Source organism: Ambystoma mexicanum, chromosome 2q (genome assembly GCF_040938575.1).
Source record: "Ambystoma mexicanum isolate Mex_15411 chromosome 2q, UKY_AmexF1_1, whole genome shotgun sequence".
In the NCBI taxonomy this organism is placed as follows: domain Eukaryota; kingdom Metazoa; phylum Chordata; class Amphibia; order Caudata; family Ambystomatidae; genus Ambystoma; species Ambystoma mexicanum.
This window is the reverse complement of record NC_090924.1, coordinates 585,751,145-585,823,233: the sequence shown is the minus strand read 5'-3', so window position 1 is coordinate 585,823,233 and position 72,089 is coordinate 585,751,145.

Genomic DNA, 72,089 nt, shown 5'->3' with positions numbered 1-72,089 from the left:
CTGAAATAACACATAAAGAGTGGAGAATACCATCAGACTTCATATTCCACCCAATCACACCAACAGATGTAGTACCAGGCACAATTATATCTATAGACATTGAGGCAGTTCAAGTTTCCAACAGATGCATTGTGGTCATAGGCCTGGACGCGCAGGGACACGAGTGGAGAAGTGTACTATGCATAGAGCTAAACATAATGCTAAAAGATATAACTGATGAAGAAATGTTTACCGATTACGAGGGGGATGGAGAAATAATAATCGAAATAAGCATACCATTTGACATTATGATCCAATACAGAGAAATACACAACCCACTCATGGCTAACATAAAGGCCCCACTGACAATATTTGAGGAAGACATGGACAGGGTAGCACCTGAAATTTGGACTACAGGGCCACACGATGTGGGATTGTTGCATGAGGTGACTCCCATAAAGACAAAACTGAAACCAGGTGCCCACCCACCCAGAGTGAAACAATACCCAATATCCAAAGAAGCAGAGGAAGGTATTAGAGAAACAGTGAATGCACTCCTAAGCCAAGGTATCTTAGTGCCATCAACTTCCCCATTCAACACAGAGATTTCTCCGATTAAAAAAGCGAAAGGAAGGGCGTGGAGAATGGTCCAGGATCTCTGCCCACTCAATGACGTCATCCAAAAAGAGTTCCCATTATTGCCTAACCCGGCATCAATATTGTGCAGTATACCAAAAGAGGCAACTTGCTTCACTATCATTGATTTGAAAAATGCCTTTTTCTCTGTGCCACTTGCACCAGAATCGCAGTACCTTACAGCCTTTACATTAGGAAACAGCAGATATGAACACCGCAGACTCCCACAGGTGTATTGCGAGAGCCCAAGCATTTTTAACAGAGTACTACGAGAAGACATCGGCAACATAGATGTAGGGAGCACCATTATACAGTACGTAGATGATTTACTCGTCTGCAGCAAAACAGAAGAAGAGTGTAGAGAAGACTCAATAACACTGCTTAATGTATTGGCTGCCAAGGGATACAAGGTGGACAAAGGACAGTTACAATACTGCCTTGCAGACGTGGTATATCACGGCCAGCAAATATCTAAAGATGGAAAAAGAATACTACCAGACAGAGCAGCTGCCATTCGACACATTATCATACCAAAAACAGTGAAGGACATGCAGAAATTTCTTGGCATATGTAACTATTGCCGAGCATGGATCCTCGATTATGCAGCATACACACGGCCAATGCTACAAGCACTGAAGGAAGCACAGAAGAACAGGGCCCCAATAAAATGGACACATGAGACAATTGCCCAATTCTCCCGACTAAAAGACCTTATTGCAGACGCCCCAGTCCTTGCAAATCCAGATTATGAAAGGGAATTTTTCCTGTTTTCACACAGCAATGGAACATTGATGACAGCAGTATTGACACAAAAGACATTGCTAGGCCACAAACCATTAGCATACTACAGTGGAATACTGGACCCAGTAATGCAGGGACATATCGCTTGCGAACAGGCCCTCGCTGCAGCGGCCTTCGCCTTTGAGAAAAGTGCCACGATCGTAATGAGATGTTCAGTAACGCTATATGCGGAACACTCATTATTTGCTATCCTGGAAAGATCAAAATCTACTCTCACAACACAGAGAGCATCTGCTTATGAAATAATAATATCCAGTCCAAATGTACACGTGGTCAGATGCAAGACAGTGAACCCAGCCACATTCATTACAGAGCCATGCACAACTGAAGATTTACAGGAACACAATTGTAGCACGTATGAGGGAGAGGGCGATGATATTCCCAAAGCAAGAGAAAATGCCCTTACAGAAGGAGAAATCTATTTCATAGACGGGTCAGCATCCATAAACACAGAGACAGGAGAGAAACATGTGGAGATGGCAGTAGTGCACATGGAAGAAGACACATACGAAGTGATTGTTCAAAAGTGCCTCCCCTCACACTACTCCGCACAAGCAGCCAAACTGACTGCACTAATCAGCGCGTTACACACAGCCAAAGATTGTGCAGTAACAATATATTCAGACTCAGCTTACGCCACCACCACAGTTCACTCAGGGCTATCATGTTGGCGAAGGAGAGGGTTCAGAAGAGCAGACGGGTCCCCCGTACAACAGGCCACGTTGCTAAATGAACTAATAGAAGCTTTAGCAGAGCCATCGGTAGTGGTTACATGCCAAGCCCATACCAATAACACAGACGCTGTCTCATTGGGGAATGCGGCAGCCGACACAGCAGCGAAGGAGGCCTCATACTTCAATAAGACACCAACATCAGAGTATGTTGTAAAAACAGCCACAGCAGAACAACCAGCAGAAGCATACAGTAACACGCCCATAGCACAATTGATAGAACTCCAGAGAAGGGCCCCACCGGAAGAGCAGGAGTTGTGGGGCATACGAGGGTGTACAAAATCAGCCACGGATCTTATTTGGAGACAGGAAACGACAGGCAAGGTAGTGATGCCTGTAGAATTATTAAAAGTAGCGTTCCAACAACTGCACTTCCCAGCTCACGTTGCAAAACAACACATCGCCTCAGACATTCAGGAGGATTGGTTTGTTCCCAATCTGCACGAATACTTGTCTAAATTTGTAATTGAATGTACTACATGCCAAACTTACAATTCAGAAATGACATTACGAACTCTGCGTGGCACTTTGCCACGCCCTACAGGTCCATTCAGAGAACTACATATCGACTACGCCGATATGGGAGAAAGATGTAATGGAGCGAGATACTTGATTGTGGTGGTGTGCCCTTTTTCACGGTGGGTGGAAGCGGGCCCCTGCCCCCATCCTGATGCAAAATGTGCTGCCAAGTTCCTTGTGCGAGAAGTATTCTCGCGGTGGGGAATCTGTGACGTGATCCGTTCAGACAACGGCACGCACTTTGTGAATGATCTTTTCAAAGAAGTAACCTCCCTTCTGGGGGTGAAACATAAACTATGTTCGATTTATCATCCAATGGCCAATGGATATGTGGAGAGGATCAACGGGCTGCTCAAAAGCAATTTATCGAAATTATGCAGCACGTTGAAAACAAATTGGATATATTGTCTGCCCCTAGCACTGTTCCAACTCAGAAATCAACCATGCAAGGATCACCATTTGTGCCTCCACGAAATTGTGACGGGTAGAAGAATGCACACGCCGCACTCTCCTGTTAGGGGAGCGTCTGATGCACACAGGGCTGCCACAGTGCTGGTGGAAGAGTTTAAGGAATACCTAGCACAGCTAACGCGTGCAGTACGCAGCATAGCAAAACAAATTGCTCTGCCATTTACTGAAGATGTAGCAACAGACACCTTCATGCTAGCAGCAGATAGCCCGGAGGGGCCATTAATGCCAGGGGAACACATCTATGTTAGAAGTTGTGTAAGAAGGTGGAATTCACCAAGATTTCATGGTCCATACACAGTGGTGTACAGCACCCCAACTGCAGTTAAAGTGAAGGGACTGAAATACTGGGTGCACCTCTCGGACGTGAGAAGGGCACGCAGTGTCGCACTCCCCCAAAATGAAACAGACTGTGTGGATGCCATCGCTAACACAGTCTGACATGATGAAAACTGCAACTAAGACAGGGAAAGTATAGTGAAAAAGCTAAATGTTTTTTACATATTCTGTCTTTCTCTCTCTCTCTCTCTCTCTCTTCCTCTTTTTTCTCTCTTATTCTCACATGAATTGTGTTATTTCTTCTATTTTTCTTCATTGTTTTTATGATAAATGGAAAGAAATTGTTAACTGAGCAAAAGATGAAAAAGAATGAACAATTGCAAATATGTTTCTTTTCATGATGACTTAACGAATTTGTCTCGCCCACATAGGTTCAACATGAGCCAATGCGATGAAACGGCTGAGCAGGCTGAAATGTTAAATAGAAATAGGGATGCCACTAGGGCCAGTAGATTGAGCAATGTAGAATGCGTTATAAAATATTCTGCCATACTATTTGCAATAATGATGTTTTATTTTATTTGGTATAACGTTGTTTTATTTGTGGCAAAAGAAATGAACAAAGGGGGGAGTGGGCCTAACATGACAAAACCAGGGTCTAAACTAATATGGACTGGAGTAACAACCATTTGGAAGGACACTTATAACATTGAATCGAATAGTATAAATGCAACGCCACCCTATAACCAATTGCATGTAAACAAAACTGCTCTTCCATTGTTGAGTAATACTATGGCCAAGGAAATAGAGCCTGGATGGGATGTAAATGACGGTTACTATTGGTTGACTAACTCCAGAAATAAAAGCATGCACACACACACGGCACCAGAAACCACTACCGAATACACACATGTCACCATGAACAACATTGATGATGCATGGTCCAGAATATTCCCGCTGCAATATCAACGAGTTGGTACCCAATTAAAAAACAAAAGAGAGAGGAGAAAAAGGGGGGGGGGGCGGGAAAAAACAGATATGATATGTATCATAACCTGGGGTTAGATGAAATAGAGGACCCCGACACCCTGACCAATCAAATAAATGGTATTCAGACATGGGCACTGCAGCAAAGCAAGCAAGTCATGAAAGTTGCTACGTGTGCTCACTTATTCCTCATGCAACTGGAACCCCAAAAATGTTGATTCCACAGAAAGTACCCTTGTCTGAGGCCCAATGTTTGATTCATCTGATGCTGTGTAGAATAAAAAAGAAAGAACAGGTGAAGTGGGTTTAGGGTTACAGCTGGTCTGTTGGGCGACTCTTAATGCTTGAAAATAGGTGCAACAAATTCTCGTTTTCCCAGAATAATCAGTATTGTTGTCGCAGATCACTGAACTGACGGTAAGCCACAGAAAAAAACGTCTAATATATGAACAAATAACATGCAACCGCATGAAGGAGAGGAAATTGCGCCTTATTTCAAATACTTGAATTTATTTATATTGATTTACTATCACACTCGCCCTTGCTTTACACGTGTTTCGGCCATCAAAGGCCTTTCTCAAAATAGGGCTTGAACAAATTAATACTTAGATTTAACCTAAAAAACATTCACATGGCAATGTGTTACATCATACATATTCAAAATTTAAAAAAATGAAAAAATGCATAATTACCCAAGTGGTGGTGTGGATGCAGGAGAAACAAACAGGAAGGGAGAAAAGGCAACAAATATAATATGAGTAAGGAACAATACCTAAATATTATATACTCAACCACAAAGGCCACAGAGCTTCCAGGTAAAGACTTACCCACTAGGGTGTTCAATGATTCCTCACTCTTCGCAATTATAAAGGGTCAAATCCCGTTGTAGTCTATTTCATATAAAAAGAAAAAATGACGGGAAAGTCTATATCATACTTCTTTTGAAATCCCCAAAATTGATATAATGATATCGAAAAGCATAGTTTAGCTTGCATTCCATCTAAAATTGCATTTAATTCTGTTGGCATTGCTCAATTTCTCATTAATATTATTCTAATGTGTCTCCACACATCTGGTGCACTGCGCGGTTCAGATACGTTATTACTTAGTTCATCTCATATACTATGATTAAAGGTAGGTAAGATTACACTTCATGTTAATTCAAGCATATTGCTTTGTCCAAATGCAACGATCTCCATACAGTTAAACGCGCATAGCACTACGCCATGCAGCGTTATCACGAGTAAAAATTAATCCCCGTTTATGACATTCTAACCCGCCCAAACAGCTATGGGTCAATTTTAGAGGAAAATCCTCAACCACATTATCAGAACTCTGTATTGTAAAAGTTACTCACTCGCCAGTTAACAGGACAGTCTCACGCGTCGGCTTCTCTCGATCTAGGCCGGCGACATTTTGGGACTACTTTATGTGTCCCCATGACAACCAGGCGCCGTAACTATGCGCCTCAAGGTGTTACTAAGCAACGTATCCATTCCGCTAGTTGTGCTAATCTAGTTGCGCATTAATTCAATATCTCTCTATCAGTCATTGGAAGACAAAACACAATATATGTATAATTCTAGAATGATGATTCACTCAAAAAATACCTAAAAGTCTAGGTAATGCGCGATCAGCAGTCCTGTTTGATAGAAAAACCTTAAAGGGGTATACACATTTTGACTTGTACCGGATCCAGATATCCCAAACTTAAATACCTTCAGTTCATACCCGTTTCTTCTACAACTAACAGGAGTGGCAGTACTTCGCATATTACACATGATAGTTGGAACATCACATTAATACATCTTATTTTTATTAGGTGTTGAAATAAGGCGCAATTTCCTGGACTCTCCTTCATGCGGTTGCATGTTATTTGTTCATAGAATAAAAAAGACATTTCAGGCACACACTGTCACCATGGAAAAATTGGAAAACGAACAAACATGCACCAGCAGACGACAAGGAGTAATTTGCCTCCAAGAGCCATTCTTCATCATAAAAGGGACAAGGTATGCAGACAACAAGTGGCATGATGATACAATTGAATGCAAAGCTGAGGGGCTTCGAGGGCTGCCAGACGAAACAAGCTGACATGGGTCACACCACTGGAGAGACCCATAAAGATTCAAAAGGAAATACCACACAAACTTTGCTTCCATGGAGAAGGGAAGGTGAATATGGGAAACACAGCAGTGCAATAAGACTTTAATAATACCAGATATGAAAAAAGGCACTGCCGCATTAATGGACATATACTGGATCTGTGGCAAACGAGCTTACCTGCATCTCCCAACATCCTGGAGAGGAACTTGTGCCCTAGCCACACTTCACTCAGCACTAATGGTGATACCAGAGAGCCACGTTCAGTTTATAGCAAGGCCTTCAGCTGACGGTTCGACAGCAGGCCAATCGGCTGACATATCGGCAGCAGGGCAATCTGCTGAACCATCAACAGTGCCCAATGAGACAATCACGGAGCCCCCAGCATACGAACTATTGTCAGAAGAAACATTGAGAACCAAGTTGTCACGCAGCAAAAGATCCAATTATATTTCGTCCAAATCATCAGAACTCCTTGCTGAAATCCCACAGCAGTACAAGCTTTTCTCATCTGCAGAGACATTTTTTGCATCATTTCTAGCACCAGGCGTTCAAGCCAGCACAAACGCAAAATGGCTGCAGATAACACGCTGGGAGCTTATACAGCTGGCTAACAACACTGTAGAAGGATTCAACATCATAAAAATAGAGCTCCGTGCACTGCGCCTGATGACGATGCAAAACAGATATGTCTTAGATCTTATCACAGCGATGGACGGCGGTGTTTGCAAAAATAATTGGGGGGGCGTGCTGCACGTTCGTACCAACTTCAGATGCTGATAACGGGACACTGTCACACGTGATAACAGCAGTGCATAATTTAGGAGAAAGAATGAGAACGGAAGGTGAAGCAGACAACAGCACGTGGTTCGACAATCTGTTCAGCTGGATACCATCATGGGTGAACGTAGCAGCGAAGATACTCATTCCCAGTATTGTCTTTCTTCTCCTAATATTCTGTGTGTGCCAACTGGCACTAAGATGCTGTGAAAATAATATGCCTAATTCAGCGATGATGATGGTAACAGTGGGCCGACAGGCAACGGTGGCTAACATGATAGATGCCCAAGTACAAACTGGAGAATACACCACACCGCAGTATAGAATGACTGCCATCTATAGGCAGTATGGAGACGTGGTCGATAATCTACATCACACTACCATTAAAGAACCAAAGGACTTGCTGTGGTATAATGAGGTTTGGATAGATTTAGATGGGGAGGGTGGAATATACTTAATGGTCACCCCAGAAGAATACGCAAGAAGGGGTAACAGCTTGAGAAGTGTGTGCAAAGCATGGATGCCCATAAAGGGTACACCTGCTTGGGATGAGGCTGAGCGCTACCGAAAGGAGATCGGAAAGAACGAGATAAGTAGTTCGTTACTTTAGATGTAACGAAAGGGGGGAATGTATGGGAGCGAGGGGCCCCCAGATCCCCTCGTGCCGTACACTCCTCAGTACAAAGCTTGGACCACGTGCCTCCGGTAGTGGGTTTGCCCATTGCCCTTATGTAAAGTTAACCACGGTTGACCGCTACATAGATGGGACTACTGAGCAGGACACGGGGCATCCATCTTTTGTGCCCCCTTTCGACTCCATCTTGGGTAAACAGGCTTCACTGCGATAGTACAGCAAGGCTCAGCTCCCCCTTCCACTGCAACAGCCAAGGACAGAGACACACACACAAGGCGCGCAGGCAGCTGGCTGGCCCCCACCCTTGCACTCCCCCTGCGAAGGAAAGCTCCGCGCTCCCATTCTCACGCTGAAGTTGGAGAAAGTTGCAACAACCAATATGATACAGTTTTCTTCCTCTGAGATCACTGTTAGCATGAGAACCAGCATGTGAACCAGGATGAGCTAAGCACTTTCTGCTCGTTCGTTCCCATAAATGTGCAAGCCACCCACCCCCATTTAGAATGATTTATTGCCATCCTGACCCTGCGCTCCCGGTAAGGTATTTCTTTCAAGTGCCAGACCCTTGCCTGCGCTGCGAAACCCACTCAACACACCCACTACTAACCTTAAGCACCTTGCCACAATATATGTTTGTTTACTAATAGGTCTAAAGCTTAGGAGATATGTGAAACACAGCTTGACTCTTTTTACATGCACAATAAAGGTCGAGGCCTCCAATTAAAGCTACGAATGACCCAATTGTACTGACAATAAATACTATGTGTGATTTGTGTAGAAATATGAAAAGAAGTATAAAATGTTTAGATAATTTGTTATTTAGTGTTTTATGAATGCAGCATATTAGCTTAGGTAGTGACCACAGTGACCAGACCCTGACCTGCGTGGAGCACAAGATATTTGACGTCCATCACCTCGTCAGCCACTCAGCCAATCAGAAGGAAGAGATGCCACCCACACCTACAGCACCACACCGCCTGGCCAATCGGGTCCATTTAGTATTTTTTGTTAGAGTTACTTTAATTGATATAAATATGAGTGATGATGTAAATGGTTTTTAGGGGTGTTTTGGGTTATTTCCTAGCTGGAGAAATAAACCATCCTTTGAACTCTTGCAGCCGGGTCTCAGTGCCTCTTTCCCCGACAGGGGTTGTGTTGGTTATTTTATTTTTCTCTTACACGTAGTAAGCCGGGGAAAGGCACCTACACTTGCCATAACAGAAACTTGGCTTCATGAGGCTGCAGGACCTTTCTTAACCCTAGCCATCCCTGACAAATACTCCATCCTCGGAGCCGACAGACCCAATGCTCGGGGAGGAGGTGTAGCTATCATCTTTAAATCCTCTCTAGACCTAAGATCTATCACAACCACTCCATTTAAATCCTGCAAGCATCTCACTATCAAGTTACAAACCTCCCACAACAGTACTATCTCCATTCACCCTATATATAGACCCTCAGGCCATCCTGGAACCTTTGAGGAAGACATTACCTCTCTAATAGCTGAAGACTCTAAACGTTCAGCACAAATGATCATCCTGGGTGATTTCAACCTTGGTTACAATGACACTAATGACTCCCCAGCCTCCTCCTTAGCTAATGCCTTAGTCGAGCATGGCTTCACACAACTTAGTGTTCAACCTACCCACCAAAAGGGCAGAACCATCGACTGGGTAGCTGCCCTCAATTGCAACATGGCTTACAAAGCCCCACAACCTCTCGTCTGGACCGACCACCATCTCATCCCATTAGACATTAATATGAACAACCCAGACACAAAAAAGTGCCCTACTGCACCAGCCTGTCTGACCAGGAATAAGCGCAATATCACTGCTGAAGCCTTAATACCTTTGGTCCTCCCCTCCATCAATGCACTTCCGGCCACTGCTAACATCAACCTATTGGTCAACACCTATAATGACTCCATGACCAATGCCATTGATACCATTGCCCAATTGAAATTGCGCAAAGGAAAACTGAGAGCCCACTTGAACTCATGGTATACTCCTGAACTCAAACTATTGAGAAAAAAGAAAGCTAAGTTAGAAGCACTCTGGAAAGCGGCACCCTCTGTGGAAAACAAAACCAATCTTACGAATATCTCCTCATGAGATAACTTGCACAAAAAAAGAAGCCTACAACGTCAGGATAAATCAGGCAGGGTCCTGCACCAGAGAACTCTTCAATATCCTGAAGGAATTAGAAAACCCTAATCCACCTACAGATACGTGCACAAAAGACAAACCATGGTGCACCAGTATCCAGAATGCTCTTGCCAATAAAATCATAGGACTACAAACTAAAATAGAATGTAAACGACAACAACTAACCAGTAGCAAGTCTACCAGCCCTAATACACCACCGCCCATTGACACCAACCTAGTCTTTTCATTCAAAAGGGTCACTGACTAGAAGTACAACAAATTATAGCCTCGCTAAAACCATTGAATTGCAAAGAGGACAGTTGCCCTGCCCAGATTATAAAAGATGCAGCCAGAGATCGATCCCCCTTCATCACTAAACTAATAAACCTATCCTTCGCCTCCAACTCAGTCCCTAGCAACTTGAAACAATCATGGGTTCTCCCATTGCTAAAAAAACAATCACTACACTCAACTATACCCACCAATTACAGACCCATCACCACGGTCCCATTTGTTAAGGAAAGCGTCTCGTGGGCGCTGGGTACCTGAATTTCCAGTGGATGGTCGTGGTGAAGTAGCCAGGCTGTCCGACTGATGGTTGCAGAATGTGTGACGCGAGGAACCAGCGCAACACCCACCCTGAATTCAAACAGGGTCAGTGGTGAACCAGCTCCCAACGCCACGGATGCGCACTTCCCTGATTTGTGTGACGTCGGGACAGTGCAAGCACTGACAGGGAAGGCGGGTCTTGACTGGATGGAAAGTCCACAGCTGATTCCACTGCTAGGCTCCAGAAGTAGCGGGTGTCCGATGATGGTGCAGTGAAGGTTTCGTAGACTCAGAACTCCAAGGAAGGCTAGGCACTGAACCAACAGGCAAGAAGCAGGAGGCAAGGCACCGAACCAACAGGCAAGAGGCAGGAGGGACTAGGAACCCTGGGGCAGAACAAGGGAAAACGCTGGCAGGTAGGAAGGGAGCAGGAAGGAATTGAGGCCCAGGGATCCTACTGGCTAGAAGGGAATTGAGGCAAGAACACCCAGAGGCTGACAAGGAAAGGAAACTACAGCAGGGAAGGACAAGAACAAAGAACTGGGAATACTGACAAGGTGCCACTCAAGAGTAACACAAGCGAGAACGCGATCAGGAAACAAACCGCGTTGAGACGCGGTTTGTTCAAGCAAACTGGCCCTTTATATAGGGCAGGCAGCATCCGGGAGGCTTGGAACGCAATCCGTGATGTCCCCGGGTGCTGACGCGCCCAAAACGAGGCTTGGGAAGCAAGCTTGCAACTTCCCGAGCGCTATAGTGGACGGCGCATGCGCGGAGAGCGAAACACGGCCCTCCGCGTCTGCGCAAACCACGCGTACGGGAAATTCCGGAGGCGGCTTGAGCCGCAGATGACCAAGGTTCCCCCAACCTGTATCGGGGATAGATGCGCCAGGACGGGAATCGCCGGGACCTGTAGATGCGCCCTGCACCCCGGGTAAGTGGCATAACACCATTCTTGCTAAAAATCCTTGACAGAGTTGCCTACCTGCAAATTCAGGACCATCTTGAGACAAACCAACTGCTAGGAATATGCCAATCTGGCTTTAGACCTCAACATGGAACAGAAACGGCCCTTGTTTACCTCAAAAGTCAGATTGATGAAATCAAAGACAAAGGTAACGCCACCATCCTACTCCTTTTAGACCTGTCAGCAGCATTCGACCTGGTTGATTAAAAAATCCTGTGCAACCACTTATCTTCCGCTGCTCACTTCTCCTCCTCTGCTGTCATGTGGATAAAATTCTTCCTGGCTAATAGAACCATGAGGGTTTTCTCACCAGTGGCGGCAGCTGACCCTACCCCTATTATATGTGGTGTCCCTCAAGGCTCATGTGTTTCGCTCACTTTGTACAATATATTTACAAAGCCACTCTTTGACAAACTAGACCATCTGGGTGTCACCAACACCAATTATGCTGCTGACACCCAGATACTCCTTACCCTTTCAGGTAACTACAATGCTGACGTCATCCAGATTAACGACATCTTTACCATCATTCAGGAATGGATGGCCACACACGGCCTCTGCTTGAATGATAAGAAAACTGAACTTCTCCTTGTCGGCTCACCCAATAACCTTTTGAAATTTAGCCCTAACTACAATAGCTTTATCATCGATGGCAATACTATTCCCATGGTAAAAAGAGTAAAAACCCTCGGCTTTTAACTTGATGGCAACATTAACCTATCCAAACAACTTAACATGACTGCCTCAGCTACTGCCTACACCGGCAAGCTGATCAGGGCCTGCAGACCTTTCTTGTCCTCCGATAGCTGCCTTATGCTGGCCAGGGCTCTCATACAGTTTAAATTAGACTACTGTAACAGCCTATACCTAGGAGCAAACCAATCCATCATTAATAAACTATAGGTACTCCAAAACAACGCGCTATGAGCAGCACTAAACATCCCAAGGCGTGACCACATCTCGACCACTAGAAACTCATGGCTAAATGGCTCTCCATAAAACATAAAATTGACCTAATAACTATTTGCCTCACATACAAAGCCTTAAACCACCTAGCACCTCCTTATTTCACCAATAAATTTACCTTGAAATCTGCTGCCATAACCACTGGATCTTCCAACACATTATGCCTTACAGTGCCCAGATTCTCCCTAAAAAGAGCTGGAGGTTCCAGTTTCACGGTCCTTGCTTCCCAGCTTTGGAATACCCTACCATTTAACATCAAATCCATCGAGTCCTTTCAGTCATTTAGGAAACAGGTAATCAGTTGGTTACTGAATAGAACCTAGCATTTACCCCCTTCCTCCTTCTATGTTTGATGCTTCTGCCATGTGTTTTTGCCCGTAATTGTCTTTTTCTAATCACAAAATGTATTATGTATAATTGTAAACCTACATAATGTACTTTGCAACCTTATACCGAAGCGCCCTTTTACCTCTGGGTCTGGAGCGCTATACTAAATAAACAAACAAACAAACAAAGCATCTCTAATCAGCACATATAATTATATGACACCATTGCCACTTATCCGCCAGTGTATTACAATTCTTCAGTTAATAAAGTAGAAAATGTTCTTCTTTCCATTCTCAATATCAAGCATAGCTATGAAAGAATGACTGTATAGAAAAATAACAGTATTGTAAAAGCATGTTTGAAATGGGTTCCCCCTCTGTGGATGTGGTGTTGTTGTTGTTCTACAATATGCATGGAAATCAAAACACAACCTACAGATGGTTGCATTGGGGTCTACAGGCATGTGTTTAGTGACACTATGCCACTTTAGAATGGACAGTGTAGAGGTTCACACATTACACGTTGAAGTATAGCTTGATTTTCTAATAAAGTAATACATACTCCTCCCCCTTTACAGATGGGGACATATGCAGTTAAAAATGAAATAAATAAATGCACGTATTTAATCAGGGTGGGGAAGGGTGACAAACTCAGAGGGCAAGATCGGGGGTTTCCCTCACAGAAGATTTTTTGTTTTATGAGGTCGTCCCTGCAACCTCAATCACAGTATTTATTTTTCCTTAAGTCCTAGAATACTCTGGTTAGGGTGCCCCCATCTTTATTGACTACAGCTATTGCTAGTTGCCATAGTCTGGACTGCAGATGAACACTCAAAAATGCTAAGAATGGACTTTTAGCGGGCATTGGTTAGTGTGTGCCTGTCGCTATTGGCACCAGCCACTGCTGGTTGCTGTATTCTGGACTGTGCATGTGCACCCCCAAGTTGCTGACTATGAACATTCAGCCTGCCTCAGGTGACTGGGGCAAGGCTTCTGACTCTGTGACAATGTATTGCACTGGTCTGAACCAGCCATAACAAAGGAGTGTTCATCAACGTGTTACATCATCATGGGGGTGGAGACCCTCTTCCCCTAGCCTGAGAAGGATGTACTAGGAAGAACATAAGCACCACTATGTTTCCCCAAGAAGAGGTGTCTTATGGACATGGACATAGAAGGTGGACTGATCCCTCAAGACAATAGTATACCATTGTTCAAGAAAAGGTGGGAATAGTGTGCTGGAAAGTCCATAGGGTCCTTTCAAAGTATTGAGGTTAAGCGACTGTAGTAGGTTTAAGGAAGTGGCTTGGAGGGCAGAGGTGGTTAGTGGGTTGGCAGTGAGTTAATGATAGGATGACGTCCATTTATCATTTAGCAAATACACCATTTGCTCAATTCATTGCTTGAAATTAAAACAATTATTTTTTTAATAGGTGCCAATGACTCGGATCTGTTGTGCAATGCGTTAGAGCACTGGTCTGGTGAGCTGCCTCATCTTGAAGACCCCGCATGCATGTCCAAAAAAAAGGTAGGAGTCCTTATTAAAAACTTCATGAGGTTTATTGTAGGTGAAGTAGGTCAGTCGATGCTGTGCTTGTGTGGCTGCTCATGGAAGGTAAGGGTTTTCTTTCATAATGGATGGGCAAAAGACAGACTTATTTATGGAGTTTGCTAATATGGGTTGGAAGTTCTGTGCTGGGTATGCTGTTTTGGTGCTGTTGCCTGTTTTATTGCTGTGGGTTTGGCTATTGAATATTTTTTCTAACCTGAAATGCATCTGGTAAAATACTGCAAGTTGTAATTTAGGATGGCTAGTTTAGACATAAAACCCTGCTGGTACCAGGCAAATATACCTAGGTTTGACATGACTTTATTCGGTCCTGTTCGGAGACAGCGCTTGAAAGAGGCCTTTTTGTATGTGATTCTGTTTTAGATAGGGGAAAAATACAGGAAAAACAGGAACTGGTGGGACAGTACGCCCAGTACATATATAAACGGAAGGACAGATGCTTCCCGGTTGAGTGCCACTCCACAGAGTCTCTGGTAAATCCCCTTTCCCCTAGTGGGCCAGGGGCAAGTGAGTGTGAGGCACCCAGAAATAAAACTAGGGATAGACAATGGGTAATGGTCACTCTAGAGAAGCAGAAGCACCTCCGAAGGGCTTGCCTGAATGTAATAAGTTCACTATTTTTAACAGCACTACTTGTGACTTTTGAGACTCCAAGCATTTCTTGACATGTCTCAAAAAGCACAGTCAGTTTCCTGTAGAAGGGACCGTTAATTTGGATGAATTGGGTGTGCTGGGACGAGTATTAGAATAATAGAAGAGTAAGAAAACACCCATAATGTGGGTGGTATGTGCGACTTGGTAAGAAGGAACTGTGAGATTTAACGACTGTGATATTAGGGGGTTAACAGAAGTTAATGGCAGGTTGTGAGGGCAGATAAAATTACTAACAGCAGGGGGATCATCAGAGAAATCGATGCACTAGTGCTCCCAGATAATTGAAGGGAAGTTGTAAACGACAGAATGATCAGGGCAGTGGGACGGCCAAGACCACAGCTAATTTTCTCCCTAGCGAGCTCAAAGCAGCCAGTGCAAGCCTGGAGCAGGAGGCTCTAGGGACACAGGCAGCAGGATATGACCAGCCCTTTGTATGGGATATATTGACCCACTCAACGGCATTGCCTTACATCTCTGAGCTGCCTGTGCACAAGAAAAAGTAACCTGGCTGCGCTGGCTCCTGTGCGCAACGACAGAAAAATGGCTGTACTATTTTGCCTCACACACTTTGGGCAGAATGGAACAAGGAGACACACTGAAAAATATGCAAGGGTGTTCTGAAACATATATGGAATCAAGTGAAAAGGAAAGCCTGCCATTGCTGCAAAAGCCAACATCCCCCTCAAAATAAAACCGTTTTCACCCTTTCAAAATGCTGCTTTGATGCCAATTTCATCTATCATTCTGAAACCATTGTGAGTAAAAAGGCCTAGTTAAAACCAACTCTCAGAGAAATCAAAAGCAACTTCATTTTTACTCACACGGGAAACACACATTTATTTCTTGACAAAAAGTATTCAGGCCCAGCAGTTCAAAGAGACTTTTTACCCTCTGAGCCAAGTCAATGAGAATTGTATCTAAACTTTAAATAAGAGTCCTGATGCCAGGAAAATGACTATGGCTGCCAAGTCGAATTTAAAAAGAAAGAAATGCTATTATTTGTTAACACATGTGGTAAAATGTGCTTTTGCTGACTGAAGAAAAATGGCCTATTTAAAAGTAAATTGTTGGGTGAAGGCCTGCTTACTTAGCAATGTAAAGGATGTGTTGCTGGTAAAAGTACAGCTATGAGCTGTTTTGATTCCACAGATTTTGTTTAACCTTTTAACTGCCATGGGTTTCCCTGCCCAGTCCTAAGGCCTTTTTTGGTGATTTCAGTATTTCTCCATTCAATACCTTCTAACATTTTCTCCTTCATTAACCCCTTATGTGCCAGGGACAAGCTATCACGTCCTTGGCAACAGGGAGGTAATCCCAAAGACGAGATACCTCATCCTTGGCACTTGAGGGGTTAAGTCAAGATTTAAAATGAGAGAATGAAGGCTAAAACTCATAGGCTAAATTGGCAAGCTTGAAAGAAAAAAGATGTTGCAACCAACAAAGCTCTCCCTTGGCGCCAGCTCTCAAAGCAACAAGGTTGTCAGCATGAGTAATTCTCAAATCTTTGTGTGGCTGCTACACAAATATTAATGCAAAAAATGAATATAGAAATGAGAAAGAATTAACTCAAATGCGCCAACTCAAAAAAGGTTATATGTTGGTGAGTCAAACGAACTTTCAGTAAGTTTAGATACTTATTTGAAAAGAAAAAGACTTAATTCCATATCAATGGTGCAAAAGTTGTTTAATTTAGTGTATAGTGGTAGAAACATTTTTTTTTATATATTTCTACCCTGTTATCATCATATCAGGTAGTGGTAATTAAAGAAAATAAACAAATTATGTCTGTCCTGGTGTTATCATCACACCATAAATCCTTACTTCAATTTTCACTCTAAATCTTCACTCAATTTGCACTCCTGAACACGTATTTCCCCATTGAATGTATCAATGGTTCATCAGGAGAGAGAATAGTTTCTAACAAGAAAAAAGTAAAGAGACAGAGTACAAAGTTATTAAGGTTAATTATATATATATATTTTTACATTTTTAAATTTTTCTTTTCTATCAAAATCTATTATAGTAAACAACGGTATCATATTCAGTAATACGACTCACCCTGTGTTTGGTTAGAAGTTCTGCTTAAGATGCCTTGTGTTTTCCCAGGTTTTTACTTTGAATACTTCAACATTTTTCAATCGTTTTTGCTTTGTGGTCTCAATAGTGATTTCCAAAAGTATATTCACAAGATTCAAAATTTATGTAGCTGTTTGGAAAGAGAAGATTGAGTAAAAATACTGTTATGGTGGTTTAAATAAGAGAGAAAGCTTGGTGACAAGCATGGCTTTTGGCAAATGTATTGGCAAAGACCATTATTTCTTACTTTCTGTTTTGTCAATGTCCCAAATGGAAATGAAAGTATCATTAACACCTTGATAAGCAGAGATAACAGGTAGCCAGGCTAGATGCATGGCGTTTGGGCTTGCTAATAGCCTTAATATAGCCCTGGCGATGCGCTGTGACGTCACCACGTTTTCAATGCGTATGGAAGCCATTTTCAAACGAAATGCTCTAGAACGATGTACTTAGGTAAAAAATGTTTGTTTAGGTCTGTATAAGGATATTAAATTAGACTGAAGATCCAATATCCACAATATTGTTGGTTTTAAATTAATGATTAATTTTAATTTTAGGTTTACCTGTATGACATCAAATTTTCAGGTTTTATAAGCTTTTATTTTGCTGTATTGGTGAAGGTTAATTTCTTCAGTTTGCTCATAATTTATTTTCTGAAGATTTTCTATGATACCAAGTGGATTGGCCATGGAGAGATAATATAATAAGGATGACAGAGAAAATATAGCTCTATAGAGATAAATAAAAAAGAGGATGCTGTGTAACTAATGATAAGGAGCTATGTAAGATATATATAAGTGAAGTTAGATTTTCTCTAATAGTAAATAGCAGAGGGAAGAATTTCTAAGTATAAAATTCATCATTTTCATTCAATTCCTACACAACAAATATAATACATTGAAATAAGCATACCTGTTTCAAAGTATAGATAATACTTATAACCAATTATACATTTCTGTGTCACAATTCAAACCTGAAACACATGTGTCCATGATACAAATCCATTGACATTCCCGTTTGCGTAACAGTTCCTCTTTGTTTCCTCCTCTCGGGGGTAGACAAGTTTTCTCCAAGCCATAGATTTTAAGGTTACAAATTTCAAAGATTGGATGGTCTTCAATGATGTGTACTGATATGGGGTATCTGAGGTCTTTGTTTCGGATGGCTTTTAAATGTTCAAAGATTCTCACCTTTAATTTTCTTATTGTGCTGCCTATGTATAGCTTTCCACAAATGCATTCCATTCCATATACCACAGATGTCGAATTGTAGTTTATTAGTTGATTGATTTGTTTTATTTTTCCATTTGGAAGTTTAATTTCCCTTTTTCCTTGTTTTAAAAATGGGCATAGTTTGCAATGTCCACATTAGTAAGTGCCCTTCATGGTAGTTTGAAATAAAGTATTTTTTTCGCATCTGGTATCGGGCTAACAAGGTTTTTTATAGTTGGTGCTCTCCGAAAGCTGATACTTGGATAGCTGTCCAAATGTTTCTATAGGCTTTAGTCTGTGAGAAGAATATTCCAGTGTTTTGACAATATCTGTTTAATTTTCTTTGCTTCGGTGCTGTAAGTAGTGATCAATTGAGTCTTATGTCTGGTGATATCAGTTTTAGGTTTATCAATGAGTAGAGAGTCTCTAGGGATTTGTTCCGCTTTATTTATGGCTATTTTTATGTTTCTTGAGCCATAGCCTCTTTGTTTAAATTTTAAAAAAGTTTTCTTGAGATTATCTTGAAAGGTGAGAGGTGTACTGCAATTACGTTTTATTGTCAGAATCGCCCCATATGGGATGTTTTGAATATGATGGGATGTAGCAAAAAGGAGACTATTGCCAGCCGATGGTTTAGTGAACATTTTTGTTTGTATTTGTGCATTCTCCACAAATAATTCCAGATCTAAAAATTCTTTGTTGGTAACACTAACTGATTCTATGAAGGAGAGGTTGTATTCATTATTGTTTAGATAAATGACATAAGTGTACAGTTGTTGGGTGTCACCTTCCCAAATTATCAAGATGTGATCAATAAAACTACCCCAAAATTTGACATTTTTCATGAAAAGTGGATGTTTCCAGGCATGTTGCAGTTCGAAAAAGCCCATAAAGAGATTTGCATAGAGGGCAAATTTTGACCCCATTGCAGTGCCTTGAAGTTGTTTATTTAAATTGTTGTTGAATAAAAAGATGCTGTTGTGAAGACAAAAATTTAGCATCTTAATGATAATTTTGTTCTGTTCTAGGAAAAGAGATTGATCTAGTTTTCAAAAAGAATAGCGTGCTTTCCAAGCCTTTGTTGTGCTGTGTGCTAGTATATAGTTGGACTACATCTAGGGTCACAAACAAATAATTTTCTTCCCATGGGATGAGGTTGATTTGTTTAATTATATGTTTTGAATCCTTTACAAATGAGGCTAGATTGGTGGTCAGAGGCTGAAGATGTGTATCTATATATTGTGAAATGTTTTCTGTGATGTATCCAATTCCACTGATTATTGGTCGAAGTTGTCGGAAAATCTTTATATGCCTTGTGTACCTTAGGTAAAAAGTACATTGTCGCTTTGATGGAATTCTTGCTTAATAGGCCATAGTGTTCTTTTTCACTGAGAAGGTCTTGTTCGTGCCAGGTTTTTATTTTGTCATTACATTCATTGTCTAGGTCCAGTAAAGGGTTGTGAGATAATTCCTCATAACACTCAACCATGCTAAGATGTTTTAGACCTTCCTTGATGTAGTCTGTTCTGTTGAATAACACAGTTTTCCCTCCTTTGTCGGACGCCCTTGTTACCACAGATTTGTCCTCTGCCAATTTTTTGATGGCTAGTTTTTCTTCTTTGTGTAAATATCTTGTCGCTTTTGTATAATTAATATTTAGATAATTTCTTTCTGATGTTTTCACATACTGCTTTCTGAAAGATTTCAATTGCATTCTCAGAAGAAAAAGTGGGTGTGAATACTGATTTGGGGTTAAGATTATTTTCTTCTGATAGGCATGTTAATATTCCTTGTTCTTCCAAAAAAAACTTCTTTTGTGCAATGGTGGTCTTCTTCGATATTTAATAAGTCCACTGTGTCTTCAACCATTTTTTCTGAGAGTAATGATGGAGTCGGCTTAGACGACTGTTTTTTGATTTTTGGAGTTTCTTCAAAAATGTCTTGCGTTTCAACTTTCTGCAAAATTTGTAGAGGTCTAGCTGTGTTTGAAAATAGTCTCCTCTGTATGTTGGACTAAAGGAAAGCCCTTTACTAAGGGCTGAAGTCAAAGCTGGGGTTACTGGAAAATCTGATAGATTTATTAATACATTTATCTTCTCCTTCCTTGTTTCTGGGCCCTGGTTTCTACTCCCTGGCTTTCATTTGTGTGTTTTGCTTCCTCCTCTCTTGCCTCTGAGATGTTTACGTGAGACATACTTAAAGGTTGTTGCTGATTTTGTAGTGCACCACGGTATGTTGTTTGATTTGTGCAGGAGCTCTTTCTGCATATTAGGACTTCTTCCAAAAAAGGACATTCTTTTGGCGTTGATATTTGATTAATTTCAAGTATTGGGTCACTTGTTGAGGCTAATGGTGCCTGAGTTGATTCGGTTTTCGGTAGATCTCTGTTGCTTGAGGTTTCTATATCTGAAGAGGAAGGTGTCGACAGATTACTTTTATTTGTTGGCTTTCCAACTTTTTTTAGGTATTGTTTTACATTTGCATCATATTTCCTCTGAAATGTGAAAATTCTGTTGTTAATGTAATCATCCTCATCTCTCATAAATGTTCTATGTTTTTTAATTTTCAATTCTTTTTCATAATTTCCAAGAAAGTCATCCAGTATTTGATAGTTCTTGAAGATGATTTCTGGATATTGTAAATTTTTAATTTCCTCTTTGGTGTCTTTCAATATTCTTTCATGTGTTAATGCTGCTTGGTTTATGAGCCTTATCATCATTTCTTTAGATGTCTTGTTTAATAAATCTACCCATTCATTAAAGGCAGTTGTGTCCTCTTCATCAAAGGGTGGAAAGATACATATGCAGAGACTTCTAAATGCATTTTTTATTTCTTTTATCTCCCACCATTTGTTTAGTTTTTGTTTACTCAAATTTTCTAATTGCTCAAATGGATATCTCAAGGAGTAGTTATTCTTCTGTGTTAAAGGTGATTAGCCAGTTTGAAGATGTCTAAGAAATAGTTAATTAGCTTGTGCTTCTCTGATATTGAAGGCTTCTTCCGTTGTTGGTTAAGGGATAAAGTGAGCGTCAGTCTGGGGGCTTATGAGATAAATGCTTGAAAGAAAAAAGATGTTGCAACCAACAAAGCTCTCCATTGGCGCCAGCTCTCAAAGCAACAAGGTTGTCAGCATGAGTAATTCTCAAATCTTTGTGTGGCTGCTACACAAATATTAATGCAAAAATCAATATAGAAATGAGAAAGAATTTACTCAAATGCGCCAACTCAAAAAATGTTGTATGTTGTTGAGTCAAATGAACTTTCAGTACGTTTAGATACTTATTTGAAAAGAAAAAGACTTCATTACATATTGATGGTGCAAAAGTTGTTTAATTTAGTGTATAGTGGTAGAAACAAAAACATTTTTTTTATATTTCAACCCTGTTATCATCACATCAGGTAGTGGTAATTAAAGAAAACAAACAAATTATGTCTGTCCTGGCGTTATCATCACACCATAAATCCTTACTTCAATTTCCACTCTAAATCCTCACTCAATTTTCACTCCTCGACATGTGTTTCCCCATTGAATGTATCAATAGTTCATCAGGAGAGAGAATAGTTTCTAACAAGAAAAAAGTTAAGAGACAAAAGGGAGTACAGAGTTATTAATGTTAATTATATATATATTTTTTCAATTTTTAAATGTTTCTTTTCTGTCAAAATCTATTATAGTAAACAATGGTGTCATGTTCAATAATATGACTCACCCTGTGTTTGGTTAGAAGTTCTGCTTAAAATGCCTTGTGTTTTCCCAGGTTTTTACTTTGAATACTTAAACAAACATTTTTCAATCATTTTTGCTTTGTGGTTTCAATAGTGATTTCCAAAAGTATATTCACAAGATTCAAAATTTGCATAGCTGTTTGGAAAGAGAAGATTGAGTAAAAATACTGTCATGGTGGTTTAAATAAGAAGGAAAGCTTGGAGACAAGCATGGTTTTTGTCAAATCTATTGGCAAAGATCATTATTTCTTACCTTCTGTTTTGTCAAAGTCCCAAATGGAAATTAAAGTATCATCAACGCCTCGATAAGCAGAGAAAAAAGGTAGCCAGGCTAGATGCACAGCATTTGTACATGCTAATGGGCTTAATATAGCATTGTGCGCGACGCGATGACAAGATGGCAAGCTATAAAAAAAACCTGCTCTTCAAGTTACAGCCCTGTAACTTCCTTCAGGAAGAGAGGCACACCATAAACTCCTGCCACAGGAAAGCACTAATTGCAAGCTTGAAAGACTGAATGGACCAGGGCAAAGGGATTTCACATGCTCATCAGACATTCGTCTTTGCTCCAGGCTAGGACAATAGTAGTCCTGGGACTCTCACTTGTCAAGTGTGAGGGGCAATAAAACCTTCAATCAAGAGAGAGAGGCCCCTCATCCTGCTTCAAAGAAACTGACATGTGGTGTTAGCTGGGAAGAAAAACATGACAGACAATGGCTCCCATTTCTCTTAAGACTATTTTAGAAAGAACTTTAAAAAGACTTATATCTCAGCTGTCAAAATTGGTAAAAATGTGGAATTTTCACAGCGTAAAAGTGGAATTGTGGACTGTGTTTGAAAAATTGGTAGAATGTCATGACACACTCTGGACAGAAACAGTGATATATATTGTATTAGCAGAAACGCATCCATGCTGCAAATGTCAAATGTTGTACAAGCATCCCTGGGGACAATTCACATCTGTGTATAAAATTGGGGAATTGTGGGCCAAATCTTTAGTGTGTAAAATTACCAAAACGTGTCAGAAAGACGAAACAAGGTTTCACAGACTGGAGGGTTTGACTAATATGTGCTGCACAAAATGTGTAACCTGTGTATCTGATTTACTAAGAGGTGGCAACTGCATAAATATCTGTTTTTAGCAACATCAGATTTTCGGTAAGGGAAAGGTGGGAGTTTCTAGATACAGTAAAAACTACCTCATAAACATGACATCACTTTTCTGATATCTAACCAATTGTGAGCAAGACGGAGACCATGCCCTTGCCCAATCCTATTGTTAATCCCAACCCTGCCCCTGTCATATACTGTAATGATGTCATTTGGCATTATAAATAAGGGCCCCTGACTAGCACTCAGGACACACACACACACACACACACTGATTCCTGATTCCTACGTCGGCGTCCTGTTCCTGTCTGTTCCTGTCTTCATCTTGCATCTATCCATCTAAACTCCAGATCCCAACCACAAGGCCAAGAAATTGCTGATCCTGCATCAGATAGGCCTCCATTCTCAAATAATCCCCATAACCAAGCGGAAGCTTTGTGGAGTTTTGGGGGAAGCATTCTGAATTTACCTGGCTTGCCGCCATTCACTGCATGCTGCTGATATCCTGCTATCCTGATGTCCTATAGTATCCAGTAACCAGAATTGCCCGTCCAGAAGAACTATCCTTTGGTATCCAGTCCCTGCCCAGCTGACTATGCCCCACTGAGGTTGTCCGTCTGCCATGTGTTAGACCAGGCCCGTGTGGTGACCAGAACCGCTGACTGCCCAAAACCCACTAAAAGTGGATTGTATCAATAGGAACCATAGAAACATAATACACCTTGCCTTGCTTTGTTCCATCCCAGTCTCTACATCATCCAATCCTTATCCTGATAATTGTCATATTGTCAAAATCATTCTTAAAACCCTGCCTTGGATTCCTTGTGCTAGCGCCGATATCTTTAATTATCTTGTTTGTGAAATCCCAAGCCCTTAGTCCTCCCGATTGGACTAGGTCCGCCAGGGCGGGCGCGGAGGTGCTAGGGTTGATTCTGCGGATCAACTCCAGAGCTTACTGTGTCTCACGCTGGTAGCCTAGCGTGAATGCCCTATTGTAAAGTAAAACTGTCCTTGTAAAAATTGATTTCTGTTCCTTTTTCACGCCTTTTTTTCCCGAAAACGCACCTCACTAGATTCTGCATAACTCTCTCAATTTAACAGCTAGAGACCTAATTTCACTTTCATATGATACCTAGCATCCATATCTAGTCTCCAACCCAACAACATCCAGATTTATAATATTTCACCTGTTTTCATTAAAAATCGTTTGGGTAATTTCAGGCGGGAATGAGCATTTTTGCAAAGTTTTACACATGTTATTTTTACTATCAATTGTTTTAAACCTTCCATTCATTTTCCAATTGTATTATTTTGCTCAATCTATTGCTTATGATTGCTTGTAACTTCCCAGTTTTGCTCCTGTGGAGAATTGTACTTATTTAAGGATTTTTGCACACATGCATTGTTTTATTCAGCCATTTCCGAGTGTCACTTTAACATTGCAAGGGTTCAAATCTGTTTTTCTCTCTTTTTGGGGAGAGAAGGGTGGATTCGAATTCTGTTTCTTATTCCTCATTCCTGATTACCTGCTGCTTCCTTATATCTATTCAAAATTAATTATTTGTGGGTTGAGGAATATTGCAGGGGGAAATCCTAACTTGAGACCTATCTTTCCAAAATTCAAAATTATCCTATTCCCTGGTGTTTTGTAGTTGTGTCAATAGAAGGTTAAACTAAGTGCATTGCTTACATTCATATTGTCCTTATCACCTCATTTGGTGATTGCTGCCCCATATATTAAAAAGTGTGTGATTTTCTTGAATTATCTAAATAAATAAATAAATATTATCTTTACCTATCAGCCTGGTTCTGGTCCATTGTGACCCGGGTTATTTGAAAAGGGTGTGTGATATGAGTGGTGTATGTCTCAAATATTGAACATATCTATAACAGAATATGCATTTCAGTTGTGCGCTGCATGCTAGGCTGAGAACAGGGTGTATCGCCTGATTGAAATCCTTAACAAATTTGGGGGATCGAGTCGGGGGATTGAGTTTGGTTAACACCCGTGACAGTCTAACACAGCAGAATAACCTGCAGAGTAGTAATACTTTGTGTGGTTGGAATATTGTGCTACACTGTACAAGCACCTCCCAAAACAAATACTCCGAAACCAGGCCTGTCGGTAAAAGTAAAATTAAATTAAAAAGAAAGAACATTGCCAAAATGGCTGTTCCCGTAGAAATCAGTATGGCTAGGGAGCACCTCCTGCACAAACTTTTTGTCAAAAGTGAGTGGCCAGAACAGGATGAACATGTCTGGCTACAGGAAATCACACAACAGGTCACTGCCATGAACCTGGATACATGGCAGGACAATGGCCGATTACACCAAGCTCTTAGTGAATTGTACATGGCCCCAGAAATTAAAGAGGAGCAAAGCAAAATTGCCAGAATTACGGCCTACCTATACCTCCACATAGGAGTGATACAGGGAAAAGCATGCTGAACACACAGTTCTGGCACAGAAACAAATTGAATTATTAGAGAAAATCCAGAAGGATGTAGACTCAGCAGAACAAAGGCTACAGAAAAGCCAAGAATTGGAGGCAGAATCAAGAGATTATGTCACCAAATTAAAAGAGGATTTGGCTCGCCAAAAGCAGGATAATGCAGAGCAAGACACCCAAGTACAGGCACTGAAAGAGAAGTGTAAGGAAAGGGTTGACTCTCTGCAACAGAGTCAACAGAAGCTGGCATGACAATTAAATGATAATAGAGCCTGCGCAGAATAGATAGTTACCCTACAAAATAAGATAGAAACCTTGAAAGAGGAAAATAATAAAATAATTGTAAAAGACCTCCACTCTCAAGAGGAATTTGATCAGGAGCGCCAACAATCCAACACCATCAAAAAACAAAGAGATGGCCTGGTGGAGCAGACAGGGTAACCCCTGATCATAGCATCAGGACCTCTGTACTCAGAGACTCAAAACCATTCAACACCATGAACACTTCCAACTTCATGTCTACTGGCTCACATGAGCCGGGAGCCATAGGGCTGGCAGAATTCAATAGGTTTGGTAAGATAGGACTAACAGATAAGCGTCCCCCAGAAATTGATGGATGGGCGTCCCCACACAGATACCCAAATCTTAGGGCTGATATCTCTGACCAGGAAGGCTCCTATGAGGGGAGGTCAGGGAATTAGATCCACTAAAATACCAACTTCCAAGGGACCAGTTTGTGAAATGTGGTGGGGAACTCAAGGAAATAAAGCCCAAAAAGAGCATCCTAAAGACCTCTACCCAGTTAGGGCATTGAGGGGGTACTCTGTTATGTGTTATGTTATGTTATGTGTTTGTTTATAACACGCCGATAGCCCGCAGGCATCACAGCACAGGAGTGTCCGGGGTAATTCAGTGTGCATAATAGTATATGCTGTAGAAGGCGGTCTGCGGAAAGGTAATGAGATTATCATTGGAAGAGGTGGGTTTTCAACGATGTCCTGAAACTCTGGTAGTTCTCTTCTAGTCGTAGATTTAGTGGCAATTCATTCCAGCATTTTGCTGCCTTCACTGGGAAAGATTTTCCCCCCCTTGCACACGTTTAGCTCTAGGAATATTCAGATAAGCCTTATCCTCTGATCTAAGGTGTCTTTGAGACAGGTACAAAGAAAATTGCTTCTTAAAATATCTCAGGGCTTCTCCATACAGATATCTGTGAACTATGGTCATCGCCTTAAAGTGTACTCTCTCTTCCACTCTTAGCCAGTGAAGGGATCTTCTCCCCATAGTCACATGCTCCCTTTTTTTGATTCTCTTGGTAGCTCGAACTGCGTCATCTTCCATGACCTGACACTTTTGTATATCCCTCTTCGTGGCTCCTATCAGTAAGGCGTTACCGTAGTCAAGGCATGACAGAATGACCGCTCTTGCTATAGTTGCTGCATTTGCTTCATTAATAAATGGCCTTATGGCTCTCATGAGACATATGTAGTAGGCATGGTTTTTCTGCAGGTAGTTAACCTGAGCCTCGGATCCTACTAATGCTTCCACAAACATCCCTAGGGTTTTTACGTGGGGCACCACTGGGATTTTAGCCTGTTTGATAGTGAAGGTCTGGTATGCTGTCCCTAACTTGGATCTGGCCTGTTGCATCCCAAACATCATCAGTTTGGTTTTCGCATTATTAAGACACATTCATCCAAATGTCAATAATGCGATAAACCTCTGATATTTTTGCGCTGTCAATGCTGTATTCTCCCTTGAGTTCAAAAATGAGCTGCGTGTCATCGGCGTAGTTAGTAAAGAACACGTCGATTTCTTCCAGGAGCTCTCATAGACTTCTCATATATAAATTAAATAGCAGCTGTGACAGGCTAGCACCCTTGGGGACACCAAACAAGATAGGGGCAGCCTCAGAGAATGTGTCACCCCAGTGGATTTATCAACCCTGGGAGCAGGGGAGAGTCAATAGACTCTTCTAAGCACCACAGGAGTAGAGAAACTAAGCCCCAACATTCTGTGAGCCCTACTCAAGCTCACTGAATCCGGGAGTGCCTAGAGGGTCAAGAAGGGACCTCCAGTAGCAGCGCCTCTGAGTCTGAGGGCAAGTAGACTCGGGTGACTAAAACAAAGAAGGCAAACAAAACTTAAGAGAGCTATGAACAAAGATCCCATTAGGCAGATCAAGGCCATTAGGAGTGTTATAACTCCATATCATAAAAATGCTAAGTATTCTGTCTGGGAACACCTAGAATTATATGTGCAAATGATGGATACTTTTCATAGGAAGGACAGTCAGAATTGCATAGAGTATGTGAAATGGACATTCTCTGCTGAATACTCCAGCTTCTTTGCAGGACTGGAGGATCAGAACCACTGAAGATGGTCCAACTACAGGGGAGCCATCTTAAAACATTTCTCTGCCCACAGAAACCCCCAAGAGGCGCCTTACAATCTGCAGTGCGAGGAAGATCAGGCCCCACAAGAAATTGTGCAGGAGCTCAAACGCGCCGTTGCACAGACCACAAGTAGGTTGCGCACGGATAGTTTGGAGTTCATCACCACCTTCTTTCATGCCCTCCCAAAATATATAATGACCCAGCTGGTGAGGGACTTTCATGAGAAAAGATGACTGGACTGAGTCATAGAACAGGCAACTCGCATTTATGAGGTGCAAAAACCAGCGGATAACAAAAATCCAAACAAAAACCCCAAACCAGCCAACACCCCTGCTGCTGCTAAGGTGGCGGAGGTGAAGGTTGCCCCCATTTTAGATCTGGAGATGGGGGGGCCTAAAAATATACTTGTACCATGTCCACCCAATCAAAGAACCAGGAGACCTTCGGGCCAATCCCAGACATGTGGTAGTCATGGAGGTAATCCCACAAATGGGACCCCTAACTCACCTGATTACATCAGCCCCAAATAAAAGGGTAACAGACCCATCCTGGAGTATGTTTGGACTCCCCCAGCCCCAGTAAACTTCCCCCACAACTTTCACCAGGAGTGCAGTAATCCCCAAAATGCCGGGTTGAGTTTCTTTCCCCGGTACCCACAAAACCCCAACCTGCAGGACAACCCTCCTTTCTTTCCCCGCTTTCAGGAGCCCCACACTCCCCACATATCCCAATGTCAGATTCTCCTTTCAGATCCCCAAACTCCAACACTGATTCATGACCAAACCACCGCTGTATCAGAGTCAAAAATAGGGAAATTTACCACCAAACTTGCCCAGAATGCCCATTAATGACCTTTGCCCATTGGAGGAGGAGGAGGGTAGATTTTATGCCCCAGTCCAAGTGCAAGGGCAATGTACATTTTCGGCACTGGTGGACACTGGATCCCAAGCCACTCTTCTGTCAAAGAGGGCCTTTGATCAGCTGAATTCAGGAAGGGGGGGAGATATTAGATCCCTCTCACCCCTCTTCCTGGACAACTTCAGAACTTCGATGGGAATGAAATTCCTGTTGAGGGGACTGCGGATTTGGAAATAAAAATTGGGCGACACAAGGTGAAACACCTGGTCCTAGTCCCGACTCCAGAGGCCACACCTGTCTACTGGGGAATGACATTCTGTGTACGTTGTCCCCCCTAGTAGACTGTGTGAACAAGGTCCTCTGGACCCAGGCTAACAGACCGATAAAATTAAAACATAGCGTCAACCATGTTAGTTTAAATGGCACATGCCACATGGTTGAACAAAAACCAGATCATACTGAGTTCCATTTTCAGAACAACCAAGTACCTGACGTGAAAGTAATTGCTGTAGGACAACAAAATGGTGATGGGAACTCCTTTCCATTTCTGACAATCAACCTTACTTCAAGTTTCAAGTGGTAGTACACACTGGAAGGAAATACGTTGACATTGTATACCAATTCACAATCTGAAAATCACAATTCCATAGTCAAGAGTGATGAAAAACCAGCTCAAAGTTTAGCTGACATTCAGAAAATTAGAGAACAGCTATTCATCCCTATGCAGTTAAATGAGGGGAAGGAATCTGTTCTTGCCCGAGTGTGCGTGAACAACGGTAAGAGCTTCATTAGCGAAGCCATGTTCCAACAGCTTCCAAAAGATCCAGCCATTACCACATTTAAATTGATCAATAAGTGGGAAATGGGCCTGGAAACTCCCAATTCCAAGCATCTTCTGCTTAGCAGGTGTATGCTCAAATCTCTATCGGAAACAAAAGCATAGTGCATAATTGTTGGGTCGTGCGAGATGTCCCTGCTGCATTCTATTTAGGCAGTGACATTCTCAATTGGTTGGCCATTAATTTGGACTTGATCAGTTACAAAGCCTGGTCCCGACAAGGGGGCAATCCCATGGACTTTGATGATGCAGAGAAATCATTTCGGTCAGCCCAATTGCTGCCGTATGCAGTTGAAGTTCAAATTGGAGAGGAGGTCACCATCCCAGGATGGACATGACTATTCCCACTTGAATTAAAAATTAAAAGAGGACAGAAACTGCAAAATCCTGACGCATATGTACACCTCTACGCCTAGCTTCAACAGCAAGGGTTGGGGTTAAACCCAACACCATTAGTCAATGTAGAACACAACACCATTCCAATATTGATGGATAACAGCGACCTTAGGATTATCACTCTGGACACAGGCACCATTATTGGAATGGCAGTTGATCACCAACATTTTTCCATGGATCTAGGTAATGAACTGATAGGACCAATCCCCAATGACTGTTTTGACAGTGATAGTGATAATGACGTACCACCAGACAGGATCTTCACCCAGCAAGGGGGGGATTTCCTGGTGTACTCGTCCTGCCAGTACGGGGAGGAAGAAGTGACTTGTGACATCGGGTGGGATGAGGTGATCTTCCAGATCCACAAGGACTGCCTCCCTTGCCTGAAACCCTCTATCCAGGTCAATACTTTAACCATGGACCTCTCCATCCAGCTGGAGGAGGCCGCTGAGATAGCAAAACCGTAAGTCTTTCCAGGGTTCAGGCAAATGGTTGAAGAGCGAGTCAACCTAGCTGATGCCTGTGAGACTCCAGAGCAAAAGCAGAAGTTGAAACAAGTTTCTTAGATTTTCAAGATCTCTTTGCGGTGGACTCATATGACTGTGGTTGCACCGAAATCCATACAACAATTATTCCCACGGACCCTGGTATGACTCCAGTGTTTGTGAAGCAATACCGCTTGCCTCTCGAATCCATGGAGTCCTTCACAGAAATAATCAAAAACCTTGAGTCCCGTGGGATAATTTGGCCAGTCCACAGGACCTTTAATAATCCGGCCAGTGGAGACTTGGTGCTGACCTGAGGGAGCTGAAAAAATTGGTCCCTATGTCCCGATGGCCTCTCCCCTACATTGACCAGGGGCTGGCCTAGATCCAGGGGTCACAGGTATACACTGCCATTGACCTGACTAATGGGTACGGGACCGTGCCTGTCAGTAGGGAGGACCAATACATGCTGGTCTTTACCTTTGGGGGGCAGCAATACATATGGACCCGGACTCCCTTCGGATACATCATCTCTGGTAACAAATTTAACATCTTCTTGCATAAGTCCATGACCGACTTGGGTGAAAGGGGTAACCTGGCCGGTGTAGATGATGTCCTGATGAAAAGCTCAACTGTGGAGGAACACATAGCGGAAATCCGTAATGTTCTGACACAGTTGAGAGTTGCCGGAGCAAAACTTTCCTTTCAAAAGGCAAAATGGTGCAGAACCAGTCTCAACTTCCAGGGGCATGAGATAACCCCTGAAAGTCTCTGTCCCCAGGAAAAGAAAGTGGAAGCACTCCTAAAACTGAAAGACGCCACAACTCTGTGTGAGCTAAGAAGCCTCCTTGGACTGACTAATTACAGTAGGAAGTTCATTGAGGACTACTCAGAGATCACAAGACCCCTGATCCATCTGTTGAAGGGGGGTCAAGTGGGAGTGGGGTCCAGAACAAGCTGAGGCAGTAAAGCAACTAAAAAGAAGTCTCTCACAAGCGCCTTGTATAGCTTACTATGTAAAAAACAAGGAGTTCTTCTTGGAGACAGGGTTCTTGAATACATGCTTGACAGCAGTATTATATCAAAAGCATGACTAGGTCAATAAAGTCTTCTCCTATGCAAGCAAGACTTTATCCTCTGTGGAGGAAAAATTCAACGATTGTGAGAAGGCACTCCTGGCAATGGTGTGGGCGTTGAAAAATTACCGCCCGTTCCTCCAGGGGGAACACATCATAGTGGAGACTCCACACCAACCGTTGCAATATCTCCAAAGTGACAGAATCCGGGCCAGAAATGTGAGTAATTCCAGAATTAATTCCTGGATTCTGTCAATGCAAGGCTTTCCTGTGGATGGCCAAAACAAGAAGAGTCCCCTCGCGCAAGGTCTGGCTGACTTGCATGATTGTGCCAGAGAAAACTGTCTCGAGGACGAAAGTCTAAAAACCCAGGACAACATGGAGGCGTACCTGAATTCCCTGCACAAAGTCTATGAAGAAGACAAGTGCGAGGGAATGCACACCATTTATGTGGACAGGTGCTCCTACCATGTTGACAACAAGGGGGAAAAGGAACTGGTGGCTGGCGTTGGGAATGCATGGGTAAATGATGCCCCGAAACCCTCCCTGGGTAGAAAATCTATCCCTGTAGTAGTCAGGTGGCAGAGCTGATGGCAGTTCATCAAGCCATTCTCACTGCTGTCCAACACCAACTCCATGAACGTGTCATGATGCCTACCTCCAAGGAGCCAGGTCCGACCCAGCAACCCCAGAGGCAGGCATCATTTCCCCCAGGGAAGCACCAGCGGGCCCAAGTTGGGGCCCTTTGGACACAGTCCTGGCGCCTTAGGCACCAGGCTCATAAAGCTAGACATGTGTTCAAGTGTTTTAAGGTGCACTTACCTGATGCAGACCATGCTGCTACATCCAGGCCCTCTTGAGGCCTGAATGGAACAACTTAACCTGTGGACCTACTTTCCCCTGGGTGTGGTCGGGGAAGGATACATACCTGATCGGTGGAAGGATACATACCTGGAACTTCTTCCAAAGCTATTTAAACCACGCCCGATCAGCAACTCACGCTTCGCGTTGTTCTGCTCCTCGCAGCTGGACGCTCACCGTGTCAGCTCCTGCATCTGGACTTCAGCCACGCCTGTCAGCATCCTGGGTCACCTGATAAGAGAGAATTGGAGAGAAAGAAGACCTTACCTGCTAAAGCTGCATCACGGAGACTTCACACCGACGATCCTGAAAGGGAAGACATCATTTTAAAAGCATTTTGCTTCGATCGCTGCAGCGCTGCATTTCACTCACCTTTCCTGGGCACCTCCATCTTCAGCAGCGATCATCCGGATCCGCAGCCACTTCCCAGAGCCTAGAGAGAAAAAGACAAGAACACAAGGTGAGAAAAGGAAGGGAATAGGAAAAGCTCAGTTTCCTTCTAAGACTTACCTGTTGGGTCATTCCCATTTCATTTCGGGTCCTGCCGCTTCCTGGCATTCCGGACCCCGGCCCCTATGGGGAAAAAAGACAAAGACGATGAATGAGCGAATGCAAAGACATTACCTGAACGCTCATCCAGAACTTACCTGTCATTTACTGGAACTGCACGTTTCACTTCGGGTCGGCGCCTTATCTCCGGCATTCCGAACCCCGGCCCCTAAGGGGAAAAAGACATAAGCGTTAGCACTTGCTGCAATAAGACAATGAACATTATTATTAAGCTTGAACTTTTGAACTTGCTACAGAACTCTTACAGCGCCTTACCTGAATAGTCAAGCTTATTGAACTCCCATCAAACCTCAATCCAGTGAAGTAACTGGGTTTCAACGCGCCCCTGCATCAGAAGCAGGATGGGGAACTCATCCTTCCAGACCCTAAGGTGAGACTTCACGGGGAATCGAGGAAGGGTATCGTGGAGGGCTGGAAGGGAGTGGGAGGCTTGAGCATTATTCCGTCAGTAGGTAATACTCCCTTTTCACGCACAGGGGAATATTCCTGCGAGCCAGTGAGTCCATCTTCAGAGTCCTGCGCTTCACCATAGAAGAAGCATCAGCACTCGAAGCCAGACCTGCGCCTCCGTGGGAATCAGGTGAGCGTGACAGAACGCGAAGCCTACCCACAATTTCCCACCCGGGCGCTATGGAGACTTCCGAGACAGATCAGCTGGCCCAGCTTTTGGGGGAATTACGGGCAGAAGTGCACTCAGCCCACCAGGAGACTAACGCTCTCAAAAGAGAACTGATCCTATCCAAGGAAAGAACAGATGACCTGGCCAAAAGGTTATTGCAGGCCCAGGCAGGGCACACTCCTTTACCTAATTCCAGAGATACTTCCACATCAATGGGTTTGAATAACCCGGTACAAATCAATCTACCTGGACACATGCCTTTGGCCCCGCCTGAACGTTTTGCGGGGAATCCCAAGAAATATGCCGTCTTTATGAACCAATGTCGTTTACACTTTCTATGCAGACCCGGGGCCTTCCCTAACGACCAGACCAAGGTAGCCTTTATACTATCTTACCTCAGTGGCAGTGCTGCCGATTGGTCTATTCCATTGGTAAATCAGGATGATCCCATTCTCCAGAATTTTCAGGGTTTCCAGGCCAGCATGGAAAGATTGTTTGCTCGACACTCTCAAGGACAGGCCCTTGATAACAAACTGCTATCCTTACGACAAGGTAATCAGGATCTTCTGTCCTACATTGCCACCTTTATCAGACTGGTTGTGGAAACTGGATGGCCAGAAAACAAAAGGATCACATTGTTTCATCGAGGCCTGCGCGGAGAGCTTAAGGATGTTCTAGCTCAGATAATAGATCCACCCCAGGTCTGCGCAGACTACATTGACTTGGTGGTTCAACTTGATCACAGACTTCAAAATAGAAAAGCAGATCCGTTCAAGTACGAAACCCGAGTACCGATCAAAACCCACGCTAACTCCAAGAGTACCGATGTATCCGAACCTATGCAAATCGGCGGTGTTAAAGGACCATTAACACAGAAGGAACGAGAGAAAAGGCGGCAAATACAACTTTGCCTGTATTGCGGGACTTCCGGTCACTTTCTTTGAAATTGTCCGGTTAAACCACCTAAAAAGGTGGTTGGAGCCACTGATAACGATTTATTGACACCTGATTCGGGAAAAGACCTAGCCCGACAAGCGTAGGGGTCCGCTTGCCGAGCTTGAAAACAAACTCTTTGACCTCGCATTTTGTCATGCCAATGGTTCTCGTGGACCCAAAACAGCCTCAGCTGTTGCATGCTATGAAAGCATACATCGACAGTGGAGCTATTGGAAATTACATAGACCGTGAATTGGCTTCCAGGATTAAGCTCCCTCTCCGCCCGAAAGTAACCCAAGATGTCATTACTACAGTAGATGGAACCGAAATAGCCTCAGGGCCTGTAACGCATTCCACTGTTGAAATGACACTGGTGGGTCAGGATGGACATCGGGAAGCAATCGTGTTTGATGTGATCAAGGCCCCACAATTTCAAGTAATTCTTGGAATTCCTTGGTTAGAAACACATAATCCCAGAATTGACTGGCGAGCAAAGAAGATAAGTTTTCCTGATTGTGAACCAACTTGTTACCCAAGAAATCCAGTTATGGGTCTAGCCTCAGCAACTTCCACCCCTGTACAGCTACCATCAGAATACCAAGAATTCCAAGACGTTTTTCAGAAGGAACAGGCTAACACGTTACCTCCCCATCGGTCTTATGATTGCCAAATCGATCTGGTACCCAATGCTCAACTACCTTGTAGTAGGATTTATGCTCTTACGGAACCTGAGAACCTACATTTGCGTCAGTATTTAGATCAGTACCTAGCCAATGGTTTTATTCGCCCGTCCAAGTCTCCTGTCTCCTCAGCTCTGTTCTTCGTGCCGAAAAAAGAGGGCGACCTTAGAACATGTATAGACTATCGCGCCCTAAATGAAATAACGATTAAGAATCGTTATCCCCTGCCCCTGATCCCTTAGCTTATTGACCAGGTAAAAGACGCTTGTGGGTACACCAAGTTAGATCTCCGAGGAGCTTATCACCTGGTGCGTATAAAAGAAGGTGACGAATGGAAGACTGCATTCCACACCAAATTTGGGCTCTTCGAATATCAGGTGATGCCTTTCGGTTTGTGCAATGCACCTGCCGCCTTTCAGTACTTTATGAATGATGTTCTTCGGGAACTTATCGACGTCTGTGTCATTGTTTATATTGACGACATCCTGGTGTATTCCTCTTCAGAATCCGATCACACAAAACATGTTAGGGCAGTTCTTGAGAAATTGCGCCAGCACAGACTATTTGCAAAGCTCGAAAAATGCGTTTTTCATACCACAGAAGTGGAGTTTCTCGGATTTATCCTGACACCTCAAGGAGCCCGAATGGACTTGCGAAAGGTGGACGCCATCCTCAAATGGCCATCTCCTAGCTCGGTGAAGGGAGTTCAGAGCATGCTCGGCTTCACCAATTTCTATCAAAGATTCATCCCGGAATTTTCCCGAACAGTCCAACCCATCACAGCTCTCCTAAAGAAAAACAAACGCTTTGAATGGACTCTTGAGGCCGAACAAGCCTTTCAGGACCTGAAAACCAGATTCACCTCTGCACCTATATTGAAGCATCCGCACCCAGATCTCCCTTACATTGTGGAAACTGACGCATCCAGTTCGGCCATGGGAGCTGTCCTGTCGCAAAGAGACCCAGAAACTAACCAACTACACCCTGTGGCCTTTTGGTCCAGGAAATGTTCTCCTCCTGAAATCAACTACGCAATTACCGACAAAGAGTTACTGGCTATTAAATCTGCTTTCAAGGCTTGGCGTCACTACCTTCTCGGGGCAAGACACACCATCACCGTAATTACGGACCACAGAAATTTACAGTATTTAAAGACTGCCAAGGCTCAATCTTCACGACAGCTCCGATGGGCTCTATTCTTTGCGGAATTTGATTTTGTAATTACCTATCGCCCTGGCTGCAAGAATGGTAAAGCGGACGCCTTATCGGGAATTGGCATGGAAGAACCCAATTCGAGTTTAGAACCTGTGCCAATCATACCAGAACAAAGAATCTTAGGCCTAATTTCATTGCAAACTATTGAGGACATCCAAACGCAAGTAAAACAACTTCTAGACTCTTCAGCCTTACTGGAATGGAGTAAAAAGGGTCCTCATTACACCGTTAAGGATGACTTACCCTACTTCCAGGAGCGGTTGTTTCTGCCTAGTAAAGAATTGCAAGAACTTGTTATTGCCCATCATCATGAATCATTAATGGAAGGACACCCTGGTATCGCTAAAACGGAGGAAAAAATCAAACGCCACTTCTGGTGGCCTTCTTGGAGAAAAGACATAAAGTCTTTTGTTTTGTCTTGCGGAATTTGCGCCCAAAACAAGGGTCAAAAGAAAAGGCCAGCCGGCCTACTTCAACCCTTGGATATTCCACCGGCACCATGGCACACCTTGTCAATGGACTTTATAACTGACCTGCCTCCTTGTGCTGGTTACAACACTATCCTTGTAATTGTGGATCTATTCTCCAAAATGGCCCACTTTATCCCTTTAAAAGGTTTGCCTTCAGCTTCCACCTTGGCCAAGGAATTTCTGGAGAATATAGTTCGCATACATGGTTTCCCTTCCATATTAGTCTCGGATCGTGGAAGTCAATTTATCTCCCATTTTTGGAAGAAGTGTTGCCAACTAGCACAAATAGATGTGCGGCTATCCACCAGCCACCACCCCCAGACCGACTGACAAACCGAGAGAACCAATCAGACTCTCGAGCAATATCTTCGGTGCATGTTACACCAATCCGAGTTAAATTGGAAAGACATCCTTTGGATCGGAGAATATGCATACAACAATTCAGTGCATTCTGGAACCGGACAAACTCCTTTTTATACTTTGTATGGTCACCATCCTCGGACCTCTGATCTAGATCCACCTCTGACCCTGGAAATGCCCACAGTAAATCATCTGCATTCCACAATAACCCAAGCCTTCAAAGAAGCTGCAACTCATTTACAGCAAGCCAAGAAAAAGTATAAAGAAAACGCTGATTTGCACCGAAGTAAAACTCCTCCTTACCAAGTAGGAGATCAGGTATGGCTAGCAACGAAACATTTACCCCTCAAGGGCCCGCAAACCTTCAATCCCAGATTCATAGGACCTTATCCCATCAAGGCTATAATCAATCCTGTGGCCTTTAAACTGGATTCACCGTCTAACATGCGTATTCATCCAGTTTTTCATGCATCACTTTTGAAGGCAGTACAACCTGGGACCCGACTGTCCAAGCCTCCAGACCCAGTTCAAATTGAAGGGGAATTAGAATTCGAAGTTAAAGACATTTTAGACTCCAAGGTGTTAAAGTCCAAACTCTTCTATCTTGTTGACTGGAAGGGATATGGACCTCAGGAGAGATTGTGGGAGCCTAGTAACCATGTTCACGCACCTCGATTAATAAAAAGGTTCCACCGGAGATTTCCGAACAAGCCAAAACCCCCGGAGGGAACAACCTTGGGAGGGGCCTTGAGGGGGTGTACTGTCATGATGCCTACCTCCAAGGAGCCAGGTCCGACCCAGCAACCCCAGAGGCAGGCATCATTTCCCCCAGGGAAGCGCCAGCGGGCCCAAGCTGGGGCCCTTTGGACACAGTCCTGGCGCCTTAGGTGCCAGGCTCATGTTGGACCCCTGTCCTGGCGCCTTAGGCGCCAGGCTCATAAAGCTAGACATGTGTTCAAGTGTTTTAAGGTGCACTTACCTGATGCAGACCATGCTGCTACATCCAGGCCCTCTTGAGGCCTGAATGGAACTAATTAACTTGTGGACCTACTTTCCCCTGGGTGTGGTCGGGGAAGGATACATACCTGATCGGTGGAAGGATACATACCTGGAACTTCTTCCAAAGCTATTTAAACCACGCCCGATCAGCAACTCACGCTTCGCGTTGTTCTGCTCCTCGCAGCTGGACGCTCACTGTGTCAGCTCCTGCATCTGGACTTCAGCCACGCCTGTCAGCATCCTGGGTCACCTGCTAGGAGAGAATTGGAGAGAAAGAAGACCTTACCTGCTAAAGCTGCATCACGGAGACTTCACACCGACGATCCTGAAATTGAAGACATCATTTTAAAAGCATTTCGCTTCGATCGCTGCAGCGCTGCATTTCACTCACCTTTCCTGGGCACCTCCATCTTCAGCAGCGATCATCCGGATCCGCAGCCACTTCCCAGAGACTAGAGAGAAAAAGACAAGAACACAAGGTGAGAGAAGGACGGGAATAGGAAAAGCTCAGTTTCCTTCTAAGACTTACCTGTTGGGTCATTCTCATTTCATTTCGGGTCCTGCCGCTTCCTGGCATTCCAGACCCCGGCCCCTGTGGGGAAAAAAGACAAAGACATTGAATGAGCGAATGCAAAGACATTACCCGAACGCTCATCCAGAACTTACCTGTCATTTACTGGAACTGCTCGTTTCACTTCGGGTCGGCGCCATATCTCCGGCATTCCGAACCCCGGCCCCTAAGGGGAAAAAAAGATAAGCGTTAGCACTTGCTGCAATAAGACAATGAACATTATTATTAAGCTTGAACTTTTGAACTTGCTACAGAACTCTTACAGCGCCTTACCTGAATAGTCAAGCTTATTGAACTCCCATCAAACCTCAATCCAGTGAAGTAACTGGGTTTCAACGCGCCCCTGCATCAGAAGCAGGATGGGGAACTCATCCTTCCAGACCCTAAGGTGAGACTTCACGGGGAATCGAGGAAGGGTATCGTGGAGGGCTGGAAGGGAGTGGGAGGCTTGAGCATTATTCCGTCAGTAGGTAATACTCCCTTTTCACGCACAGGGGAATATTCCTGCGAGCCAGTGAGTCCATCTTCAGAGTCCTGCGCTTCACCATAGAAGAAGCATCAGCACTCGAAGCCAGACCTGTGCCTCCGTGGGAATCAGGTGAGCGTGACAGAACTGGTCATAATCACTGATTCAGATTATGTCTGGAACGAGTTTGTGGAGCACCTGGTTAATTGGAAAAGCAGAGGCATGCTATGTGCTAACCACAAACCGCTTAAACATGGCAAGCCAATGCAAAATATTGATGATCTGGTCACCTCTAGCGGGGTGACCATCTATTGAAAGAAGATCAAGGATCATTCCAGAATAGAGGGACCAGACAAAACTGGAAATGACCTAGCCGTTCAGCTGGGCAAAACCGGAGCCATCCAGGGGGATCTCCTTGAGATCGAGTACCTGTTGGGTCCCAGACAAATGCTCACAATGAACTCTAAACTGCCCAATGGAGTAAAGAGACCCCAGATGCTGATTTAACCACGGCACTAAAAGGGGATCCGATTATTGGTGAGTTTTATCAACACATTGAAGACCCTGAGAACTTTCCCCTGACGGATACCGATTACATTGGGAAAGTGGACCTCAGGGTTTTGATGAAATGTCCAAAAATGTTCCAATCCAAGACGGTTTGTTGGTAGGCGATCCAAATCTGGCTGTGACCAGTGGGTGGTCCCTACCTCATTCCGACGCCTGATGCTAAGTCACGCCCATGATGCGGCCACAACAGGTCATCAGGGGTTTCACACTACTTTAGAAATCGTGTGAGAGGTTGCATACTGGCCACACAAGGGGCAGGACCTTGACCAATACTTGAAGGGGTGTCTTGTGTGTGCAGAATTTCAGCCAACTTCACTCACACACCGAGCTCCCCTCCAGAAGAGGGGGATGACACTGCCTTGGTCAGATTTACAAGTAGATTTCATCGGGCCCATGATTCGCTCCTCTGCGGGGGAACAAGTACATGTTAACCATAACATGCTTGTTTACTAAATGGGTGGGATGTCTCCCGGACCCAAATTACAAGGCAGAAACACAGCTGCCCTGATGATCAATCACATCTTCTCGCGTTTTGGACTACCCCAAAGGATTGAGTCAGACCGAGGTAGTCACTTCACCAGCGAAGTGATGACAAAGATGTGGGAGATACTTGGGGTAAAAAGGAAACTACACATTGCCTACCGGTAGTCCTCTAGTGGTGGAGTTGAGCGGTACAAAAAAAACCATTGTGAGCATACTAAAAAAGTTTGTGGCAGACTCTGGACCAAGTTGGGACATCCGATTACCACTTGTCCTGGTGGCCATCAGATCTACCCCTTCTTCTGCAACTGAGATGACTCCATTTGAGCTGATGACTGGACAAAGGATGGTGTTACCCCAGTATCTGCTCTATAGAACAAAAGAGCAGACACTGATCAATGCCTCCACAACTCATGAGTATGTTGAGAATCTAAGAAAACACCTTCAACATGCTTTTGCATATGCTCAGCGGAATCTAGAAAGATCTGCAGAGGGCATGAAGACTCAGTATGCTCTAAAAACCACCAAAAAGAATATGAAGTAGGAGACAGGGTCTACTTGTACAATTTCCAAAGGAACCAGACCAAAGAGCACACATTTTTGCCTAGTTGGTGGGGACCTTTTGAAATTGTAAACAAAATCTTGCCTGTCGCCTACAGAATCTGCATCCCCAAAGGTGACTTGACAGAAGAAAAATAGGTCCACATCAATCAGCTAAAGAGTTGCCACCCCAGGCACACTTGCAACAAATAGAGGAGTCCATAGAAAACCCAGTGTGGGATACATTTGAAGAATAGGAATATTTCAATTGTCACTGAATGCATGCGTATCCCACTGCTGTCATCCCGAAAGGAGGACAGTTAGTGGGAAATTGTCATAACCAGTTTGTGTTCTCTGTCATAGATTCGACCTGGTTGGCCCATCCTTACCAAGGAGGACCTCCTCGGGAACCCGGAAGGAGAAACCCAAAGAAATCCGGGGTGTCGCTCCACACCATGAAAGGAAGATCCCAGGTAAAGTGGGGAGTGTCGTTCCACATTCCGATAGAGACAACAGGAGGAGCAGGATGTACCATTCTCTGATGGAAGAGGGCCTCAGCCCTGCCGGGCCCTGCTGTGACCCATGGAGAAATCCCATTGCCTGACTCTCCCTCAACTTGGAAAGCGCAGGAGAAGTCGGGGGGATGTGTGGGATATATAGACCCACTCAACCACATTGCCTTACATCACTGAGCTGGCTGCCTGTGCGAAAGAAATAGTAACCTGGCTGCGCTGGCTCCTGTGCACAGGACCTTAAAACTACTTTTGGCAGCAACAACAGAAAAATGACTGCACCATATTGCCTCACACACTTCGGGCAAAATGGAACAAGGGGACACACTGAAAAATATGCCAGTGTGTTCTGAAACATATATGGAATCAAGTGAAAAGGAAAGCCTGCCATTGCTGTAAAAGCCAAAATCCCCTTCAAAATGACACCATTTTCTCCCTTTCAAAATGTTGCTTTGATGCCAATTTCATCTGTCATTCTGAAACCACTGTGAGTAAAAAGGCCCAATTAAAACCAACTCTCAGAGAACTCAAAAGCAACTTCATTTTTACTCACACGGGAAACACACATTTATTTCTTGACAAAATGTATCCAGGCGCAGCAGTTCAAAGAGACTTTTTACCCTCTGAACCAAGTCAAGGAGAATTGTATCTATACTTTAGATAAGAGTCCTGCTGCCAGGAAAATGACTATGGCTGCCAAGTCGAATTTAAAAATAAAGAAATGTCATTAGTTCTTAACACATGTGGTAAAATGTGCTTTTCTGATTGTAGAAAAATTGGCCTTTTTAAAAGTAAATTGCTGGGTGAAGGCCTGCTTACTTAGCAATGTAAAGGATTTGTTGCTGGTAGAAGTACAACTATGAGCTGTTTTGATTCCGCAGATTTTGTTTAAGTCAAAATTTAAAATGAGAGAATGAAGGCTAAAACTCATAGGCTAAGTTGGCAAGCTATAAAAAAAACCTGCTCTTCAAGTTATAGCCCCTTAACTTCCTTCAGGAAGAGAGGCACACAATAAACTCCTAGCACAGGAAAGCACTAATTGCCAGCTCGAAAGATTTTGAATGGACCAGGACAAAGGGATTTCACATGTTCATCAGACATTTGTCTTTGCTCCAGGCTAGGACAATAGCAGTCTTGCGACTCTTACGTGTCAAGTGTGAGGGGCAATAAAACCTTCAATCAAGAGAGAGGCCCCTCATCTTGATTCAAAGAAACTGACAGTTGGTGTTAGCTGGGAAGAAAAACATGACTGACAATGACTCCCATTTGTCTTAAGACTATTTTAGAAAGAACTTTAAAAAGACTTATATCTCAGCTGTGAAAATTGGTAAAAATGTGGAAATTTCACAGCGTAAAAGTGGAATTGTGGACTGTGTTTGAAAACTTGGTAGACTGTCATGACACACTCTGGACAAAAACAGTGATATATGTTTTATTATCAGAAAAGCATCCATGTTGCAAATGTCAAATTTTGTACATACATCCCTGGACATAATTCGCATCTGTGTATAAAATTGGGGAATCGTGGGCCAAAACTTTAATGTGTAAAATTACCAAAATGTGTTAGAAAGACGAAAAAAGGTCGCACAGACTGGAGGTTTGGACTAATTTGTGCTGCACAAAATATGTAACCTGTGTATTTGATTCCCTAAGAGGTGGCAAGTGCATAAATATCTGTTTTTGGCAAAAATTGGATTTTCAGTAAAGGAAAGGTGGGAGTTTCTAGATACAGTAAAAACAACCTCATTAACATGACATCACTTTTCTGATATCCAACCAATTGTGAGCAAGGCGGAGACTATGCCCTTGCCCAATCCTATTGTTAATCCCAATCCTGCCCCTGTCATATATTGTAATGTTGTCATTTGGCATTAAAAATAAGGGCCCTGACTAGCACTCAGGACACACACACACACACTGATTCCTGATTCCTACGTCGGCGCCCTGTTCCTGTCTGTTCCTGTCTTCATCTTGCATCTATCCATCTAAACTCCTGATCCCGACCACAAGGCCAAGCAATTGCTGATCCTGCTTCAGAAAGGCCTCATTCTAAAATAATCCCCATAACCGAGGGGAAGCGCTATGGGGTTTTGGGGGATGCATCCTGAATTTACCTGGCTTGCCGCCACTCACTGCATGCTACTGATATCCTGCTATTCTGATGCCCTATAGTATCCAGTAACCAGAACTGCCAGTCCAGAAGAACTATCCTTTGATATCCAGTCCCTGCCCAGCTGACTCTGCCCTGCTGAGGTTTTCCGGCTGCCCTGTATTAGACCAGACCCATGTGGAAACCAGAACCGCTGAATGTCCAAAACCCAAACTAAAAGTGGACTTTGTGTATCAATAGGAACCATAGAAACATTATAAAACATGCCTTGGTTTGTTCCATCCCAATCTCTAAGTCATCCAAACCTTATCCTGATAATTGTAATATTGTCAAAATCATTCTTGAAACCCTGCCTTGGATTCCTTGTGCTAGCGCCAATATCTTCAATAATCTTGTCTTGTAAAATCCTAAACCCTTAGTCCTCCCTCGGGTAATCAGACTAAGTCCGCCAGGGCGGGCGCGGAGGTGCTAGGGTTGTCCTTGTAAAAATTGATTTCTGTTCCTTTTTTGCGCCTTTATTTTCAGAAAATGTACCTCTCTAGATCCTGTATAACTCACTCAATTTAACAGCTAGAGAACTCATTTCACTTTCATATGGTACCTAGGATCCATAGCTACCCCCAACCCAAAAACATCCAGATTTATAATATTTCACCCGTTTTTATTAAAAACCCTTTGGGTAATTACAGGCCAGAATGAGCATTTTTGCAAAGTTTTACACGTGTTATTTTTACTATCAATTGTTGTAAACCTTCCATTCATTTTCCAATTTTGTGTGCTTTTGCTCAATCTATTGCTTATGACCGCTTGTAACTTTCCAGCATTGCTCCCGTAGAGAATTGTACTTATTTGAGGATTTTTGCACACATTCATTGTTTTATTCAGCCATTTCCGAGTGTCACTTTAACATTGCAAGGATTCAAATCTGTTTTTCTCTCTTGTTTGGGGACGGGAGGTTGGATTCAAATTCTGTTTCTTAGTCCTCATTCCTGATTACCTGTTGCTTCCTAATATCTATTTAGAATTATTTGTGGGTTGAGGAATATTGCAGGGGGAAATCCTAATTTGAGTGCTATCTTTCCAAAATTCAAAAGCATCCTATTCCCTGTTGTTTTGAAGTTGTGTCAATAGAATCTTAAACTATGTGCATTGCTTACATTCATATTGTTCTCATCACCCCATTGGCGATTGCTGCCCCATATATTAAAAAGTGTGTGATTTACATGAATTTCTAAATAAATAAATAAATATTACCTTTACCTACCAGCCTGGTTTCTGGTCCATTGTGACCTGGGGTATTTGAAAAGGGGGTGTGATATGAGTGGTGTATGTCTCAAATATTGAACCTATCTATAACAAAATAAGCATTTCTCTTGTGCGCTGCATACTAAGCTGAGACCAGGGTGTATCGCCTGATTGAAATCCTTAACATTTGTGGGGATAGCAGCCTAACGTGCTGAGTCCTCCGTTGAGCCTAGCATTCTGGTAGCCCAAGGGGTTCCCCTGTTACATAGTGTACCTCCGTCTTATACCCAGTCTTCGATGAGGGGAGGCACAATGTACAAGTACAGGAGAGACACCGAGGTCCTGCAAACGCCCCACAGACAAATGCTAACAGGGAACATGTAGGAATGGCAATCCCAGCCCCATCGTGTTACTGCACATGTTCCATGACCTCCAGGCAACCTATGGAGCCTGGCTAAAGAATTCCTCAAAATTAGGGAAGAACAGCAGTGATTCATAGAGGATCTATGCACTGCCATTTTATTTGTATTTATTTTATTGAGCATTTGTTATGCACCTTAGAAAACAGAATTGTGTTTGAAAGTGCCACAAGGCTAAATGGGAAGAGAACCAGACTCGGACCGGCCTATAGGGCAATAGGCCCACGGGCGAACTAAAAACAACAAAATGCTGGTGTGGGCCAGTTTTCTAGTCAAAGTGTGTCACTTTTCTGCCCAACTTGGGCTAGTTTGAAGCGTTCATTCACTCTGCGGCTAGTAGTTTTGACCAGTGTTGCTGAATAAATATTCTTTAAAAGGCACAATTTGCATCACACTTTATAAAAGAACTCCACCTTTGTGACAAACCATGTCACAAAACGAATGAATAGCCATTTGCCAATGGTGGGCCCCTTTTTCATTGGTGCCTGAGACAATTTTATGGCCCAGTGCCACCCTGAAGGGAACATGGCAAATAATAACCATGTCAAAACAGTAAAATACAGATTGGTCCTACTAGGCCTTGTAGCATTCGGATGTGCAAGTGTAGTGAGGACAGTGCATGAGATTGGTGGTAAGAGGGTGGACAAGTGCTGGTGGAGGGCCCATGAGGAAAGTGCTAAGGGGGGCCAAGGAGGGGAACCTCAGGCTAAATGTTAGTGCAGGCGACTCCCAAGTGTGGGATGCAGAGCGCCACACAGGGGCCATCAAGGGCAGTGTGGTGGGGGGCTGCTGGTATCGACTGGGAAGATGGGCCTGGAATCCTCTGAGATTCATGAGAACTTAAGCAGGTCCAGCTCAAGACTCAGAGTGGCAGGGAGGCTCTTCCAAAGGGAGGCGCCAGCTGAGGAGAGAGATCTACCCCCCACTTTCTGCTTGGAGAAGCGTTTGACAGTCAAAGAGTTGGAGTTAGAGGAGCATAGGGTTCTAGCAGGGGAGTATTTGAGGAGAGAAGGTTCTAGATAGCTTGGTCCCAGGCCCCAGAAGGCCTTGTGGATGATGCAGAGGGTCTTGAATTTGATCCTTGTAGCCACTGGGGGCCAATGGAGAGATTTTAGGGTTGGCGAGATACAGTTCCTGAGCTTAAGGCCAAGGATAAGTCTTGCAGCCCTATTCTGGATTAGCTGGAGGGGTCATAGGGAGGAAAGATGGAGATTGAGAAACAGACTGTTGCAGTAGTACAGCCTGGAGAGGACCAGAGGTCTGGAGACATTGAGCCTCTGTGGGAAGGTAAGGCAAGGAAGGATGCCTCTGAGAAGGTGGAGCTGGAAGTGGGATTTCTTAGTAAGATCGGTTATGTGAAGGGTGAAGGAGAGAGCGGAATCAAAGATGACCCCCAAGGATTTTACCCTCACAGGATGCTGTGGGTAGAGGGCCCAAAGAGGTTGGCCAAAGAGTTGGCAGAAAAGAGCCAGCTGGGGCAGATATGAATCAGCTCATGAGGGTGGTTATGTCACCCAAAGTGAGACAGTGAATAGTTTAGAGGTCTACCTGGCCAGATGCTGATCTTGGTACTGGAGATGCCTTTGTGGAGGCTAGGGACAGAATAATTATTTCCATTCCTGACATCTGCCCCCGATTAGGAAAAAACAAAGGGGAATCGCCTGTAGACTATCTGGACCGTTTAAAAATAGTGTCTGTTCAGCCATCAGCTACTACTGTGCCTGATGAGTGTCCGGTTGGTCAGGTACTCACAATGCAAGGGGAACAGCAGGGGACCAATTGTGGCAAATAGAGTGGGTGGATGCTTCTCTTGTAGATGTTTTAGAAGGAGGGGAAGAGCGTGTCTGGTAGAGAGTGTAGAGAGTGGTTGTGTTTCTGGTGATGCTGCTGTGGTTGGTTAAAAGGTTTTCCTTAACCAGATTCTTCATTAAGAAAACTGCTACTGTGCCTTCTCAAGATGAGAGAAGGACATCTGAAGAATGATTGGTTCATGCCACATTGTTATGCAAGTCAGGAGAGAGAAATAACCAAGACTCTAGAAAAACTACAGGTGGGAACGTTCCTCTTTGTATTTTTGATTTGATACATTGATGGATTTAGCAAGTAACAGTCTGTCCCCTCTGTGCAAGACATGAACATGTTTAAAGCAGCAAGAGCAGAGTTTGTGCGTAGCCGCAATAATAATCTAACTCGAAATTGCAATAAGAACCTATTCATTATATATGATGTTGATATTTATGTGGAGCACACACTCCAGTTAAAGTGCGGGCAGAGGCTGTTGAAATCATTACACAAATGGTTAGAGGATGAAACCCACAGGTGAATACTGTGTGCGTCAAGTTAGTGCTTCTGGAAGGCCGAGTCTGACAGGCAACAAGTGTCATCATGGCAATGCATGGAATGCATTGAAAGACTGTTTTAGTTTGTGCAGAATCGCGGTTTGGGTTTCTCTATATGACAAAAAGTTTTGATGAAAACATCTCGAACCAAAACCAAAAGGGGATTAAAATGCGCAAGTAATATGATGGACAGAAAGAATTCCTCAAAAATTGATAAATAGTTAATGAATGCAGGACTTTTGTTAATTTCTTCACAAAACCAGGGAAACTGAAGATTACCGTAGAATACATTTTTGACTTTAGATAGGGTTAAGGTTAATATACGGATGATAAAAGTAAAAACAAAATGGTTTTAGCAGAAAGGCAGATTATATTTTTGTAACCATCTCTAGACATCAAGCAGAGACGACCAGGTATTTGGTGGTAGTTACTGGGGGTAAAAGAAGACACTCTGAGATCTGAAGGCTAGAACAATTCTAACGTTGTGTGTTTGTGTGTCTTGCAGGTTGTCAGCAAGCAGGAAGAAGGAGAGACCAATGCTACCGGGAGTTTGTTATTTTATCCAATTCCCTTTCCCCTCAGAGGATGTAATGAATGGAATGTCACTGTAGATTAAAATTGACAGGCGGGATGTTCAAAGGGGGATTTTGGGCTTCAGCATCTCCTATGCGACTTGATACTCGGCCTGGCAATGAGACCACAGAGGAGGATTAGCAACATCGTTTGTAGCCAGACTATTGGCAAAGGGGCAAAAATAGCTAAAGAATGTAATCTCTAGGTGGCAGACTAAACCCCTAGCAGAGCTAGTGGTGGTTGCAAACTGCTGTGAAGAATGTCAAGAGCAAATGAAGGAGAGCTTTGAAGGCAAATTAGTGACGCTTCAGATTCAAAGCTGATCGGGATAGGTTTGGGGACAGATGCAAACCACACATAACACTGCCCAAAGAGGGGGAAGATTTTGGATTAGGGGAGAGGAGGATCGCCCGAGACAAATGGGGATGGGGACAGATTGGAGGCTACCCAGACCAGAAGAGACAATGGGGCCAGCAGGATCAGCAGAGATAATGGGAATAACAGGGACAATGGGGACCTCAGAGACTGCAGGGACCACCAGCAAACCTGTTATTGGGAGAATGAGTGCCCATCTAGAGCCCAGAGATTATATTTTCAGGGTAATTAAGGAATGAACATTGTCCAAAGTTCCCTGCATACAATTCTGCCACCTTTCTTGATTGAAATCAGGGAGCACCAACTCTTTTCTGGAATCTGAAATCCCCCGCATTTTCTCCTGTACCTCCTCTTATTCTCCATGGTGGCCAAGACCGGTACTTACTATATATCCAGACAGTGGGGTTCCAATGGACCATTAGTCCCAACTGACCAAGAGGACCCATATGTACAATGCAGTGTTGATGGGAAATTGAGATCTTGCATAGTAGACACCGGAACAATTAAGCCGGCCTTGTGCATGAATGGGTTCCCAGATATAACAGTGTCCAAAGAGACCATGAATGCAATTGGCATATACAACAGCCCAGTCAGTCATACATCCAATTACAGAACCCTTAACAATCACACTAGGACCTATCACTGCTACACACACTTTCCTGTTGAGACCCTGAGCATCAGTAAATCTGCTGGGCAGAGACGTATTATGCAAACTTAGTTTACAATCTATTGTGCCCTGGATGGGGTATTCCTAAGAGTCCCTCGCACTAATGCTGAAACAGTACTAGTGACACTCCAGACTGGCCCCGGCAGAGAACTATCATGTAAGGGAGAATGGTCAGATATTTTAAAAGGCTTGATTAAGTCCATACCTACCATTTTATGGTCAACACATGCGAAGGAGGCAGCATACATCCACTGAGCAAAACCAGTCAGGGTAAAAGTTGATCCTTTCAAGAGGCTTCTTCGAATCCCTAAGTACTCCCTGAAACCAGAATCAGAACAGTTAATCCCGTTATCGAAGCACTTTTGAGCCAACTGATAATTGTCTGCAGTATTAGCCCATGTAAAACTCCGATTTTGGATTTTGCTGGTTAAAAAGCCAGGAAAGACCAATAGTGTTTCACTTAAGATCTGAGAGCTGTCAATGTGGTGGTTTTCCCTTGATTCCCTGTAGTGCTAAATACACCAACAATATTGTTGTGTATTACTCCAGAGGCTACACACTTCACAGTAGTAGACTTATGATCAGCATTTTTCTCTGTCCCCATACATAGAGATGGCAAGTACTTATTTGTATTTTTAAACAGAGCAATTCAGTACACCTCAACCTGTTTAACCCAGGGTACACAGAGTCCACTATCTTCTTCTCTCAACAACTAAAGAAAGACCTGAATGATGTAAAGTTCCCCCGGACAGTCAGTCAAAGGTAAATATGTGGACAATTTGTAAATCCCCTCCCCATCGTACAAGGTCCTGCTAACTGCTCTTGTTAAAAATAGGCATATAATAGATTGCTTTGCACGACATTAGCAGTGGTCTATGATAAATAGCTCCCTCCTGGAAAAGGGAGGTCTACAAGATTCCAAAGCCTCAAACTGTCACACAGATGAGAATCTGTCTGTGTACTGCTGACAACAGATCCTAGGGTATCCCGAGATCACTAAACCCCTACAGCAGTACACTTAAGTGAACACCATAGAGCCTCCGCAGAGGTCTCCGAAGGCTGAAGAAACCTTCATTAAGATAAAGAACAGTCTGGCCAATGCACCTGCTACACTATGACTTCCTAATTATAAGAAAGGGATTAGCCTACACTGTCATGAGAGAAACAGCTTTGCACTAGTTGACTTTAAACAGCATACACCTTAAGCCGGAGGCCTAATAAGACCCTGTTGCTGCTGCAATGACACCTTGCTTAAGATCAGTTGCAGAAGCTACACTAGCAGTGGAACAGTGTGAGAATATTGTGCTAGGCTCTTCCCAAGTAACTGCAGTATCCCATCCAGTTGTCTCTTTAATACTGAAAACAAAAACACAGCCAATATCTGTATCCTGGGCTAGCAAGTATGAGATTCTTCTTTTGAACTCCTTCAAAGTCACACTGACCAGATGCTCAGTGTTAACTCCAGCGTCTCTGCTCCCCACCCATCAAGATGTTACTAAAGCTCGTGATTGTGTGTCCATAACTGATTTCTTACTTACACCCCAAACAGATCCAACTGATGCGCCTCTACCCAAAGCAGACTGGGATCACTTCATTGATGGATTGTGATATCGAGATTGGAATAGAGAAGTGGCTGTGGGACATGCAGTATATGTACCTGGGGAGGTGGCGCAAAGTGCAAAGTTGCCCCAGGTCACCTCTGCCCCAGGTTGCATAATTAGTAGTGCTAAGAAGAGCAAGCATCTTAGCTGCTCAGCAACCTGGTAATATAAATAGTGATTCCCACTGTGCATTAGCGGTATCCAACAACTGTGGTCAGTTCTGGTGTCAGAGAGGGGTCCTGACATGGACAGGGTGCCCTATAAAAATTAGCCAGTATGTCAAGGCTCTCCAGTATGCCATTGTTCAGCCCAAAAAGATAGCCATTATTAAGTGTCAGCATACAGTCCCTAGATGGTGAAATTAGTTGTGGCAATGATTTTGCAGACCAAACAGCCAAATTAGCTGCTGTTGCTGACTCAGAAGATGAACACATTTTCCCTCTTCAGACAAGTCTTGCACCTCCCCATACAAGACCCTGGAAGGTTTAGCTCCAATGCAAGAAAATTCACCCGTCAGTGAGAGAGACAATTTGAAAAGGAAGGTTTACTGATTATATGACAACTCTCTTTGGAGAAATGACCAATGTCGATTAATAACACCCAAAATACTATTGCCGAACCTTGTTAGGATGTACCTGTCAGGTTTCCTGTTTATTTATGGCCTTATTTACTGTAATTATTCAGTAATGTATATTTTAACAACATTTCTGTTTGATCAGTCCTTAACCTTGAAGGCGAGCGTCCCCAAATAGCACGACCCTCCCCGCAATGAGAGGCAATAATGGACTCTCCCAAAATGGGAATAAGGCTAGGACCAAGTGCGGGTGAGCTTAATGGAAGTTTTATCTAAGTCAAATAGGGCATGCAAAGAACTCTGCAAACTCTGAGAACGCTCTGCCTGACAATCGCAAAGACAGGCGTTTATATTTACAAAAAGTGTCATAAGAACCTACACACTATAGGGGGCACATGTTCATGGGGATTGGGTGGCGTCGACTATCTATACGTGCAGCTGTGATGTGTCGCTTTGTGGTTGGTGGACGACGCCGAGTGCCAACGTAGGGTGGGTAGGTCAGCTGGGCTCATCCGGGAGGTGCTGCCAGGCCAGGCGTCGTCAGTGTCATTGATGAACGTCTTTCTTGGCTTTCTGCCCTAACGGCCATGCACAACCCATTCATTCAATACTGCAATGTCAGTTGTCCTGTAAATCCTACAATAGGTTATTCTACAGGTTAATACAAAACAGGAGGAATGCACATTGGGTGGAATACTTTGACGACACATCAATACATGGTTACTGTTTTCCTGTTGACTAGGTATCATGGGTCATGGGGTCGGGTCTCAGGGCACGGGGTGAGCTGTCCGAGTTTTAGGTTTCGTTAGAAGTAATGACAGATGCTTTTACACAATGTTGGCGCAATATTGGGTGTCTTATTTTACAAGCGCCATTAATCTGGGCTGAACTGGTAGGTCGTGGGACCTATGAGGGGGCACCTCTGGCCTTTGGTTATGGCCAGGTTTTACTGCTAGGTTGTAAATAATTCAGGTGGCTGGCCGTGGCCATGTGAGCTGCGGGGGAACATGAATGCTTGAAGCGGCTCCAGCCGAATTGGGGGAGGTGAGGCGGTGTAGCTCGGTTCTTTGCTTTCTCTGGCAGGCTTCAATGGGAAGGGAGGGGAAGTGACCTTGGATATGCCCACGATGATACTCTTCTAGTATGCTGCAAATTGTATTGAAAACAACGATATTTGTATAATGTATAATGCTTATTGATTTTCTAAAGGGTTACACGTGTACATCGTTTGCACCTTTACATAGTAATTTCAAATATGTTAACTATACCAACGTTTCTATTAATCACTACAGGGTGAGTATCTGCAAAAATAGCAGCTCTTGCATTATATGGTAAACACGATACGTGAGGTAACATTAGGGTTGATGGAGCACGCAGGAACAACAGACCAATATGGTTGACAGCAGTAATACATGTTAAACTCATACATTTACATTTGATTGCATTCTATATATCTCTTTAAGCAATTTACATGAGCTCACAATACTGTTCCTTTGCACTCTAGCAGCATCAGTTTAGTCATGGCATAAGGACTTGGTATTGCTCTATTTACATTACCCCTAGAGAAGCACATAGTAGGAGGCCAGGGGCACTGGGTGTTTGTACATAACTGAAGAGGTTTGGGTATCCTGACCATTTTGTCAAATAATAACATTCTTCTATTCTTACAGTGTTTGTAGATTTTGACAAGGGGGTCGTGCAGAAGGGATATCATTGTGATGCATTATATATATATATATATATATATATATATATATATATATATATATATATATATATATATATATATATATATATAATCAGTTTCTTGGTATAGGATTGAGGCTTTTGTTTCGTCTGAGACGATTTACAGTTATTTTCCAAGCCTGCCCCGCTACCCGGGTCACGCTGAGGATATTGATGCGCTGCGGAAGGTGAATGATACAGTGTTTGCTCTAGCACTAGCTCATGTCCGACTGTTCGTGGGAACGGGCTTTCAGCGGATCTGCCAGGGAGCGGAGGCAACATGGGTAGGCGAGGACTCTCTGAAGGTGGGGGTCGTGCTGCAGCTCATGAGGAATCATGTCTTAAGATGGCGTTCTGGTTTTCAAAATGGTTTCCAGGACCTAGCCTAATACAGTACGTTTGGTCAATGTGTCAGCCAGTGGTCCAACCACCACCTGGGTCCTGGTGGCAGGGGGGCCCCTGACGAGTCATGGACGTCACAAGGAGGGGACTGCAGGGGAGGGGGGTCCCTTGGACCTGTCCTCCCATACAACCTCAATTGTATTAGAGGGAGAGTGTCCCAATCCAACATGGTGCAGGGGAAGCTGGACATTGATTGGTTATGAAGATACTGCAAGATGATTGAAGGTTGTGGGTGCTTGGGAACTGCAGGGAGAATTTAAACTGCCTTTCATTGTCCTACCTTTAACAGGAAGGTCCTGTTTCTAGAGTCTCCTGAGTTTTAGGCCCTTTTGTAAGTCCTTGTATTTTTGGCCAGGCTGATTAAGGTGCAGAGTTGGAGAAAGAACTTAGTGGCATAAGTCAAGCAGATAACTTTGTGGGAGCACTGCGCTCTAGTTTCCTATGAGAAGCGACATTCTATGTCAGCTATAATAGTTCCATGTCAAGCCAAGAAATTGTTTTTTGAAAGTAATTCTGTAGTATATCTTAGGTAGTTTAGGTATTTAGTTAGTCATTTATTTTCATCTGTGAAAGTTTCTCGTGCCAGTTTAAAAGCGTTACTGAGGGAAGCAGAGAAACTAACACGCTGATAAGTCTTTTCACCTGAGAAGAAACTGTTACGCAAGCCATGCACGATTTATTTTTCCTTTCATGCACACCGGACTACGTGTTCACTCAAGTAAGGTCAAGGCTATCTGTGAACTTGAAAAGGTGTGAATTGCTAGCTCATTTGCAGCAGCAGGTAAAAATAAAATAATTTGCTGCTCGCGCGCACATGTCTCATAAGCTGTGAACTCTTTGAGCATGCGCACGGCATTAGCGTTTATTTTCATAAACTGCCCGCATGCATGCCTCTGAGAAAGAATCTCATTCTGACACATGCGCGGCAGCTATCGTTTGTTTTGTCCAACGCTACCAGAGTGCATGCTCAACATATAGGGCCTCATTACGACCCAGGCGCTAAGTGGTTAACGGCGCCGTAAAAGGCTGCGGCGCCGTTAACCACTTAGCGCCTCACTACGAGGTACCTTTGCGGGACCCGACCAGAACGGCTGGTCTGGACCAGCCGTTAAAGTAGGGACCCGCAAAGTGACCTTTGCGGTAAGTACGGTACCGCAATTTGCGGTACCGTACTTAGCGCCTTCGCCATTCCCATTATGCCCCATGGAGCAAAAATGGGAATGGGGAAGGGCCAAGTGGAAATGGGGAAATACCGCCCCGCCAACCTTGGAATGGGGCGGTATTTTCCCATTTCACCATGGCGGACACGTTACGATACCGGCACCAACCATGGTGCTAATAGCGCCTGTTACGCTCACCTGGCTCCCACAGGGGTGTCGGACGCAACTTGACTCCCACGGTCTCCACCAGTGTGATGCGTAGTGCAGAGATGACTGACTGGACTGGCCCACCTAGCTTTGTCTGCTTGACCCGTGGAATTAGTCTCCTAAAGACGGGGAAAGGGAATTAGCCACCCGTGGATTCGAGTATTAGCACCTCACTGCGTTCCCACTTATCACCCCGATATTCCCTTTCACAAAGCTCACCTTATAGTTTTGAATGATGAGCTCTCCATCCTGCGAGGAATGCAGGGGCGCTTTGATGGCCAGTTACCTCACTGGCTTGAAGATATTGGAAGAGTTCTAAAGAGTTCACAATGTCTGAGTAATCACTCTGTCCAATTCCTTTGTTTTCTGTTGCAGCTTAGATCCAAAAGAAGATCGTCTTGTGGCAGCTGAAAGCGATCAGGTAAGAGTCTGTGTTATCCAACACTGTCCGGTAAAAGTTGCCAAGGTTAAACTTGCTGCTTTCTCTTTTCATGCAGGTGCGGCGAAAGAGGATTTGGCGTTCTGGCGATTAATACCTCCGGCGGTAAAATCAGGTAAATATTTGATGGAAAGAGATTGTCCTTGTTTGTTCCCTTGGCTCAACTTGTCGTTTTTTCCTTGTTCCCCCTTGGGTGCTGGAATGCGGTAACCAAGTGATGGAGACAGCGCCAGACCCTGGTGGTTTTCTCAAGGAACGGTAAATATGGAGCGGCGCTGCTGCTGGTGTAGCGACGCGTTTAAAATGAAGTCTTTTTCTGGTTCAAAGATGAGTTGAATCCGAAATCAGGTAAGAAATCCAGTAATGTTCTTGTTCTAACCTTTCTTCTTCTTTCTCATCCTTTCTAGGCGCTCTGGACTCGAAGCGGGCGTAGCAGGATGCTTGATGCTGACTGCAGGCATGGTGAGTGTCATGCTGCAAGATGCAGAATAACGCGAAGCATGTGCTGCTCTTCGGGTGTGGTTTAAATAGCCTCCAAAGTAATCCCAGGTAGTATTCCTCCACAACCACGTATTCCTCCAAAACCATGCCCAAGTAACAAAATAGTTCCCTAGGTAAAGTAGTCCCTTCCAAGCCTCACAAGGGCTTGGATTCCTTGCAGCATGGTCTGCATCAGGTAAGTTTAAACATACGAGCTTGGCGCCTATGGCGCCAGGACTGATGTCCCATATGAGCCTGGCGCCAGAGGCACCAGGACTGTACCCAGATGGCCCCTAACAGGGGTTGCTGGGCTTGCTCCAGATGACATGAGGCCTGCTTCCAGGGTTGATGGACTTGGTCTGGATGCCCGGGGGCAGGCATCATGACAGCGCCATGGTTTAGCGCCGGTATCGTAATGAGGGCCATAGTGTTGATTTTGAGATTAGTGTTTCATTTCTACATGTGAGGAGCCAAACTGCAGATGGACTAAACCTCAAGGTGGGGTTTCTTTTTATTTAAAGAGACTCATTACCAAATAACCATCTCATTTCCACTAGCAAGTAAAATGTACTAAAAATGTTCAAAGAGTTTATTGGAACAAAATACACACTTGTTTGAAGGATCAAAGAATCAGAGAGCAGCAGAGAGGAGTCATTTAAATCTGCAAAAGAGTGAAAGCTGGAAATTCTCTTTGAACTGAAGAGACATTTGCTAAATGGGATGATAGAATGTCACAGTAGATTAGCAGTGAACTCAATTCTTTAGGGAAGAGAACATTATAGGTGAACGTCAGTTTGGACAATATAAACTGCTCTCCTTGCTTCCAAGTTATTAGACACTCATTCTACTAAGAGATCAAGCATTCAAGTCAAGAAATCTTAATTCCAGTCAAAACTCTAGAAATTCATGAACTCCTTTCTTTTTGTGACAAGATGCTAAATCCTTCAGTTTTTAGAGTTCTAAAGAAGTTTCCTTTTGAGTAAGATGTACAGTAAGAGGTCAAGCAGAAGAAACTTCTAAATCATGCCTTCCAGCTATCCAGGGAGGCAAAACAGGTGCTCAGCTGCTTGAAGAGTGTGGTTAACAAGGAGGGGTTTGTTCTGCCGTATAACATTTTTAGGAGCGGGACTACTTCCTGATTCTAGTAGGCCCAAGTCATTTCTATTGTGTCCAGGGAAATACAAAAACACTGTAAATGTGAAGATGTACACAAAATAGTTCAGACAGAAATAGGTGTTATTTATACAGCTTGTAAGTTTATTTTGCTGTGGGTGCATTTAGTAAATCATGCATCCATATTGTTAAAACCGGACTGTTTTTACTGAGAGTCAACAGAAATGCAAAACTAATTGAAGAGTGTGACCTGTTTCCTTTTTTATTTTATCCACCTCCCATTTCCCTCGAGGGTGTTGAGACTTCTGCTGTTATCTTCCAGTAGTTGACTACACATCTTTGAGCGACTGTGGAGCTCAGCAGCTCCTGCGGACAAGGAATCAGGACCGGACAGTACCATGGCCAAGCTTGCGTGGAAAGGGAAAGGATAGTTAACTCACTGAAGAAATCATGGCTCACCCGACTTCTCTAAAATTGCTCATGAATACTCCAAAACATTGTGCAACAGCCACTGAGGGAGCACACCCTCCTGCTTACGGCCCATTTTGAGCCCTATGGAACAAAAATGGGAATGGGGAAGGGCAATGGTGGAAGGGAGAATTACCGCCCTGCCAACCTTGGAATAGGGCGGTAATTCCCCTTTCCGCCAAGGCGGTGCTGGTATTTTACCGGCATGAACCATGGCGCTAATAGCGCCATGGTTCTCAGCCATCCGTGTATCCAGGTTTGGAGTGCCTGTTAGCATCAACAGTGACCAGGGCTCCCATTTTCATAAATAGTGTGATGAAATAATCTCTGTCTTCTTTAACTTAAGTGCCAGGCTATTATGCAAGTCTATGTAAAAAGGACAAGCATATTCGCCCTTGGCACTTAAAGGGTTATGTGCAACACAATTTACAATGCCTGTGCCATCCCGGTGTCTGCAGGTGTGGCAGATGACATAATTGGGTAATTAAGTACATATCTGGCAAACTGACAAGAGACTGGTCTGAAATGGCCGAAGCCCTCCACCTTATTCTTCAGTGTACAGCACCCCAAGTCAAAAGAAAGGGCTCAGTCCTTATGAAATTATATATGGATGACCTCTGCGATTACCTTTATCTAATCCTGCTAAAGCTGTTAATAACAATGTGTACATGACTGAGGACAGATTATGTGTGAAGTCCTTCATTTCTTCTGTCAGTTTTGCCCACAACTAGGTTAAGGCAGCTCTGCCTTAAGAACCATTGTCCAAGGTCACTCTCTGTAATCAGGAGGCCTTGTCCTACTAAAGCTACATCAGAGAAAGTTGGCATTGGCTCCATGGTGGCAGGTGCCTTTATGTGTATGCAATTCAGGTGAAAAACTGCAGGATCCTCAGCTATTGCAAAAGGGCTGTACCACCTGTGAATTTAATAATGAAACATGTCTCATTTATGCTCTTTTGCCGTCTTAGTTCTTCCCCTTGTTTGAAGTCTCTCTTGTATTCCACAGAACTAAAACAGGGCTATAATCTTTGTCTACCTTGGATGTCCAGGAGTGACCCGCCATATGAATGGTTCATGAGAATATGGGGTAGAGATGTGGTTAGGTTTCCTCATAGAACCTGCTATTTGTCCCCCATTCGTTGTTACCTATTCATGTGAGGCACTCCCCAATTGGTTGTCTGACGATGACTATCTTCAAGCTTTGAAGGCGGAATAACATTCTTTGAAATTATCCCTTCACTAAATGTGCAGTTGGAAAATGAAACCTCTGTTACTAAAACTACCCCAGGCCCTGAAATAGACCCTGAACCATCCCTTATTTCCGATTTAACCCATCATTGTTATTCTGTTTTGCAATATAAGCTGGGAATAAAAACAAATCTGAATCTATGGGCCTCATTACGAGTCAGGCAGAATGGGTTAACGGGGTCTGCTAATGGATGCGGACCCGTTATTCCCATTCCACCTGATTACGAGGTCCCCTCGCGGGACGCGGTAAGGACGAGTGGTTTTGCCAGGCGTCCTTATCGGGTCCCGCGAGGGGACCAGGGAGCTAACAACGGGCTGGTCGTAATCGGCCCATTGTTAGCTTCCTGCACCCATTCCCATTGAGCCCTATGGGGGCTCGAATGGGAAGGTCTGGGCTTGGGTTCCCTGAGGGAGGAATTACCGGGCCCTCCTAACTCAGAATGGCCCGGTAATTCCCCATTCAGGGAACCCGGTTTTGGAGGCAGCCATGCCGTCAAAAGCGGCATGGCTACCGCCAAAGCCGTAATGAGGCCCAATATATTGATACAGCTACAAAACCAACATGACTGTGGTGGTGAGAGAAGGTCTTAGAGTGGTAATAACACCAAGGCCACGGATATAGTGTCTTTGCCACAGGAATTCCACTTGGTGTTCTTTCCGGGGTAGTGCAGCATAGAAGCCCAGAGTATAGTGTTATGAAAAGACTATAATAAGTATATGGAGTTGTACTACTATTTCCTGCGCAGCATGAATCCTAGAAACACTACTGAAGTGGCAAGTGTATGTTCAAACACCATGCATGCTTTATACCAATACAATGAGGGCCTAAATAAAAGAATATGTACCGTGATAACTAGTGTCTCCAACCTTTCAGAGTTGAGAAATGCACAGATGTGTAGTCAGTCTTTCTGGTATGAAACAGTCAACAAGATTTATACGTCTGGATTTCTGGATGTTATTTTGAATACTATGTTTGCTGCTTTAATATTGACAATGTCCTTGCCTGCATTTTAGGATACGACTCAGTTTCAAACTGCTCAGAGGGGGCTGCCATTCACATTCAGCAATAGAAAGGACTTACACAGAGAAAGACAAGGATAGTAGCAAATCATATCTGGAATGGGGCCAAAACAGCCCTTGCAGCTTGGGGTGGGCATACAGGGCCAGGTTTGGATGGCTTTTGTGACCATCAAAAACAAGCTTACAGGGCTTATCTCTGGGACACAGCTCACCAATACAAATATGTCTTTTTGGTGCAACGGGAATGGTGGGCACAGCCAAATGGCATGGTGGGTGATTACTGTAGGGTAAACTCTCTGCTGTAGCTAAATGTATCAAACTGTACTTCGGTTTGTCATCCAAAAGCCACATTCCTCATATGGCATGTACAAGTGAACCCGAGATGTGGATTTAGTCCTTCAACAGATGTTACCGTTTTCGATGTGCTCATAATAAAAAGAAAAATGTTTGTGTTCTGAGAACTTTTTCTACGCATAAAAAAGCACGTACGCAATCAGTAAAGCCATGCACCCGGGTCCTATCGATGTCCCATGAAAGCATTAGTACCACCTTACACTATCACAGGGCAACCATACCCAGGAGTTCAACGGTCAAGACGCCATTGAAATCCTACTGGGCACTTCTTCAGTACATCATCTCACGCAGAGTGACTTCGGACTGGCTGTTCTGTGTCCAGGACAAAACAAAACGCAGGCGAAGCGAAGTCAAGGATTTGGTGACCTTTTCATGCTGTAGAAGTTTGCTATAATCCTTTCTTTTGCCTTTTCAATACAAAGCAAATCCTATACGCCAACAGTTTCAAGGTTAGTCACCCTTTATTGCAGTATGCGAGGCGAGCTGCAACTCTACAGCCCCAGCGCATTGTCTCTTAACTTAATTGGAGAAGACTTCTACAAACTGAATGAAATAATCATTTCATTGTTCCACTCAAGTTGCAATTCATGCCTTTTCTGTATGTATTCCTGGTTTGTACATATACGCCAAGGAAATAATGCTATGTGTGCGGATTGAAATATTGCCTTTCTGATTGTTACTAATAGACAACTGCAATGTCAGTACATTTCTGTGTAGACTTTTCAGGGTATGAAGGCTAACATTGTTTTCCAAATGCGGGTGGAATTAAAGTGAGACTTAAGTGGAATTTAAGTGAGAGAATAGGTTATTCTGCGGATTCTGAAAGTCTTGGCTTTTAGCAAGTGCTTCAGGCGGTTGGCATAATTGTGCTACCATCTGGGACCCAATGTCAATTAGGCATTCTTTATTTAAATATCAGAGCTTGGTGCTTTAATGCAAAACTACTAATTTCAAATCATGCATTTGTTCTAATTCTCCTTGCGAATGAAGCATTGCGTTTACAAATTGTATGGTTTTCAATTTCTGCTCTTCTTGGTTTGGTGCATTTTAGTGGCAGAGCCACCAAAATATCACCAACACCACTGCAACAGAGAACAGAAAGTGCAAAGGGGTGCCAGAAGCCAACTTTGTGGTTGGCATGACAACTGGAAATGCTGTAAAACAAAAGAGGTGATGGCTGAAAAGGTTTAGAATTAATCTTAACCTCTGGCACTGCCGTGGGAAATCGTCCAGACCATTGTTCTTCACCTGCCAATCTATTACAAAAGAGGAAAGACCATATGCCGATCAGGCTTGGTCCCACCCCGAAAGTAGAGGTCCAGCCTGAACTGCTTGGTCACATCCTTTCTGCATGAGACCACAAGCATCCTCAATCATGTTTCGGCTTCATTGGGCCTTATCAGTGAAAAGTAGCTTGGGTCTCTAGGCCCAGCAGACATAGGACCCACGTCTGGGCATACACATCCATTCAGGGAGACTAAAATGTATGAAGGGGTCACCTCATAGAACTCACCAAAAAATGACAAAAGTAGTCAAAAAAGAGTGTACGCTGCTGCAAGCACAGTTTTATTCAGGCCAACAGATGCAGCTGGGACAGCAAATTCAAAGAGATTACGGAACAGAACTGCATGAAAAGGTGCTGTTAAAGAAACGTCCCTAAGGTTAGAACTTTTATACAGTGCAAGTAATTAGTATTCGTAATCATGCAACATGAAACATTCTCCCCACACAAATCTATTTGGACTTCGCACTTAGAACCTTTATCGAAAAGCATACATTGCAATCAATAATTGGGTCCACAAACCTTCCCACACCACCATCATTTACAACCTGTGATGTCACAATCCACTCCCAATTCTCACAGCTAAGTCATTGAAACATTTGAGACGACCAGCGGAACTTTAATCAATTGCCCTGGTCGCCTCATCCTGATTCTCATGAGAATGGCTTTCCACCATGACACCAACAGAGCCTTGAAGCACGGACACACTGCTATACAAATGTTGCATATCGGGGACACTCTAACCCATTTCCAAGGAAAATGTTCTACAGGGCGATTTGAAACCAATGTGGTTCGTTTCGGCTCCATTAGAAAACAGAAATCAGAAAGATCTCCCTCCCCTTTTACAGTGCTAGTCGCGCAGCTGATAAGTGCGTTCCTTTATACCGCATTGAACTTTATTACAACAGCAAAACAAAAGAGGTGATAGCTGGAAGGTTTAGAATTAGCACGCATGGAAGGGTGCTGGACCAATTAGGTGGCTGGAACAGTGGGCGATAATACACATTTTACACCAGCAGTTTCCAGCAAACCGTGGCCCTTCCCGGGTTGGCAACATTTTTCTTTTTTTTTTTTATGTGGGGAGGCAGCAAGGAAGCTCTCCCTGTTGCCTCCCCACCCCATCACCTCCCAAAACAAACCATACCCCATCCCCACCCCCTTGCTCTCCCCAAATTACCTGCTGGACTGGAGCTTTGTGCTCCGGTCCCGGCGTTCCTCCCAGCTCCCCGCCGCCACACTAGAAAGGGAAAAGGGACTTTGTCCCTTTTGCCTATGGCAGCAGCCATCTTTTTTTTACCTTTTTTCCCCTTTTTCTTCCTCGTGAGATTACTGTAATTTTCACCCATGCAGTGGGGGGGTGGACATGGCCTTTAACAGGCCACAGCCATCATTGAGGTACTCGCTTTGCTCAGGCCTACTTGGGCTCAGGCTGGAGGCCGCTAAAGGCCATGTCCACCCCCCACTGCAGGGGTGAAAGCCATATTAATCTTAACTTCTGCCATTGCTCTGGGAGACCCTCCAGACCATCATTCTTCACCTGCCAAACCATTAGAAAAGTGCAAAGACCATATGCAAATCAGGCTTGTTGCCACCCCAAAAGGGGCAGTCCAGCCCGAACTGCTTGTTCACATCTCTTCTGCATGAGACCACAAGTATCCCAAAGATGTTTTGGCATTGTCACTGAGGAGAAGCTTTGGTCTCGAGGCCCAGCAGGCCTCTGACTCACATCTTGGTATACCCGTCCCACTCAGGATGACTACAGTGAAACAAAAAGGGTGATGGCTGGAAGGTTTAGACCCAAGAGATCTAGGCTACTCCTCACGGCTGACACCTAATGAGGCAGAAACATGTCTGGAGATGCTTGTGGTCTGGTGCAGAAGGGATGTGACTTAGCAGTTTAGGCTAAACTGCCCCTTTGTGGGTAGGAGCTAGCCAGATTTGCATATGGTCTTTCCCCTTTCTGTAATGGCTTGGCAGGCATGGAACGATGCTCTAGAGGGTTGCCCAGAGCAATAGGCAGAGGTTTAAGATTAATTTGAAACCTTACAGCCATCACCTCTTTCCTTTGAAATGGAAATACTGTGGAATAATCAGCCGCCACACAAAATGTTTATTGTTCCATTACACAGATGTAATCCAATAGTGACTTGTTTAACACATTTTCTCCCAATCAGGAGTACTGTACCATGTCATTTACAAAGCTGGGGCCCGTAGTTTGTTTTGCAGCCAGAGGGAGCTGGGTTATATTTGGGCTACTTTCCTGGCCCCAATGGGCTACATGTAGATTTCCTTTTCTGGATACTGTTGCCATACAAATAATTATTTTTTGGAGGGGTGCCGTATCACTGACAACATACAGATATCTTCAAAAGAAATCTCAATGTGATGTCTTATGAGGACATGTATATGTTGTCAGCGATGCTGCACCTCTCCTATAAAATAGGTTGTGATGACATCGGTAGTACAGTTCATTGGAGAGGCACAGGAGAGGCACAGCATGACTGACAACATACAGGTGTCATTGTAAGAAACCATGTTGAGAGCAAAGCTACAATAAGGGACAACTACCACCAAAGGCTGCAATTATACGTACAACCAACTGATGTCACTACCCACCTGCACTGTTCTTCCTTACACCTCTTGTGCTCCCCCTCCCCTTGTGCTGTCCCTAATCCCCACTTGCAGTGTCCCTCTTCCTTCCCTTGCGCTGTCCATCCTCCCTCCCTTGTACTGTAAATCCTCCCTCCCACTGTCCCTCTGACCCCCTGGTGCTGTTGGTCTTTCCCCCTTGTAATATTATTTCTTCCTCCTTGCGCTGTCACTCCTTTCCACTCTTGCACAATTGCTCCTCTCCCTTCATGCTGTCCCTTCTCATCGCCTTGTGTTGTTCCTTCTCCCTCCATTGTAATGTCCCTCGTACCTCCTTGCTCTGTCCCCGCCTCCCCTATTGTGCTTTCCCACCTTCCTCCCTGCATGTCCTCCTTCCCCATTGTGCTGTCCCACCTTTCACCTTTCACTACCTCTCCTTCCTGCCTTGCCCTATCCCAACTTCAACCCTTGCACTGTTGCTCTTTCCCCCCTTGCACTGACACTCCTCCGCCTTGCATTGTCACTCCTCCCCATTGTGCTGTAACTCCTTCCCCATCCAGCGCGGTCACTCCACCCACCATTGCGCTGTCAATCCAACCCCCTTTGCGCTGTCACTCCTTCCCCCCATTTGCACTGCGACTCTTTCCTTCAAATGTTGTACAATGTTCCTGCATACAGTTGCTGGCCTAGATTTCATCTATTGTAACTTTTTATTCTCTGATTGTGTTGCCATTTATTCCTCATTCCTCCCCCCTAAATGCTAACCTCACCCCTGGGACTGCCCTTCATTCTCCCTCATGCTGCCATTCCTTGCCTCCATACTTAATGTAAAATGCAACAAACAACTACAAATGGCAAAACGATTTGCTCTGCCAATGCTTGTCAGTGCTGCTGTTAAGGATGCTCTATTGAACAATCTATTGTGTACGTTTTAGCACCTCGGGGACAGAGCCATCAATTTCCAATGATTGTTAATAAAGGTATAGATATCTTGGTGATTGACTGGAACAGGTATTGCATTCCAAGTTATGCGTGTCCGCCTGCATGAAAAATGATATATACTGCATGAAATGCTGTGGACTACATGGTTCTGAGTCACTGCAAGACCTCCAACTGAAGGCAGCTGGGCAGGGGAAAGGCACCCTGTGACGGAATGCCATTTGGAAAGGGCTTAGAAGCCCCGGCTAAATTTATTTTTTATTGATTTAGAACATTTTGTACATCTCTTTGTGAGGGTAGGTAACACCCTTTTCCAGAGACAGCCACACCACAGGCAGTTGTCATGGGAACAGGAATCAAAATAATATGCCTATTCAAAGGAAGTTGCCTCACACCAGAGTGCTGCATATCTAGAGACCTTTTAATCCTAGTGAGTAAGGAAGGGGTGGGGTAAGAGTAGATAGAAGGGCTCTGTACAGTGGAACAAGGCTTCCACTATCTTGTTTCTCTCTGCTTCTCTCTCTCTCCTTCCTGTCCCTCCACTTCATCTAGAGCAAAGCACTTTGGGTGTGATGTCAGAAGGGCAAAGTCCAGTTCTCTCAAGAACAAGGATTGGACAACTAAGGCAGGCTATCTTTAGTCCAATCACTTTCAGACTTTTACCTTTAAAAGAAGGGGACTTCCACCACTTCTTTGAATCATCTTTTGAACTCAAACAGTTCAATATGATTTCATTGGACCCCTGTTTTAAGAGTTAATCTTCACAAAGTCATCTGCCAGTGAAGTGAGAACTGAGTGTCGAACGTAGAGGGAAGCTATGCCTCCTAACCATCCCCAGGAACTAGTGGGGGTGAATGTCTGATGGAACACAACCTGCCTCTCTGTCAGCCACAGCGGTACCCACAACCTCACAGTGGTGAAGGAAGCCTAAGAACAAGGAGCCATCTTGTCACTAGTCCCTGGAGTGGGAATCAGAGCAACCTGGGAAGGGTTCATTGGATCTCTTTTGGGAGAGTTGCCTTTCCAAAGTGCTCAACGAATGAGGTGAAAAAGGAGCAGTACAAGACAGAAGAGAGCTCTGCCCCTTGCCTACTCCCAGAGAACATTGGGGGTGACACTTGCTGTGGACTAGGACCTGCCATTCTGTCCAGAGTCTCCCAGTGTATGGGAGAGCAGACTCTGAAAGGACTCACCCTGTCCTCCAGCCCCTGAATTGGGTCTCACAGCACTTGGAGAACCAGGTCTGCTAAGGCTCCCCGTTCCACCACCTCAAAACCCGTCAGACTGCTGAAGCTGAGCATGCCAAGAGATCCTGCTACTTTCTGCACTTCACCGAACCTTTGAACAATTAAGACCACTCGATGCTGCACCTGCACTGTGATAGAATGACAAAAAGACCCTGAAATTATTCTACAATATAATCTGTCATCTTGCTTAGAATAGGAATAGGAAATGTTTTCTGCATTTCAAATGCTGCAAATTTAACCACATTCTGGTTTTTTTATTTTTACAAATACAGAAATACAGAAAATTAATGAATAATGTTCCTTTGTTTTACAAAAAGTAAGTGTATCCATCTAATATATATTTCTGCACAATCATCCTAACATAACTCAACTTTGTATTACGCCAATCTCTACCTTCCTTGTCTCAGTGCCCCTTAGTAATCCATTACATAATCCTCCTTCCTCGTCTCATAAGCTCCACAGCTCTCTTCTGTGTCTCAGTACTCTATTATCTGCACCACACTTTTCTTCATCCCAGTACCACATTCAAAATATGCTGCTTTGCCCCACCTTCCTCTTCCTCATCCCAGTACCCAAATAGAAATATGTTGAATTACTCCTACCTCTCTCTTCTTCATCCCAGCATGCCAAGACTGAAGACCATCCCTTCCTCCTCACAGTACCCCATTAGTAATCTGTTAAATTACCCCAATGTTTCTCTTCCTTGTCCCAATACCCCATTATTAGCCTGTGGTGTTATCCCCATCTCCATCTTTCTTGACACAGCACACCATTAGTAACCCAATGCATTACCACCACCTCCATATTTCTCATCCCAATGCACTAGTACTTATCTGTTGCATTACCCCCACCACCACACATTACCTCCCTCTTCCCTTTTCCAGTACCCCATTGGTAATCTATTATGTTATTGCCACCACTCGATTCCAAGGCCCAGTACTCCAAGACCCCAGACTCTCTCTTCCTCATCCCAGTACCCTATTAGCAATACATTACATTACCCCCTCCCTCTTCCTTATTCCACTACTCCATTACCCTAGCTCGCTCTTCTTTGTCCCAGTGCTCCATTACCCCCATCTCACATGTCCTCATCCGAGTACCGCATTTGTATTGTATGCATTACCCCACCTCAATCTTCTTAGTTCCATTACCCCAGTAGGAATTCATTGCATTACTTCCACATCCCTCATTCTCCTCCCAGTACCCCAACAGTAAGCTGTTGCCTTCCTCCACCTGCCCCTTCTTCAACACAATACCCCATTTGTAATCAATACATTACTGCAACCTCCCTCTTCCACATCCCAGTGTACATTAGTAATTTATTACATAACCCCTGCCTCTGTCTTCCCCATCCAAGTACCCCAATAATAATCTGCTGCATTATCTTGCTCTTCCTCATCCCAGTACCCCCTTTCTCTCTCATATGTTAAATAGTATGTTGCAGTAACAAATAAAGCCTCCCAGACAATGCATTTATTCTTCAAACAAATCTTGCTTTCCCTATCTACTTTTGAAAACAGAATTATCAGAATGAAGTCAATACCTTAGTTATTGACTACACTACAGGCATTTTGATTAGCTCACACAAGGTCAATAACAATCTCCATCTGATAATAGTTTGGCATTTCGAGGGTAATGTGAAAAAGCTTCCATATCTTCAAATAAATCCTAAAGCAAACACTCTTGGATAGACAAAACTCCACTGTTTATTAATCTGAAATGTGCTAAAAAAATCAAAACAGTACCAGAAAACGACAGTGTTTTGCTGAACTCCATAATTTAAAATAACTTACCAAACCATTTCTTTCCTGATACTAATGAGTTGTAACAACAATAAAACACACACCCACGAACACACACTTAACTGGAACTCAATGTAAATATTCTTTAATTTCTTCAACCGATACATTCTCACCAAAACCCAACTCCAAAGAAGACAAAGAAAACAAGAGAGAGGCATACACTCATCCTCCACTAAATGATTACTATTAAATGTACAAGAAAAACAAGAGATCACTTTAATCCACTTGCAAAGTACAACCACGCCAACCACCAATGTGTCATTCCTCAAACTTCATTAGAAAAGAAATGCAAATAATTACCTCCAAAATCATTTTATTTCATATTGTGTTATGGTTCTACACGAACCTTTCACAATATCAAATAAGAAAAAGAAAAAGAGAGAAAATACAATATATAGGCAAAACATCTTCCAAGTAACTATTATAATACACAAGGAAAACCAGAATAAGTCCAAAAACAAAGTTAATAAAAACAGTTAATCATCATCCTTTAGTAATTACTATGATATCATTTGCCAACACTCCCACAATAGAGTAAGTGAGAATTAAAATGTGTATTTAAGGGAAACACTGATTTTAAAAATCTAATAAGAGCCAATGTCATTGATATCTACAGTGCTGATAGGAGCATGTGCCACCATCCTTCGGGAGTAACAATGTTGCAGTTTTGCAAAAGGTGCTCAAATTAATGGTAAGTTCTATCAAGCCACCACATTCAACCACCAAGTGATCGAGGGTTTCAGTCTTGTCCAAGTTGTTAGAAAATCAACATTTTCTACAGTGTCTTTCCATCTTTGAACGGGCCCCTAATAAATCGTTTCTAGGAAAAAGATTGAGACAAATTCTAAGGAATTGATCCCTCCAATGGGCATTCAGAACTTTCTATAGATAGTGCGGTACAGTATTAGGCTCCTTTTCTTCGACGCTAACATACGAGAATAACCTATACTTTTGACAGTCTCTTTTTATGGGTAACCAATTGTTGGGCCAAAGTTTTTTTCTTAATGGCCAAAGGGGTTGACATAGGCATATCAGTAGAGGCCTCCATAGAAACTAACAAATTAAAACAGCAGTCCTTCCAAGTCATCTCAGTTGGGTCCTTTATATTAAAAAGAAGGGCATTTAGGACTGCATATAAAAGACCCCTTCTGCCACTAAACATGTCCTAAACAAAGAGCATTTTCCAGTTTGCCATCGCTCTCAAGGAAAGTAAGCTGAGTTAATATCGTAGAATCAAGGCAGGAACAGCAGTTGGTAAGTGGAAAACCTTCTCCAAAATAGCCCTTCCAAAAGACTCCCAAGGTAGGATGCAGCACGAGAGGAGAGTTCCACCATATACATTAAAATCAGAACAAGCTTCACACCATCAAGGAAGCCGGAGAGGCTAACTTTGACATCTTCTGCTTTAATGCAGTGACCAAATTTGAGTTACTAGCACCTTTGGTCATTAGAAAACCCAAATAAAGAAAAAAACAAAGTCACCTCCAAGGGGGCAAAATTTAAATGCCTATTATAGGAGAGCTTTTCTCTTTTATTTGACTGTCTCATGATCAAAATCTTTGTTTTGGATGTATGAAGTGTTAACAGATTGCTTTGACATAGAGCTGCAGCTCGTTGAGCTGTTGTTGAAGCCCAATGGGAGTCTGGTGAAAAAGGACCAGATCATCCGCATATACTAACCAGTTCACCAGAAAAGAGCTTAAGTCCCGGGAGGATAGCTCAGCGGCAGCGTGCGCGTCTTGGAAGCAAGACAACACGAAGCAACACAGGTTCGATCCCTGGGTCCGCGCTTAGAAACCTCTGGGTGTTTAAGCGTGTTATAAATACGTAACTAAGACAAAAAAAAACAAAATTAGCAACTAAGAAAAACAAACAATTCTTGTAACAGCACCTCGATGCCTGCGGGCTGTGTGAGCGCTTTATAAGTGAGGTGGAAAGAATCTTGCTTTAGTCAGAGCCACCCCCAAATCAACAATAAACATGGTAAAAGGGATCAGTGCCAAAATACACTCCTGTTTCAATCCACTGTCTGTAAAGCACTAAGAATGATAACAAACTTTCCTTATTTAGTCTAATGGTTATGGTGGTATCTTGGTGGAGTGATTGAATAATATCTACCAGGTATGGGGGACAGCCCCACTTCAACAACTTGTTCGACAACAGAGATCTTTTGGGAGAAATCAAATAATAATGTTTGCTGTTTTTGACCTAATGTTTTAGCTCTTTTAATAAAACATTAGGTGCATATTTTCAATAAACTAAATAAATATCATCAGTTGGGACAAGTGACAGCTCCTCATGTAGGTCTGGCGTTCAGATGTTTTACAGTATGTGAAATCAAATATTCACTCTGAATGTTTAAATAGGAGATGTTACATTTGGACCCCCTCGTGACTTTGCCTTCCCAGATAGAATTTCCCTAAACCATCTGGAAATAAAATCTGTCAAATATATTTATTTTAATGGACAGGTTTCTGCAGTTTTGTTAAATTATGCCGCAGTTATTAGCATCACAAAAATAGGTCTCCCTATGGGGAAAACATTTCCTTAGTAATTGTTTCCCTCTATGCAAAATCACTAAATCTGGCAGACCATTGAAATGATCTGGCCAACTCCAAACACACATGATAAATTTGGTGTAGTTTAATCAATCATCAATGATTTCATGATTGAAATAATTGCAGAATAAAACCTGTTTTTTGGATAGAGCTTTCCATAGAGGCTGAAAAATGCACTATTTAGCCCATGATAGCTCCAAATAGATTTTTTAGTGTTTTAGCACTTACCTCTACCCTAGACTGGAGAAACGCATGCTTGAATAATTAAAGAAATATGAATCATCTGAACTCGGGGTATTTACTTTAAACCAAAAATATTTAACAATATTTCTGGTATTGAGCAGTAGGTACATGAGAACATGATCTTTTAACAAGCCAACACACAGACACATTTGCAACCAGCACACCCAACAAGGAATACATATGCAGTGATTTTGGTGGGCCAAGCAAAGTTAAGTTCATATTGGCAACATAGGACAACATTTGCAACCATCACAGACATTTGCAACAACACAGACATCATGAAATAAGCACAAGTAAATTGGGAGGGATTAACTCAATTTGCATGGTTCCCAGGCGCTCTGGAAGATGTGAAAGAGGAGGGGGTGGGTTAGAGGTTAGTGGAAGGAAAGGGAAAATGCAAGGTAGCTTTGCTGTTTTGTTAAGTGGGTGCAAAGTTGGCTTGTGGTTATGGCCAATAGCTAGATTAGTTGGGGAATAGAAGGGGGCACACATTTAGCCTGTGCCTATGTGAAATTGCCAGATTAAGTTGGTCTGTGGCCGTGGCCAAAGGCCACGCCTCGAACAATGGCCATGAGGGATCATATATGCGATTGAAGTTTGCATGTGCAAATGCCAATGTGTACTCTGAGATGCTTAGTGGGGTGTGCAACATGAACCACTGGGTTAAAGTTGGCACTAGAACTGGCCTTCTGCGTGGGCCAATGTCTACTCTAAGTATGTTTATTGATTTTCCATATAGCAGAACATATACCCCGATTCCCCGAAAGCCTCTCCCCGACCCACCGAACTCAAAACCAGTGGAAATGTTTAAAGCAATGGGACGACAGTAGGTGGGATTAATGCATGCCCAAAATGCAGAGGTTATGCAGGCATATGGATTCTCTTTAGTCATTATGAAGGAACGATAGAACCATCCCCAGTCTGTTTGAAAGTGAATAGTTTCGCCTAGCAATGTGTAGGTCATACATTCTATGGCCACAAAATGGCAATTTTTAAAAATATATTCTTGTTCCCCTGGGGAACTCGCCCGTTTCCACTTCTAGACCAGACCCATCATATCTGCTTGGGCGAGGACCAAATATGTTTTGAGATGTTGTTGGTGCAAACACTATAGTTCTGAATCCCCTAACCCCAACAGACAGTCTTCCATTTCCCTTTGTATGTGTTACCCAAACATCTCTCTTATCCTGGCATTGCTTGTCTCCCAAAATGGCACAATCTTCAGAAAGTGCCACCAGATATGGGCCCAATCACCGTCTGTCCCTTATCCCCTTCAACAGCGCTGATATTGCTAGGTTGAATTTGTGTAGTTTTGGTTGGGTATAGTGTCATTGCACCACCATTTTTATCC